The sequence below is a fragment of the Drosophila persimilis genome, unplaced genomic scaffold, assembly GCF_003286085.1.
Source record: "Drosophila persimilis strain 14011-0111.01,24,50 unplaced genomic scaffold, DperRS2 tig00000841-arrow-arrow-pilon, whole genome shotgun sequence".
NCBI classification, from domain to species: Eukaryota; Metazoa; Arthropoda; class Insecta; order Diptera; family Drosophilidae; genus Drosophila; species Drosophila persimilis.
This window is the reverse complement of record NW_020825361.1, coordinates 704194-773319: the sequence shown is the minus strand read 5'-3', so window position 1 is coordinate 773319 and position 69126 is coordinate 704194. Positions and strand designations below refer to the sequence as shown.

The window sequence follows — 69126 nt, the reverse complement described above, 5'->3', positions numbered from 1 at the left end:
CTGCCGGAAACATTTTTGAGCAGGCAACGATATCGAAAACGTAACCGTACAGGCCCCGTAGCCGTAGCTTGAATTAAAACTGATGATGAAGTTGAAGCTGGAGAAACCTCTGCTGGAATTTCACACCTTACTGCCTTCCATCTGGCGGGGTCCTAAAACAATTAGCGATTGTTTCGCGCAGCCCCACCCCTACCCACATACCGGGACCCATGCCCAGCTCCGACTGAAATTCAAGCCCCCAGCGATGACTTCGCGGGCGGTAATTGGTGGTGTTTGTTCCAATGGTTTGTGTCCTCGCTAGCCGCTGCCGTTTTTTCGGCAGCGTCTGGCGGGGAATGCATTTTGGCTCGGATTGCATATTCATGGTGCCTTCATGTTGTTGGTCTGCCATGTTCATGTTCATGTTCCAGCTCTAGCTCCGTCTCCGTCTCTGACTCCGAGTGAGTCTCGTTGTCAGTCCCGGGCTCGGGCTCGGGCTCAGGCTCGGGCTCCGGCTCCGGCTCGACTTGGCTGGGGTTAAGCCCACCTAGACCAGGTTGCTTGTTGGCTTCTTGGTTGGCCATAAAACCAAAATAATAGCCGCATAACATTTTATCTACCGCAGTAATAAATATTCAGTTAATTATAGAGAGCCAGAGCAAGAGCGAGCAAGCGAGAGCAGTCTTATATGCAAATGTTTCTCGTAATAAAACACCGAAAACTTGTACCAAAAGAGAAACAGAGTTAGGCGTCATCTAATACCCCGAGCAGAGAGAAAGATAGATAAGGATAGAATAATATATTAGAATTTATTTCAGAACCACATCGTTCTTCATCTCGACTATGAATTCCAATGCACCGCTATCATAGTGGCGATAAGAAGGATGAGAAGAATGACGATTATGTAGAAGAACATGCACATGGCTGCGATACTTCAGAAGCTTGAGGACAAATAATTCGACTATAAGGAGTACTGAAAGATGGTTCATCAACCGAAAATTTACGTTGCAGATCCAGTAAAATAATTCCTAGAGTTTGTTGATTGTGTGTAGATGTGAGAGCTGCCAAAGAATATGTGATACTGACAGTTAGAACTCGGCCTACAAGGAAAACTTTCCTTATTTTGCGGATATTATTGTAGAAAAATACAGAGGAGCCCTCAACAGCACTGTTCAAATCAATAAGTTAAAAAATCAATTTTCCAAGGAAGCAATGAATCCGTCAAGCCCAACAGAGTAAGTGCGAGAATCGATTTGCGCCTCACCTTGATACTAATCGACTGTTGTCTATTTTCAGACCTGGTATAGGCCTGCAGTCGCAGTTCACCGAATATTCCACGTCCAGCTCCACGCCACGTGACTATGTCGGCGACTGGGCCATGAAAAGGGATAGCTGGTTCCAAGCCCGTAATAGGAATAGACCATCGTGTCCCATTTATGTACGAACTGGACTGGGGCCCCTCAAAAAGTGCCGCAAGGCCGAGAAGGCACTTGAGATGGAATCCACTCTCAAAGCTCTACTGTCGGAAACTGCACAGGCCATTGCCAGTCAATCAACAGACATCCAAAATTAAAACGAGGGGGAACGTTGTGAGTTGCTGCGGACACCGCAACTCTACATTTATACCCGATACTAAGTCAGTATGGCTTTCCTCCGGCAGACGCCGCTAATATTAAACGACACGACAAAGAGTGCGTGCGAGAGAGACAGAAAATCAGTCTGAGCGTGATGTCACGCGCTGCGTAGCCACTGCAAATTGATTTGTTCCTTTTGGCTGCAAAAATTATCTGATCTGATCCAGATTCAGCAATCTGATAGATATGGTCGTTATCTATGATTCCCCGTTTTTAGTTTTCTCGAATCTGCAATATTGTGGATGCAACAGATTTTCGTCCTTTGTGTGGGCGGAAGGGGGTGGGGTGAAATTTTGAGATACACGTTTTATAGTGAGATCTAAGAGAAGTGCGGATTCCAAATTTGGTTACTCTAGCGTTAATAGTCTTTGAGATTTGTGAATATCCCCAGATTTGCATCCTTTGCGGGGGCGGAAGGGGGTGTGGCGAAATTTTGAAACAAACTCGTCTCGGTCTGATATATTAGGAGTGTGGATACCAAATTTGGTTGCTCTAGCTTTTATAGTCTCTGAGATCTAGGCGCTAATGTTTTACTCTAAGCAAAGCCGCCTATGCTACCTGTGTGTTAGAGAGAGACAGGGCGAGAAAAAATGAAATTGTTTTCTTGATGCTGGCTATAATAGTAATACGATCCAATTCAAATTCTGCAGTCTAGAAGATATGGTCATTCTCTACGATTCTGCGTTTTTTCTTTTCTCGTATCTTTAAAATTGTGGATGCCACAGATTTTCGCCCTTTGTGGGGGCGGAAGTGGGCGGGGCAAAGTTTTGAAATATTTTTGTAGCAGCGACATATCACAGAAGTCTGGATCCAAAACATCGTTGCTCTAGCTCTTATAGTCTTTGAGCATTAGGCGCTGAAGGGGACGGACAGACGGACAGACGGACAGACGGACGGACGGACAGACGGACAGACGGACAGACAGACATGGCTCAATCGACTCGGCTATTGATGCTGATCAAGAATATATATACTTTATGGGGTCGGAAACGATTCCTTCTGGACGTTACACACATCCACTTTTACCACAAAACTAATATACCCCAATACTCATTTTGAGTATCGGGTATAAAAAGACCTTCGTGTAAATTATGAAAAAGTTAGGTGAGTCTCGTCGCATCTTGGTAGATAGAAAGCCAGACTTGTTTAATCGACCTGAACCATACGCAGACTACTTATTTCATGCAGTTTGGTGTCGAATACATATTGATTTTGGGGGTGCTGGTCAACTTGGCGGTCATTTGCAATCCTTTTAGTACAGAGACCTCTGAAACACGGTATGAGAAAAAGATGAGCCGTGCAAGACCGTCAATGAAGGCGGTTTTTTTTTTGTATTTTAAAACACCTCATTGGTCGTGAGATCTTTTAGGATCTCTTTTATATTTTTGATTTAATATGGAGCCACCAATAAAAAGAGCCCACATTAATGTTTAGATCATAGACCCAAATCTTCTCTACGGTATCCATGCGCTTGTAGCGTAACGCCACTCATTGGGGACTTACCGAAAGACGGCGCAACCCTCTAAATGATCCACCGCCAAGGCCACCGCCACCGCGGAGGGGGACCCACAACAAAGGGCGTTGTGGGGGCCACTCGTGGGCGACCCCTTTGGTGGGAGGCATAACCGTTAACATTTGTGTTAGCGGCACTTGCAAATGGCTCCTCCCACTTCGAATCCAGCACTCCACCCGCTCCATCATCGCCCCTCAGTTCCTCCTCAGTCCCATTGTGTGGAGCTTTGTTCTGTTGCTGCTGCTGCTGCTGCTGTCGATGTTTTCTGTACTTGGCGGTTATACTCGTAATAATTAAAATGATCAAAATAATTTCAGCTGAAAGCATCGATGAAGGGCTAAAATGCTCAATAAATGGCAGCACCACCCCACCAGAATCAGCAGCAGCACCACCACCGACACAACCCGACACGAACCCACTCATTTGTTGACAGAACAGTAACTCAGGGGCTTGTTGCCCCACAAGCTAGCTGCCACTGCCCCTTCCATTGCTCCACCGTCTACCCCTTGGGGGGCAATTAAAATACACAAAAAAGTGAACCAAGAAAAAGTTGCCAAAAAGTTTTCCCATCGATGACTTGCTGGCAAAAGACAAAAGGGACAGCCGCTGAATCGTGGCAGCGCGGAAAGGTGGCAGGAGGTTGCCATGTGATATCGATGGTTGACGCCAGGGGAAGAGCTAGGGGCTGAGTGGCGGAGGGGTGGTGGAGGGGGAGGGGAAGTAGCAGTTGGCAATGCGTAAAAGTGTTAACCAAAAGCAGTTAAAATTACAAAAGGCAGAGTGCCATGGCAATGGCAACAGGCCACCAAATGGCACACCCGACTCTTCTCCAGCCCCCACTCTTCTCTCAGCGTGAGTGGGGGCTAACTGTGGCTGTGGGTGTTGGGGCTGGGGTACGATGTCGTTGGCTCTTTGAAAAATTAACACCTAATATCCGCAAAATCGCATCAAAGTATTGTTCAAGTCTCCCCCGGTACCCGTTACCCGGTCCACGGTCCACGGTCCCAGCGTTCGCCTGATTCGCTTCAAGGCGGGCGGGCGTCTGCTTTTGTTACGAAAACTTTGCAATTTCTTAAAAGTGTCGCTCAACGATGGCAGCGTGGCAGCAGCACCCACTCCACTCCACCCCAATTTCTGCCACCCCGCAGCTGTTTTTAGTTGTAGGCGTTATTAGCAACACTTAAGATGTAGCCACCAATTGGGTTCCTTGGACTGGGTGGGGGTCCTGGAGAGCCCGTGCCTGCCTGCCGGAGTCGGGCATTTTTCCATCACCTACTCGCGGGCCTGGCCCCCGGCCGAAATTTGAGACAAAGGGAATTGCTTTAAGGAGGTTGATGTGGGAATGAGACCTCAGCGCCTGTGGGGGTGTGGCAGCTAAGTAATGTTGCCATATTTCAGCCTTTGTTTCTGTTGTTGTGTAAATTGACACCACGGCAATGAGTTAATAAGGCGATCAGACAGACGAAAAGTGTTGCCTGATAAATGGATGGCTCATCCCCTACCCCCATTACTCCTCCTCTCTCACTCTCTCTATTATCAACCCCAAAATTAAATTAAGTGTTTTTTTTTTGTTGTGTTTTGATAATATTTCTTTTACTTTGACTCATTCCCCCTTTCAGGTGATTTGCACATGGCCACATATGCGTATGGGAGTTCTCCGGAGGTATGAGATGTTTTTCTGTATGCGGCAAGGGCCGCGGCTTTACTTTTATACGCGGTACGCAGTCATGGGTGCAGAAGTATGTTCTGCTGTATTTATTGTAGCGAAGATACCACTGTACCCTGAAGAAGGGAATGACATATTGGAGTAAGCCACATGTTGGTTGCTTCAAGAACTCTTTCTTTGGAATAACAGCATATGTTCAGGTATCCATTGAACAACTGGGTTAGAAAATAAATTAGATCAAACTAATCTTCTCTTCAAGTGTTTCACTTGTATACATCTTACTGTTATGTTGATATCTTTTCTAGGGGTTTCTATTTATTTATTTTCTCATTTTTCATCATTGTAGCATACATGCTTCGAGTAACTTTCCGCCACCTTGCCATTCAGCCTCATATACCTCCCGATCTGCCGCTCACGGTGCGGAGCCATCGAACAACAATCTGGCCCAAAGAGCAATAAAACCAGTTTTGCTTCCATATCTTGTGTGCACATAGATACTTCTCGTATAGAGATACACATGCTCGTAAGTGTATGTGTTCGCAGATGCGAGTATGTGTATTTTTATACATATTTTTAATTATTTTCATTTCATGTCTTTTAATTAACATGCCTAATAAAACACATGCCCAAAAAACGAAGAGCCCGAAGAGCGACCAATGCCTCTGATGCCTGATGCCTAGGGGATGCGATGCGATGGGTGGGTTGCCGGCCTCCAAAGCATAAAAAGATATTGCCAGTCAGTCAGTCAGCCAGTCTGATGTATGCAAATAACATCCCTAACACACACACACATACTGCAGGGCGGCGGCGGCGGCGTTCGTAAGGAAAAGTTGGAAAGCCTTTGAATTGCTTTGCCTGACTGCCTAAAAATCCCCAAATATAAATAATTAAAAAGAAAATGTTGCTGGCAAATCAAGCGAGCATAATTACGGGACCTGCATTTCCCTTTCCTTTCCGCCCCTCACACAATCCTCACCCTCACAACAGTCAGAGTCGGAGTCGGAGTCGGGTGGAGGTGGAGAGAACTCTTTTGCGGTCTCTGGTTTTTTGTTTGTTCCAAATGCATAATGTTGATTATGGCAATAATTTTATGAATTTATGCAAACATTCCTCTCCCCTCTGTCTCTCGTCTCCCCTCTCCACTCCGACAGTGCCAAGGTGGGCCATGCGATAAGAGGATGGTAGGGGGAGTGCCTTTGGCCGGAACTCGGAAGTCGGTGGTCGGATCTGATCGGCCTGTGCTCGTCCTGCTGCTGCTCAAAATGGAGCCTAGTCTGGGCAATACATACGTATGTATTGAATATACATATGACAGGAATCGGTGGGAAATTTCGAACGGGTATGCATGCAGATTGTTTTTGGGGGTTCTTGAACGTACGGATGTGGCTATGATTGAAAAATGGTTATGTTTCAAATCAAATGAGGTTTGAAAGTCCCTTTTACTAAACATACTCTACACCATTACTATGAGTCTCCAAAGGGTTCTTGAATCTTTGTTACCAGCACTATTCAATCCTCCTTCCTTCCGTCCCATCCTTCAATCGAATCTGCTTAAGTTTCGTGTTGCCTTCCGCTTGGGCGCAATACCCAACCCCCTCCCCGTTACCTCATTTAATTTACCGTTCAATTCCACATTCGTTTCGGTATTGAATTTTTAATCACGCACACGCCTGACCCCAAAAGCGCACGAGGAGGCCCACCTATTCAATATGCAGGCAAAGCGGCTGAGACTCGAAAACTATGCACCACACACTCAAACACACAGAGCCACTCAAACGGGTCAACTCAATTTGGCAAGCGCCACCCCATCCCGCCCCACCCCACCCCACACCACTTGGCCATCCAGCCACCCTGCCTCCACCCACCATGGGGCTTCATCCATGTCCAATGCCTAAAGTGTAGCTCATTAAATAATATCCTTTTTGGCGACGACCAAACTGTGCTTCTGGGTGTGTGTGTGTATGTGTGTGTGGGAAGGGGTGGGTGGTTGGCTCCAGGGTGGGGCTTTTACTTTTTTATATCGTTTGGTTGGTCGCTGGTGGTTAGGGGATGCCCGGGCCACTGCCACTGTCCAGCGACGCTTATCAAAATGTTGCCGCTTGCCTGTCGAATGAACGGGTTTGGGTCCGGTCTGGGGATGGGTCAGGTACCGGGTCTGGGTTCGACTTTTGGGACACGGGCCAAACAGAGGACAGGGAAAGAGTTAAGGGAAGTTCATGGAGAGAAAGAGACAGAGAAGGGTTGAGAAAGAGCGAGAGATGGTCCCGTTAGTCGATGCGTTTGGCCCTTGAACCGTGGGCCCTGTTGGTCAGCACACGTCCAGACCGTTGTCCCACCTCCTCGCCCCCAGCATCGATCTCTTTCGCTCCAACTTGCCGCCAACCTTCTTCCTCTTTTCATCTCTCTCTTTTATGCTCTTTCTCCCTTTCTTCCGTTTCGGTTAAACTCTCTCGCCCCCTGTCTTGCTGTCCCTTTCATGCAGGGGACAATTTTTGAAAACGCTTTTAAATATTAAAATCCATGACGATTTCCAACGAACATTTTTGCCATATAATTTTGTAGTTGGCCGAGGACGATATTTGGGTTTTGTTTGGCTGGGGGTTGGGGCTGCCTTTTTGGGGAATGTGTTTTTGGGTGGATAGGGGAGTGAGAGTTGGCTATGGCTGTGGCAATGGCAATGGTTATGGCCAAGAAGGGTGGGGGGTTTCTTTGGGACCGGTTCTCTTTTGGGTGGCTTTTGGATGCCCGTTGCGCATATTGAATTTATTTAATTAAGGGTTCCATCTAGCACCCGCACACACACACACACACACAAGTGGACTCTCTCTCTCTCTCTCTCCTGCCCGATACCCTCTCCCATACCCTGTAGCCAACTCTTTCGATGACTTCATTTTTCGGTAAAGTATGCAATGCTTTCTCTTATTTCTCCCACACCGTTTCGTTGCGTTCCGTTCCGCTCCTTGTGTATTTCACAATAATTTGCACGAGTGGACACTCGCCCAGAGAGCCCCACCAGCACATCAAGGTCCAGCCGCACCGCTTTGTAGCCCCCTCCCTTCCTTTCTGCCACTATACACCGCTCTTTTCGGCGTGTACGTGTCCATAACTGTGCATAGTTTTGCAGCTCGATGCTCGGTTCTCAGTTCTCAGTTCTCAGCTCTCACTCGAGTTATCCAGTTCTCTGTGCGGTTCGGTTCTGATGGCATCCAACTGGGAACTGGGAACTGGGAGCTTGGTCCTGGGTCCTGGGTCCTGGGACCCACTACAACGATGGGAACTCGACCGAAACTGAACAGCAAACTGGACTGCTGGCAGCTACCGCTTCGCTTCGGTGGGGGAGCTGGACTCTCTGTCTGTCTGTATGTCACAATTTCGAATGCTTCCCCTGCCATTCCCATTTTTTGTTGCTCTCTTTTTTTGGTTGTTAATTATGAAATGAAATGAAATAAAAGTGTTTGTTGCTGGCTCAAGGAGCCTTAAAAGGCTGCAGCCAGCACGGTGGTAGGCTGCGGAGAAGCTGGGAGATCAACCGCAGCAACCGAATCAAGTCCAGAAATCAACTCGACAACAGGCCAGCCAGCATGCAACCCCTGGGCAGGGGAAGAGACGAAGAGGTGCCCAGGCTGTGTCCAGGTTGCGCCACTCAATCGTTGACACTGCGGCAAGTGCAAACAAAAGAAGATACCTCAACGGAATCTCAACGAATTTTTGGTACTCTTTGGGTCCCAGAGAATGTTTTTTGTGATGGCTGAAGGTGTTTCCACCGATGTAATCTTACATTTTGAATGGTAAACAGACTGCAGAGTGTTAAGAAACAACTCAGAATGCAACAGACAAGAAAATACTATCAAAAGCAGTCTTCCACCCCTCCAGAGAGGGTATGCCAAGGCCAGTGGACAGTCAGAAGTCAGAAGCGTGGATGAACCTACGATTTTGGTTCGTTGACTGGACGCGAGCTGTGATAATAATGATAAACATCATGCCGGTTGGTCCGGTCCAGGACTCCTCCCTGGTCACTCCTGTGGGTCCGGGGCCGGCGTGAGCCTGTTGTTGTTTGCCACACACACACAAACATACACACGCACAAGGGGCATGGCGTGCAGAGAAGGGGGAACGCACTTTCGCTGCGACGCGGCAACGTCAAAAAGTTTGTTTTGACAAACGATGTCGCTGACATTTTGCGCCGCGCGGCGCTGTGTGTTGTGCCCCCAGCCGAAGGGGGAACCCGAGCCCGAAGCCAATCCATTCATACAGTTCATCAGGCCAGTGGCGCCCCACCCCCCATTCCGTCCAGTGTCTGTGTCCTTGTCCAGATGTGTGCCAATCTCCAGTTGACCGTTTTCTAATGAACTTTGGCCCCGGCGCTAATTAGAGAACAGACTGCAGGCAGTGGCCATATCCCATCGATGTAAAGGATGGGCGAATGGAAAGGGAATGAATCCACTCTGCAATCTGGCACCACGCACCACTCAAAGCTTTCCCCGTCTGCGGCTGAGTGGAAACCATTTTCGAACAAGGGGAAATGTTGTGTATTTCGAAAACACTCAAAGGCAGCGGCTGGAAGCACCACTCGCACTCAATGAGGGGTAGCACTGGCTGAGCGCGAGAGAGAGCCAAGGCAAGCCACTGAGTGAGAGCGGGGAAATTAGTGAATGAATAAGAGAGAGCGAGTGGGATACCTGAGTGACTCTATAAGAGAGTGAGTGATGGCATGGGTGAGCGAATTAAAGATTGAGTGAATGAGTAAGTGAAAATATTGAAAAAGTGAGCAACGAAAATTCTCTTCATTCGCTTGCGTATCTTCCTTCAATCATCAACAATCATCACACATTCCCAATGGCAAGGGAACAGGTTCCTTCTCGGCGATCTGTAGCTTCTCCCCCCATTACTCTTTGACCCTGGACAAGTGGCGCTTATCGATGTGATGCCGAAAGTGCGTACAGGTATGCCTTCTGCCTGACCAGGGGCTCGTGGCTTCTCCATTGTATGCAAATGAACCACAGAGATGCAGATCTCCAGACAAAGAGCAGCATCAGCAGCAGCAACAGCAGCAACAGTAGCAGCACCAGAAGCAGCAGAAGCAGCAGCAGCAGACGATGCAGCACTTGGTGCGTGCCCCGAACAAAAAAGTTGTAAACGATTATCAATTTGTCATAAATGGCAAATTATGTTTCTGGCCGCTGATAGATGTGGCTAGAGAGACTGAGAGAGAGACCATGGAAACCATAGAGACCAGGCCAGGCCAGACCCCACCAAAAAAAGCACCTTAGCATCTGCGATAGGCAAAAACGAAACAAAACAAAGGCAGGCCCAAAAATGGGTCATCCTTGGGGCTGGGAGAAGGCGAAGGGGCAGCAGCAGGGTAATCATCGCTTGTAGATGACAATCGCATTTGATTTAAATACAACTTTGGTTAATTTATGTTGTCCACTGTCAACGCTCCGTTTTACTTCCTGTCGCCGCCGCAAACTCTCCATTCATTTGTTGCACATGCCCCAATATGGCTGGGCACACGACTGCCACGACTGCGAGGTCAGCCGAAGGTTAGATCCAGCCACGAATGCACTACTGCATACACTCTTAGAGTGGCCTGGTTATTTGATAAAGTCCAATTTATTGACCCACAATTCACAGGCAGAAACAGAAGCAAACAAATTATGACGTACTAGAGACTTTTGCAACACTCCCATCTGCCAAAGTTGGCGTTTATCAACACTTATTCTCTATCGAGAAACAGCAGTGTAACGTTTCGAGACGACATATTCTCCTGCTATATAGTTGACCCCTTGTGGAACGGTGGTGGTCAGGTACTGGAGGAACTCCAAATTTGTTTTTTTCATCTGTACAACTAATTACTTTCAAGTCGATGGTGGAAAGTATTGCAAAGGCCACGAGCATCCTGTGACAAGGAGGCAAGCGGCCAAGTGTCAAGAGCCCATGATTTTCGCAGGATTTCGGCTATTTTTCCTGATACTCAAATACAATAATAAAACTGATTAACAAATAAGACTATGTTCGAATTAATTGCATTGAGATTCTACATGGAAATATGAATGTTTTGGCTTTACTGTTCTACTCGAGACTGGTCCTTCACCATCGAGACAACTCTTCATCGAGATCGATCATTTGCTGCTTTCCATGCCGTGAAGGATTCTTCATTGAACGACTGTAGTTTCGAATTGACGGAAAGTCTGGAAAGTCAGGGCCACTAGTCCAATCTCTGCATTCTGCTCATATAAAATGATGAAACATAAAATTTCACAAGGTTTAAAGTTTAAAAAGAAAATGAGTCATTGATTTTGGGCTAATGGATATGCTGACCATACTCAGGCGACGATAAGCATGATGAAGTCAATCTGTTCCCAATTCCTTAAAACTCAAGATACAAAGAATGACTCCAATGATATCCAATAATGCTATGCAAAACTACTCTAGGCCCGAGGGCCGATGCCTGAAATCCCGCACCAGACAATCCCAGATGCAGTCGCGTTCACGTTAATTAAGCAATGCCATCGCTGAGAGCAAAACTAAAATGGTTTTGGGCTTGGGCTCGGTGGGGTTTGAAGGTCTGGTTGGGTCGCGCGCTCCAAATAAACAGCCGCAAATATGTCGAAAACAATAAATTGCAAAAGGAACTTAGGCAAACACTCGCATTCGCACTCGCACTCGCACCCGCACCCGCAGTCCGGGAATATATTCGGGCGCACTCAGATGAAAGGGTCGCCGTCACCGTCACCGTCGCCGTCGCCCGTCTGGCAGTCGGATCGGCTGGCGTCTGATTTGGATGCGGACGCTGATTCTTTCGGAGGCGGCTGAAGGAAAAGGAGCCAAATATTTGCCGCGACGCGACGCGACGCGCTCTACTATATATTATTATCCTTTTATTATCAATGAAAATACAAAAACATACATATAGATATATAGAGAGGCAAACATGTGCTTGCGTTTATGTGTGTGTGTGAGTGTGTGTGTGGGAGACACTAAAATAAACAAAAAACTAGCCGCATTTGGTGGCAGACTGCGATGATTATTTCCGCCCAAAACTTGCCTCAAAAAGGGATCCCAAAAATGGGAGGAGAGGACTATTGAAATAACGTGAGGCATAAGAGCCTCGTCCCTACCAGCCACTGCTGCACTGGGAGAAATATAGCTCCAACACTCGAAAAACACGAAACCTTAATATTAAATTTTTAAGATGGGTCCTAATAAGGAACACAAGCTTTCAGTTTATTATTTATTCTATTAATATCTTTCAAAATATGGCAGTTCTTTCGAAGTTCTTCTCAAGAAATTCCTCTAAGACACGGAGTGGTTGGCGAAACTTAGTCCTTTTTCCACTTGAATACTTGGAGAACGAAAAGCTTCAGATATTCAGGAAATACCTTTAATGTTGAAGATTAAGCGTGCCAAAGAGATGCGTTTCTTTGGTCAAGCATATTTTATTACTTGTAGGAAGCTTATACTAGAATAAAAAGCCTTAAAAAAGCATTAAAAAGCCTTAGAAACAAAATGCAAGTGCTTATAATAAGAAAAGAGCAGAAATTATGAATACCCCAGCGGAAGCCATGGAAAATAAGATTATTTCTATTGAAACAATATTTTTAAAAAGGGGTTTGTGGATTTTCTCTCACTGTAGCTCCTTTCCCTCTGCGCAGGCTCTTCTCACTGGCAGCTCTTCAATTAATCGCACCTTTTCCGCACACAGACGCGTCCGTAACCCACTGTACCCCCTTCCCTCGCCCCACTTCCATCGCCCACACCGACCAAATCAAAACTGATGAAAACTACACGAAAAATACCCCCATTCTCGTCAAGTCGCACAGTTGATTTCATAGGCAAATGTATTTATTGAAGCATAATTTTCTATTTGTTGTTTTGTGGGTAGATCCGCCCCACACCCGCACACCACCCCACTAGGATGGAAAGGATAGGGTTAAAAACTATCAAATGCATTTGACAGCTGCTTTTAATTTTTGCCAGCAGAAAACACATCGTCGTTGCTGTTGCCTTCGTCTTCTGTTATTTGTTTTGTGAGAATTTCCATGGGCTTTTGTGCGAATTGCCAAACGGATTGAATGTCGAATGGGGGGGTGACAGTGAGAGAGAGGGGAAGTGGAAGTGGAAGAGGGATGGCAAAGGATTTCTCGTGAGAGAAACGGAGCTCAAGTATGGGATGTATTGCTTTAAAGTTGGGGACTCTGATTTTGGGACTGTAGAATTTTATTGAGAACAGAAATTGGAGTAGAAATCTGGCATTGGAACAGTACATTGTGTTAAAGAAAGAAAGAATGCAGAGACTTTGAAGAGATCATTGAAGAACAGTTACCTCTGAAGAAAGAGCTTTCTTATGTAATCACAGTCCCCAACCTGATTGAGACCAAAAGCATATTCATCGCTAGACACAAATGATTACAGTACAATGCTTGAGAGGTCCAAAGTATTCCCACGACACTTTTTAAGCTCCCATAATTCTCAATCAATTCCAGAACCAACCAACTGCAAAGCCGATCCATAGGTTTGGTTCCATAGTCCATAGTTCCATTCCAGCAAGGCAGGGCCTGCTGCAGAATGCACTTGTCATATGTATATCTCAAGTGCCGCTCACTTATAGACAGTCGCCTGTTCTGCAGCTGCTCTTTAAGACCGTGTAATCCCATGCCTATTCGGCTCTCGCAATACATTTGCGGTTTGTGCCACCGCCACCACCACCGCCACCGCCGGGAAGTACAAAAATAAGGCGGGACGAGACAGAAGCCTAAAGGTATGCAGTGCACGTTTGACAGACGGACAGAGTCAGAAACGTTTGACAAAAAAGCGCAGCAAAGGATGCCAAAAGGAGTGCGGAAGGTGGGTGGGGCTGGGGAAGGTGCCACCGCAAGGATGCACACGTAGAACGCAGCTCATTGTCGGCTCGACGTGTGCTGTCCTACCGGAGAATTTTTCGGACCGGCCACTTCAACCAGAAAACGAACGCACAAAAAACCAAGGGAAAACGGAGGGAAAACTGGAGGAAAAAAGAACAGGAGGACGGGAAAGCGGAAAAAAGGTGTCCTGCACAAGGACATGCTAATGTTATTTTTATATTACCGAGGCAGCTACTTACCAAACAGTAGCAGGGACCCATCCGTTCCCATCCGAACCGAACCCGTGCCCGTGCCCGTCCCCGTACCCGGACCAAAGACCCCTCGGCCGTCTTTGTTTTTGGCCATGCATGTGTTTAATTTTAATGAAATTAACGCGTGTAATGCCAGCCACGCCCCCGATGCCACTGTAGGACACTGTAGGACACTGTAGAACACTGTGGGACAGAACCATGAACCATCCTAATCTGCCACTAGACAGACCTATGCTTTTGATGTATGTCATTCACGGGAGTAGGAGTGCGTGTGCGAGTGGGTGCGGGGAACAAACGTGTTAAATGTTAATTAAAAACCAGCGACAGAAACAGAAGCAGAACAGACACAGGAACAGAGAACAGAGAACAGAGAAACACCAGAAAAAAAGAATCCTAGAATGGAATGGAAACATTTTTTGTGTTCCGGGGGCTTAGAAGATTTCGGCCAAGACGAGGCTTAGTGCAAGTTGTGCATTCATAAACACTCCTAATTAAGAGAGGAGCTGGTCCCGGGTCCAACCAAGTCTTGGGCTAATTGGCCGCTGTTCTTTTTGCCAGACAGTCAAACAGGCAAACAAATAAGCAGGCAGCACTGGAAAAATGCAAAAAAAGCAGCAGCCAAACAAAGAAACAGGTTAACAAGCCTCTCCACACGCACCAACCGCAGCTGACTCCAGATCCGGATCCGGATCAGATGCCTCCACCTCGGGGTCTGCCGTCTGCCTCTGGACAAATATACTCGTAAATGTCATCTTAAATATAATTTTCGCGTATTTTTCTTTTCCAACGTGCTGTTTGTCCAGCCCCCCAACCATCTCTGGCGGCAAGAAAAGATTTGCAAGCGGTCGCACATGTGAATGGGTCCTGGATGGTCCTGTGCAGTCCCTTCCAGCTGGCTCCTCCCGGGGCTAGGTCTTTTGCTACCCCAGCATTTTGCAGTTGCATAATTTCGAGGCGTGCTGCATCTGTCGGAACTTGTCACTTAGCAAGCTCGATGCAGGATGCAGCAGATACAGCCAGGACGACAATCGGAATGCGCTACTGCCCTTGGAAAAATGGGTATACATACATAAAGATGGAAAGTTAAACGTGATAGAAACTGAAATCGAAATAACGTGAAATATTATAATATTCTCTTTCTGGAAACATGTACACTTGTAATTTGTTCTCGAATTAAGGTACATGTCTTTAAAATGGAAGATAGTGTGTATATCACGTCTCCTAAAAAATGTTATTCATTTCAAGATAAATTTACTTCCTTGGAGCTCAATATCGGGGGAAGGAAACCCATAGCATATATTCCCTGAAAACCCTTACAAGAGCTTTAAAACGGACAATTTTCTTTTTCTCGTTATTTTACGTGGCCTTTGGCTATATGCGCATTATAAAGTATAGTATAGTATACCTAATCGATCCACCAATTGGACAGTCGGAAAAATAACACCTTGTAAAATATGTACATACACAAAGATCCTTCTCTTCCTTCCTCCTTCCAGTGCCAGTCGAAAGGACATATAGTGCACCCTACACAAACACAAACGCACAAAACACACCATAGGACTGCCATATGGTCGGTGGGCGAGGGAATTTGGCAAAGGCGAAAGCAGTGAAGTGGCAAGGGGTACTTGCCACAACGCGCATTTGTTGGCGGCCGGAGATAAACGCATAAATGACGAGATGAAATCTTTTTTTCCCTGCCACACAACCAAAGCATTTCTTTAACCTGCACTGCCTTCGGCCCAGCCGCCCGCCTACCGTGGCTCGCGAATGTTAAAAAGCATTTTTTGTTAAGCCTTTTCCCGAAAAAAACGACTCGAAAAAAAGGCTAGACGAGGGATCCGAATGCTCGGGTACCCTGGAAGAACCAAATAGAGATTGTTGATATTTTGATTTTATGCAGAAGCTATGTCATATAATCATATAATGAACTCGTGGTGTTCCAAAACTCTTCTCATAATCGTTGTACCCTCTGCAAGGTACACGAAAAGATGGGTATGGCTAGGGGAAAAGCCCTCTCCCAGGACAGGACCCCGGCCAGAGTTACTTTTTGTGTGTGTGTGTGTGTGTTTGTGTGTGGAAAAATTATAAGAATTTTCACTCAAGTTGCTTACTTCATCTCGCCCATTTATGTGGGGGTGTGGGGGATTTTTTCACATTCGCGCGGAGGAGATCTGCATGCTTTTGGTGGCAGCTTTTTTCGGCTTTGTGCCCGTATTTATTTCGCTAAGAATGTGTAAATTTCTACTTTATGCTAAGGCTGCGGCCGCGACTTCTTAGCATATTTGTCCATTCTCCTTTTCTTTTATTTTTTTTCTTCTTTTTTTGGGGACTGACGGCTCTGTTCACTGTGTACAAAAAGTGTTGCCAGCTGCACGAGAAATGCCTTTGAAGCAACGAAGAAGGATCTTAAAGCCAGTCAGAGGCCAGAAGCCAGAAGTTAAAGCGACCGAGTGACAAATTTTATTTCTTTTCCCTCACATGAAGATGGAGGGGAAGGAGCCAGAGACAGGGCCAACTCCAGAGCCAGAGCCAGAGCCTGAGACTGAGCCATTAATCGCATTGGTGTTTATTTAGCTTGTAATTACATTCATTTATTTACTTATTGACTGTGTCTGCCGGCCAGGACTCCCCAACTAACTAACAATATTCGGGCCGCGCCCCATCTTCGGACCCATCTCCCCTGCCCACAGTCTGACCTTCAGTAAGCCACAAGGCGGGCAGGGGCAGGGCCAACCCCCATTAAAAGCCAATATCTTTGAGCCTTGCCAGCAGCAGCCGTATACCGTGGCCCAAATAGGAAAAAATGTCTTTGAATGACTGACAATCAATTTCGCTTGGCTTGGCCGTTTGGTCGTGGATCCGTGTCTCTCCTTCCTGGGCCCCTTGGCTCTCTGGCTCCCTGGCTCCCTGGCTCCCCGGCTCCCAGGCTGCCTGGCTCGTGTCGCCTTAACGAACGTTGAAAATTACTTTGACATAAGTTAATTAATCTTTGGCGCGCAAAGTTCGTGTTTGAAATATTGCATAGCTGCGCCAGAGGAGGGGAGACAAAGGCCCAGGCAATGATAACCAGAAAGTAGAGCCAGACCGAGGGCCAGGACACAGCGAGGACCAGGCAGATGGCAGGCTGAGAAACTGCCCGGCTGAATGAAATATTTGTCAATGAGTATTGCTAATTTACAAGTTTGATTTGTTCAGCGTGCAGTCCCAAGTTCCTCCCCCAAGACGGCCACAGCCACATCCAGTGCCACTTCCACTTCCTGCCAGGACACTGCTTGACAGTCGCTCAACGAGTTTCGTTGGCTTTTGAGAAATTGCCTGAGCATTCCGTTGGCCAACCGTACATAAATAAAATTCAACGGCCCAACCTCTTTCGGTTCCTTCTTCCGTTTGGGGCGAAACTACTTGAAGATGCAGCCCCCGAACTCTGCCGTTTGGCTCTTTACCTGGCTTTTGCCGGGACTTTGGCCAGGCCAAGGTGTTGTAAGTGGCTCGGCAAATGCCACAGTCTAGGCTCCGATTTGGTTTTGCTCAAGTGAGGAAATTCCAAATGGATTCTTCATGTGATTGACTGGGTCTCAAAGAGGATTCTATGCCAATTTTGGCTCGTTTATTGAAGACAAAGTACATAAACGTTTCCAAAAAATAATAGTACAATTGTAGATAATAGAACATGTTCATTAAAAATTGCAGTCACTTTCAGAACATTTTCATCTATTATATCTCTTCAGGGTATATACAAGCTTATACAGCCTTAAGCTTATTAGCTCTTTTGAGCAATAATTGCCTTATTAATATATTTCTGAATCGAAACTCTTAAGCTCGAATATTTCTAAAGGTTCCATCTCCGGATGGTAGGAATCTAAACTCTCTGAAGATATTCAGTTATTTTCTGCAATTCTAGCTCGTTTCTCTTCTTGTACATCCTAAGCAATCCCAATTACGATCGCCATTAGAAGCAGCCACTGTACTGTCCCTTTTTAGCCTCTTTACCTGACCCTCTTTAATGTCCACAGAATCAATGAGCCTTGCCATATGTGTAATCCTGTGCTGCTTCCCTCTTCCCTTAGTGGATCACCTCACCGGACAATGTCCAAATGTCCAGCCCCAGCCCCAGCATCAGCCCCAGCCCCAGCATCAGCCCTACTCATGGCTCTGCCCAATCCCATTTGCCATCTCCGATGTCCGAGTCCTCCGAGTCCTTTGCAATCATTTCTCATACAATTGCCACTGTCATTTCGGAGCAACTTGTAATGGACTTTAATCAATTAATTTGAAAACGCTTTTCATTTGGCAATCGGTGAACGGGGGGAGCACAGAGCCAGAGGACGACACGGAGACAATGGCAAAAGTAAAGTGTCTGCCTGGTGGCTGGCCACTTTCTTTTGCAGAACCCAAAAAAAGGAGAGATGCCGGCTGGCTGTCTGGCTGGCTGGCTGACTGACTGACTGACTGTGGGGGGGAAACGGAAGTACATGGCCAACCAATGCCAAAAATGTAGATGGCAAAGAAAAAGAATAAATAAACAACCGAACCCGGCTCGGGATGTTGGTATGTGGAAGGGGATGGCAGAGCCGGTCCCGGACAACAAACGCACTTAAAACACAATGATGCTCATTGTGTCTGACAGGCCGACGGCAGACGAGCGGACGGACTCATGCAGGCTCCAGATCTAGCTCCTGGCTGCAGCTCCTTCTCCTGCTACTGGTTGCTGCTCCTGATGCTGATGCTGATGCAGATGCTGATCCACCTAAGACGACGACGACGACTGCTACGACTGCTACGACTACTACGACGACTACGACGATGTGGCGTCGTCTGGATTGTGGGTACTGGTTCTGGTTTTGGTTCTGGTTCTGGTTCTCTCTCCTGCCTTCTGTCCTTCTGGTGGACTCTTTGATTACGCATTGGCTTTGCCAGCGAGGACGACGGCTGTCCCTTTTGCAGCTGGCCGGGGCTTAGTGGCAGAGTCTTTCCTTTCCTGGCCGTGCCCATACCGTTGGGGTATCCTCGTGGGGTATTTCCATTCAGTGTCGTTTTGGCACTTCAGTTTGATTCCGTTGCGTTGTTGTTGCGTTTTGTGTCGTTTGTTGCCTTTGAGTTTGCCTTTTTGTGTCCTTTGTCGCCTGTCGCTTGGCCATTGTCCTGCCTTTGTTGTTCTGTTTTGGTCACGCACTTTTGCCATCCATCGGAGAGAAGGAGAAGAGAAGCCCAGTGAAGAATCTGTGACTTTAAAAGGAATGGGAGGCTCGCGACTCTTGAGAGTACTGTTGGATAGTACTCCATTGTAGGCAAATTAGTGTCGATGAGGTTGAAGGATTTGCTTTGCCCAGAGGAAGGTTAAGAGTCAGCCCTTTTTGGCTTCTATCCTGCGGCACTCCTCCACTCTCCTCCAGGCTGCCTTCTCCTCCATTCTCTGTTCTCTGTCAAGCTATTTTTATATCCTCTTTTTATATTAAAAAGACTTTATAAAGGGCTTTATAAACTTCATAAACTATTCCTTTTTAAAATTTCCAATCCTTTGCTGTAATTTTCTTTACTCTTCTTTTCCTTTCTTACGTTTCCATTGATCGTATTAATTTCCATACACATAGGGCATCTCCCCATTCTGTTATTTTTCCAAATTTCTTCAAAAGATCTTTCCCTTAAAGGCTCTAGCTAGAGTTCACCCCCGAGAAAAGCTCTCCTCTGACCATTCGTAACCCTATTTTGAGCTCATTTCTTGGTTCCTTTTTTCGGAATTCTACAGCTCTCTTCCAACCTCTCATTTTGGACTCTATCAGTCAAGAGGCGGGGGCTTGACTCGGTCTCTCCCTCTCTCTCTCTGCTGTGCACTACACTCCATTTTGGTTGCTAGCTTATTTCCGTTTCCGTTTCGCTGCACTTTTCCTACTCTCTCAGTTGACGTCTCTCTCTCTCTCTCCGGTCTCCACTCTCCACTATCTGTCCTCTGTTCTCCATTCTGCACTCTCCCGCTCCGCTCCGCTTCAACCAACGTCCCAGGCACAGTGACACTGAAAGGCGACATCGGTTCTGGACGCTGCAAATGGCAAGAAATCAACGTCAGTTCATGGGGAATGAAGGGGATTGGGGAGTTTGAATGGGGCAGATGGAGGAGGTGGAGAAGGAGAAGAAGACGAAGAAGAAACCGAAACGAAAGGCAGCTAAAAAAGAATTAAATCAAGAACTCATTAAGGCGCCGGATGCAATCACACTTTGCACCATTCAGAGCGCCACTCTATCTCCATCTCTCTCTATCTCTCTCTTTCTATCTGGCACTATCTGCCTTCTCTCTCACACACACACACACACACACACACACACACATACGAGCAGGGAGAGAGTAAGCGAGAAGAATGTCGCTAACGCTGTCGCCGTCTCCGTTTGCCGCAAAAGTGCGCACAATTATTCATTAACTTTGCACCGGAAAAGCAGAGAAATTAAAAACTGCCAACGCCAGGATAAATAGGGACAAAGTGCAGAAATTAAAAATATGAGAAATACTACAGTAGACAGGGACAGAGACACTGACAGAGACAGAGACATAGCACCAGAGAAAGGGAGCAAAAAAATACACACACTGGGCACAAAAACAAAAAAATGAGTTGGATAAGTAAGAAGTCCGCGACAGTGCCCCTGCGCCAGCCGCTACCCCTGCCCCTGCCCCTGCCCCTGCCCCATCTCCTGTCCCCACCCACAGCTTCGAGGGGTTCTCGTTAAGCAGTGAGTGGGGGTGTGGTGGCTTGGGGTGGCGCAGGTCACAACTAATAAAACAAAAGTCAAAAGTCCTTAAGCGCAATGAAGAAGCTAAAAATGCAACGCGGCAGCGCCAGCGTCAGCATCAGCTTAAACTACAACACAAAAAAAATCAAGGCAGAGAGTGGGAAAGAGAATGCCAGAGTGAAAGAAAGAGAGAGAGAGGGAGAGAAAGAGGGGAACAGGCAGTCGTGGGCGAGAGATGTGAAGAACGCTGGCGGAAAAGGGTTAAGGCTGATGAGCTGACGACCAACTCGGTTTTCCTCCTCCTGCCAGGCAGGTCCTGCCACCAGTCTTCGTCCACCAGTAATGAGGCGCTCGACGCTGCGGGCAACCATAAAAATCTCAGGCCGTGCCCCAAAACCTCACCCACCCCCTTTGCGGGAGGCCCCGGCATCGCCGGCATCCCCGGCATCCCGCCCCTGCCATTTGGCTGCCGTGCAGCAGCATTTGGCGCAGTGGCGCCTGAAAGCATGCAGCACTTATTGTTTTATTCGCTGCCGTGGACCCTTGATGAAGTGCGGGGCCGGGCCGAGTACGCTTTGAGGAGGTGGCAACGGTGGCAACGGTGGCAATGGGTGGGGCGGCCAGCATATCCGCTCCACGTCACTTGTGATAATTGCGTGCAACCGGTCGCGCCTTGTGATTGTGACATCGCCTTCCGTGCCTCGCCCTTTTCCTCCTTTTGCATTTCTAAGAAAAGCTAAAATCTGGTATCCCTGCCACGCATTCCTCTATCCCTACCGTTACCCCTACCCCTGCCACTTCTAGCCGCTGCACATCCCCGCAAATTTCCACATTTGAAACCTTTGTGCATATCATGGACCGGATCAGCACCAGGCAGAACCACAAAAAAAATATATACTGCGAAAAAACGAAAAGAAAAACCCCCGCAAAAAAGGGAGAAGAAAAACTCGCGAAAAAAAGAGCGTGAGGAAAGGGGGGAGGGAATTTTTAGACGCAGAAACAGAGAGCAAATGCGAAATAAAAATTCATAATTACGTTTACGCCGGTAATTAAAAATTATTGTAATACACGCAATGCCCAGCAGTTGGTCCCAACAGCAGCCCAGCAGCAGCAGAATGGTGGACACTTCTGGTCGGGTCCGTCCCGGTCTGGCCACGCCCCCATCTCACCATCTCCACCATCTTCATCTGCATTTGCATCTCCCTGGTCAGCGGGTGGTTGTCCTCAGGAGGAAGAGGCGGAGGAGTCATGTGCGATGGCCGGTTGAACAAATCACGGACGTGGTCGCAGTCGTGGTGGCAGAGGATGTGTCTCTGGAAGCCAACTGGCGGTAATTACATGATAAGATTTAAAAATGGAAAAACTATTTAAGTGGTTACCAAACGGAACTGCAGATGAATTCCAGAGAAGCTAAGAGAAAGCTAAGGGGACAGCAGCAGTACTAGGCTTTGACCACGATTGAAGGTCGACGATGACCAAGCTACTTACAAACGAGGAGTGCTCTATTGTGACAGAAGTTTGTCCAGATAAAGGGATTACAAAGGAGAATACAGTTCAGGGACGCCAAATATCGGAGGTATGGGAAAAGAGTGGGTGACAACAAAAATAAACCGAACATCTACATACCTATTACATAGCACTAGGATTACAAATTTAATATAGAAAAAAAGGTGTTGTATGATTGAAATATATTTAAAGACAATAAAGATATTTAGGAGGTGCCTCCTGGGGAACCAAATCGTTAGAAAAGGGATATGCATATGTACATTGTACACATACTTGCTCCTATTACATCAGGAGATGCTCCTAATTTTCCCCATTTCTCTCCGAGAAGTCTGAATGATTGATGAGCCTTATTCTATTAGATGGCTTAAATGGTTACTACAGATCGCTGAGCATATAATGCACAATGCAATTTTGGATATTTCCATCAAATGAAATGATTTACTGCAATTAATGCTACGATTCCGACGACTTTGTGTTCGTTTGTTTGTGAAATTATTATTTGACACTCTCGTTCAGTGCTTTGAGATTTTAAGCCCCGGCATCAATACAATTAAAATGTTGAATCAAATTAATGAAATCATATTCCATTGATGGCACAAACGATTGCACAATATGCGCCCAATGCCCACTTTTTCGGAGGTGTGGGACAGCATCAAAGTGAAACCTCAAAAGGCGCCTCCGCACCACCTTCTACCACCACCACACCGTCATTTCAGCACCACTTAAATTACGCACACATCGTTAAACGCGCGTTTGCAAATTGAACAATATTTGAAAAATTACACACAAAAAATGAAGCATAGCAGCCCTCCCCCTCCCTCCACGTGAAAGGCCCAGAGCATATGAAGTGCAAAGGAAAAAAAATTGAAAATTTTTTCCATTCTACTTCCTTTTATTTTTATTAATGTTGCGGCAGCCGCCAATGGCAAAAGCCGTGCAGCAGCTCGTTAGCAACTTAAGTTGAGCTGTTGACGACGACGAAGGGGGGAAGGTGGATAATGGTGGATCTGAAGCTGAATCTGATGCCCACGGATGAAGACGGAGACGCCAAACAAAAGGCAAACGGCAAACGTCAATGCGCCGCCGAATTGGCAACATATTTGCGAACAGTCGCGAAAAGCGCGAGGGCCTCATCATCAGCCTCCAACCCCAAGCATAAGCGAGCAAGGGCAGCCTGCGGCATATGCCACTGCAGAGGGCAGAGCAGAGCAGAACAGAGCAGGTCACGGCACCGACGTGTGGATACCCTGGCCATGGATTAAATACAAGAAACGCCAAGGCAAGGGCACGGAAAATGTTTTTATATCTAACGAAATATTTTCCTTGGTGTGCTCAGACTCCGCTTAGCCCAGCAACCGCCATGCTCCATGCCCCATGCCTCAATTCAAGGGTATTTTTTCGCTACAAAAACACAAAAAAATAAAGAAGAGATGAGATGAGATGAGGAAAACCAAAGCAGCGACATTGACGACGGCACGCCAAAGCCAAGGCTAAAGCCGAAGGCTCACCCACAGAACTTCCCCCCACTTCCCCACGCAAATTCTCCCCCACAGCCTCCCCGATTCCGCCTGCCAACAGGCGGATCGCGAGCCACACTGCGTGTTTGATTACCACGCGCGGTTACACGCAAAACAACGCAATTTTCGGCATGCATGCCGCCGCACCACCACCCATCCACCCATTCACCTAAGACACCACCCCACCAAGGCCGCGGAGGAGAAGGACGGAGGACAGGCCTGGCCCTGGGCCTGGGTCTGGGTCTGGGTCTGGGGTGCGCATTGGGCAATGTTCAATACGGGGGTCGCGCTCGCTTACAAGAAAAATCGCACAAAATCCCACTTGACAGGCGTAGTTAGCGGGCATCATGCAAATATCAGTCATGTTGCCAACCGGGCTGGCCCCGTGCGAGGGTCGTATTAGAAGTACGAAGGAGTAGAGTGTGGAAGGAAAAAAGTGTAGATATTGCCATATTGATGATTTACTCGCTAGTTATTAAACGCGCTATTTTTATATTTTTATTTTTTGAATCTTCTGCTAAATAAACAAAAAACAGATGTTTCCTTCGCTCTTCCAGTGGTTCGTTCCCTCTTTCTACATATATCTTACTCGAGTCCTTCGAACCGCCCTCGCCTCAAATGTGGCCTCTTTAAATTTCTTGTGATATATTGAACATCGGCGACCCCCAACTTCGATCCGCGACCCGCGACTGGCAACTGGCGACTGGCGACTGGCGGGCCCGTAGCCTGTTCTGCCACTGCGGTTAATGGCTTATTTAAAATTGTGGAGCGGAGCGGCAGAGTTTTTTTGAAAAATTGGCAAACTGCTGGCGAAATTGATACGCGGCAATCAGTGCGATGGGGAGGAAGGAGGAATGGGAGTGGATGGAACCAAGGACGCGGCTTTAAATCATAATCAGTAAAATGGAAAAAATATAAATAATGAAAATTACAGCAGAGCAGCGCGGAGCCAAATTGAAAGTAGAGCTGTCTGAGGGTTGGCAAAAAAAAAAAAAAAACCAAAAACAGCACAGAACGGGAATAGATGGAAAAGGAAAAATTTGCATAACTCGACAGAGGTGGTGGCAGGGATGGTAAGAGGGGGAATGAAAATGGTGCAGGGGGCGAGCACCCGACGTTGTTTTGAATCAACAGGATGATTACGCCGAGAGCTGAGAGCCGAGAACCGAGTACCGGCCACAAAAAATAAAACTCAAATGAAATTAATCTAATAAGGCAACATTGTCCTTGTTTTAATACCCTTTCCGAGAGTATTATGAACTATATTAGACGCTTAAAAAACAGAGAGGGAAGTGGTGCAGAGCCCGTACAGCAAGAGCATTGGAATTCGTGGTCCAAAGGGACAAAAAACAGGCTTGATTTTAAAATATTACAACTATGTATATAACTAAGACAAAGCTTATCGAAATCGAAGGACATCTCATATATGTGTGTACGACGTACCCGCAAGAGCATCCAAGGTTGGCCTTCCTCTCCACTTGCTGTCCTTGTGGTTGTTGTGGGTGTGTCGATGGGGTGATGGCAACAGAGTTCAAACTTTGTTGCCTTGTTGTTGCTGTTTTTGAAGCAAGTCAATTTTACAAACCATTGATGCAGAAGATCAAACTTCCGCCAAATGTTGTTAATGAAATATTAATGCGAAAAGGATATGCAATTGACAATTGTCTCTGGGCCCAGGGCCCTGGGACCCCTCTCGCACTTAGTCCTGGCTTAAAACACAAAGCTGCTCATTTGCATAGAGCCCTTGGCGGAGGCAGTAGAGTGGGCGAATGGGCGAATGGGCTGGGCTGCCTCTAAATTAAATTACAATTTCAGACTCGGCGGATAATATGAAAAAATCACAGCCATTAATCATGACAGGGGGCTCCTTCCGCCGTTCGACTGCAGCCTCGATTGACATTTTCCATTTGCTGGAAGAGGAAGCAGCATCTTATGCAAATTTTCAACTCTCCACCACTGTCCCTGCAACACCCCAATTGGCTGCAGTTAAAAGCATTGATAAATCATAACCACAAAACTCTAAGGCGCAGATTTATTTCCGCAAGGGAACCCTAAATGAAGAGGAAACAGAGAAAACCGAAATACAGCGACAATGATGTCTATAAAAAACACCAAGAAACGTAGTGAATCCGAGAATTAAATGTATTTGTTTATTTATCCTAGTGCTATAAGATTTACTTATATTTTGGGTATTAGTCATTAGGGTATTATAATCTTCTAATATTCAGACATTGTACATTGATCTTTAATACTAAACATTTGTTAAATCCTAATTTATTTTGGTATACGAGTATGTATGTATAAGACAAAACAATTTTAAATATTAATGGAAACATTTTTGTTTTTTTTATGTCAGGTTTCGTTATATATATAGTTTAGGAACACAATAAGTAGTTAAATGAATGTTTCGTACCTTTTAAATTGGGAATATCATAGGACATAGAACGCATCCATGGGTTTTTCTGGTCTTAAGCTCGAAGGGATTCAATTAATGCTGATCACAAAAAAATATGTCTCAAACTCTTTAAGGTTGAAAGCTCTTCCATCTACAAGTATTTTCCCGTTTACGATGTACCCTGTGTAACCCATGAGGAGCGAGGTATAACAAGGGCATTAGTCAAAGTACTCGGACGGGACGGACTGAGTAGAGAACAGCTCTATATCTGCTATATTTTCCATATCTTTCGATCAATCCGCTGCCGAGCAGACAATGCCTTGCAGCGCCCTTCGGTATGCAACAGTTTTGCGCCTCACGCACACAGCCACGCTGCGAGAACCAAACACTCTTGTGGTGCAGGGATTGATTGCAGGCCCACAGTGAGGACGAGGGCCAGGACCTGGGGTCTGGAGTCTGGAGTCTGGTGCCTGGAGTGCAGGAGTGCGGGAGCAGAGTGTGATCTAAGCAAACTGTCAATATTTGATGTATGTTAACACCCTGTAGCCCGCCAGGGCAGAGGCCATATGTCAACACACTCAAACATAGAGTCAGAGGAAAGAGAAGGGAAGGGATTCTGGCATATTTTTGGCTATGACTGGTTCCGGGCGACGGGTGCCTCTGCCTCGTTGTGTGTGGCCTGTGGCCCATATGCACCATTTGGCAGCTGGCTGCCAAAATGCCAGCCACAAACATGCGCGCCAGAGGAGCCACAACCCAGGAAAAGGAGCAGGGGCGTTAGCACAGGCAGGAGCTCTGGTCCTGGAGCCAGACGTCTGTCATGTTGTCTGGCTGTTGGCAACATTTTACTGTTATTCAATATGTCAAAATCGTGTCGATAGCGTTCAAACAAGCCGGTCTAACACACACACACACTGAGCCGCACTCCAACACACACTTGGTGGCAAACACACACACACACACACATACATAGAGAGCAGAGTGGCAGCAGGAGCTACAGAATGTGGCAGGCTGACGACGATGCCGCCATTTGTGGCTGCTGCATGCGGTTGATGGGTTTGACGCTTGATGGTTAAATGTCGGGCTTTGGAGGTCTGCTCCTCCTCTCCTCCCCACAGACATGATCTGAGGCTGAGGCTGCTTCTGCAAACGTTTAAAGAGCCACAGTCGCATACGCACATGCACAGAGACAGACAGACAGAAAGGGGGAGACTTAATTAATCAATTTCAAATCAATTACCACAAATTTGTTACCAATATGCAAAGACATGAATCACGGACCCCAGACCTCAGACCCCTGGCCATCCCCCACCCCAGACATGCCGCAAGATAAGGACATCTCTCAGACTCCTGGAACGGGCAGAGGCAGAGTCTGGCCGGGCATAAACAAATCTTGGCTGTCAAAAGTGCTCAAAGCCATTGTGCTAATCTCAGAGGAGCACAGACAGAAAAGCAGAGAGACAGGGAAGCAGCAGAGAGACAGAGGATGCTGGATGCTGGATGCAAGGCAACAATGGCAGTGGCAGTGCCACTGCAATAACAGCAGAAACAACAACTCTAACGGCATTCAATAAATCACTAAACACTTGAATGACGCTGCCAATGCAACTTGCAACACATTGCATAGAGCCAGAGTCCCCGAAAACTGAGGCTTAACATGCAAAACATCACCCACCCACACATCTCCCACAAAGAGTGGGAGAGAGAGAGTGGCAAACGGAAACGGACGCAAGGCTGCAAAAGGCAATGGTAATGCAAGTGGGCAATGTGCAATGGGCTATGGCAGTGCCTTGGCCCCTTTGGCAGGCAGCCTCATAATTCAAAATTGAAATTGCAACAATCAATTGCAACAACATGCAACAAATCGTTTGTAGCCTGGTAGGCTAATCACTGCACGTACAGCCGTACAAAGGGGATGCCCTCCCCGTCCCTCTTTTTGCTGACATATAAATCTCAGTTGGAGTCGCAGTTGGCAAAGACGATGCCCGGTCGGAAGGGGGCTGAAGATGTGGCAAGGGGAAAGTTCAATTGTTCCACTGCACTCGAGGCAGGTCTCAACTTCTGATAGGGAATGCCTCAGGACGATGGAGATGATGATGAAGGAGCCATTCCATTCCATTCCATTCATTCTGGGGCTGTTCGGTCTGTCCGACACTTGCTGATGCTCTACACCTATTGATGATGATGATTATGCTGTAATTGATGTTGTAGTACTCATGGAAATGTTTCTCATTTTGAATGATAATAGCCCGTAATGCTTGCTTGTACATGCTTGGCATTGATTGAAAGGAACAACTCAAAAACTTATTGATGCAATTTAAACATTATTTATTGACTGAGATTATTGATGGTTCAATCAAGTTTTAGTGGATTCAAGGTAATGAAATAGCCGAAGCTAAAGAACAGCCAAAGAATATGACCAGTATGAATATAAAACTAGGAGTTTTTCCAAAAAGCTCTGATTTATAGGCATGATTGATAGAAGAACTCCCCACCCACCAGCCACCAGCCGCCAGCCGCCACCTACAACCCACCACTCATCCTCACTCATTCATACACCAAGGCAAAAGCCAACAAATAAAATGCTGGGAATTTATTTAGTTTTATTTCGTATTTACGTAAAATATTCCACTGGCAGCGTGCCCTCTACTTAGGACCGGTTCACGTACACTCCACTCGGGGTGTGCAATTAATTCCCAGCTCTGGACCCATTTACATGACAAAGTTCAAAGAATCTTCCCGTTCCTCTGGCAATGCACTAAGAGGTTTTCTGTCTCCAAGGTGAGCCCCAAAGCCGAGCCCCGAGCCCCGAGCGGAGCAAAGGTGCCGGGCCAATGAGCCGTAGGGTGTAATTAGTGCCGGCTTCGAGACTCTTGGCTCTTGGCTGCTAATCTGTGATTTTCCAAATTGTTTCACAAGTGTCATAAATCAATGAAATACCAATAAGTCGTCGTCGTCGTCGTTGTCGTTGTCGTTGTCCTGCTGCTGCTGCTGCTATTCCTCGTTCTATTGCTGCTGCTACTGCTGCTGCCGTTTGCAATTGTTGGAAAATGCAAATTTCGCAAAAGGATATGCCCATGCATAAATGTGGAGGACCGGAGGACAGCCGGGGACCAGGGAGCGAAACAGGTCAGGTCAGGAAGGAGTCACAGCCGACATCAGGCAGAAGCCAGACACGAAGCAAACATATTTCATGCAGTCTCAATTGGAATTCTAAATCAATCAGATTGAGACGGGGCCAGCAACTCAGCTTGCCAATGCACTGGATGCACTCAGAGAAAAGAGCAAGAGCAGCTGCCATCTTCTTCACTGCACAATAAGCACAATAAGCCTTGGCACAGGGCGGGGAAATAGTATCTCTCGCAAAAGTATAAAGATCTCAAGCCTACATATGAATATGAATGGATATGAAACTATTCAACAGTAAGATAGTCTAAATAATATCTATCATCGCTAAAAGAACGAAATGAAGTCATACTTTTATAGTTTTTTTTAAACTTAAATTTAGTTAAATAATGAAATTTCACTCAAATTCATTCATTATACTCGCAGTAAATTTGCATACATAATTTATCTCACGATATAACATTCTTTTTATGTATTTCGATGAAGGAAGGTACCCAGTGCATGTCCCAATAAATATTTGCACAGATATTCCGGTGTGATCCGAGATGATCGAAAGGCCATTGGCTATCTGGGGCCATCTCCTCTTTCTGCAAAGCTCCTCTCGCATTCTCTCAGTGCCCCAAAAGTTGGTGCGTCTGTGCATTAAGTAAGACACAAATCATAATCGTATGCGTGGGCATGGGGGCTGGGGGCTAGGGGCTGAGGGCAATGGCAACTGGACATGGATCTGTGCCGAGGTCCACAGGGCAGGCAGGCAGGCCTCGTCCTGGTAGGAAATGCAAAATTTCAAATATGAATTGAACTGATATATTAATGGCCACTTGAGTTGCACTCTCCGCTGAGCCAGGACCTGGGGACGTTTGTCAGCAAAAGTAACTGCAACTTCCTGGGGCAGGAGTTGCCAACGGGGCAGAAGGTAGGAGGCCACGGAAGGGAGGGAACGGGCGACCGGGTCGGTGTTGGCATTTATAAATCAAAATTTTGGGCCAACAAACTGAACACAGACGCACTCGCACTAACACAGAGGGAGGACATCTCTAGGCCTGTTTCTGTTTCTGATTCTGGGAGTATCTGTGAGGATTGTGTAATTGCCAGGACCTGGACTGCATCCTGCCGGGAAGATGGGCGTAGGATGTGGCTTGAGGTGGGTCCCTGTGTGTGGGCCACAATTGCAGCAACTTATCTCTCGCCTGCCCATATAAATAATGACAAGCACGACGACAAATAATAATGCACACATACACACAGAGAGAGAGAGAGAGAGAGAGACACAGACACTCGCACAGGACACAGGACATGGCAGGACAATAGGCCTGAAAGAATTGTGGAAGCGGGACGAGAAGTGGTGACTGGGTGACCGATGTGTGTGTGCATAATATGAAAATTTATGTGCGGAAAGGATTGAAAATAAATTTATGAATTATATTGGTTAGAAAATTGCATCTACTCAAGGATATCCTTAATGCCTCTAGGATGTGCATGCCTCTGCCTTGTACGATGCACGAGCCACTGTCGCCGGATGCTCGCCCAAACCTATCTGTTACATTCAACAATGTATCCTGATTCAATTTATTGTTTGTTTGATTTGCATTGTCTGTGCCCCTTAGACAATTGCCAGTCGCCAGATACTATCCCGCACTGCACTGCAATTTGTGTGGTGGATATATGTATGCAATATATGGCTATCATGGCTATCGGAACTCTCTTTCTCTTCCTATTCTTCGTTGTTAGAGCCATTTAATCAGCGATAACAGCTGCAATTTGCGCCCAAAGTGCTTTTCGAATCATCCCCAAATAACAAAAATATTAAAAATATGTAGGTATGAGAGTACAGAGAATGGAACAAAGATTTTCTCGCTGCCTGTCGGAGAGCTTATCATAAAAATCCAATAAAAGTGGGCCATGGATTCCCCCTCGTTTCTCAAGCTTTTTATGTTTCACCCCTCGTGTTCTGTTTGTCCTGTTTGGAGTTCGAGTTCAAGTTCTTACCTGCTGCTACTTGCGGTGTCATATAATGTAGTTTATGACTGCTGTGCCTCCCTGCCAAATCTGTCAAAGTTCAGTTACATGATTTCATCCATCCACCTTCTTAGGGAATGGGGATGACTGATCCACGGAAAAAGGAACGGAACTGGCAATAAAAGTTTCCCGACACGTTTATGCTTATCTCGAACGTAATCGCAATCCCAATCCCAATCCCAATCCAAGGACCAGCCAAGCACCAGACATGTCCTGGCAGTTCATCAAATGTCTGACGACAAGTCACGACTGGCTTATAGCTTTCAGGGACATCAATTGTGGGACACTTTTCATTAGTTTGGCATTACTATACGTTATTGATAGGGACGTGTGCCTGAGTGGCTGGCTAATGCGGTTTCCCTGTCATGGTGGCCATCGACGGCTGGCTTATAGCGATATATAAATAAATACAACATGTATGTATATAAATGTATGCATATTTATTTAAGGTTCTAGTCTTGTGGGTGAAAATACAATTTTCGAAGAAGGTACTCTTAGGAATAATGGGCAATATTCTTATTGCTTGCATCTTCTTTCTTGGGCTCAAGCGATATGTAAAACTTTAAGTCCTTCAAATTGCAAACTATTATTAATTATACCAATATTATTATTTAATTTTTGCATCTTAAAATTGGAGATTATTTGAATCACGAAGGCAAAGCTCACCGTCTATACACGAGAGAATATTGTACCCTCCAGGAAGAGAACCCGAACTTCATCCCAGGTCCCTGCTAGGCTCCCACTACCCTCAGTGCCCCAGGTCGAGTCAGGGCTTTGCTCTAGTCTTCCAACTAAGATTTGTATAAAAGTTATATAATTTGAAGACTTCGATTATTTCTCAACAAAGAAAGGCTGTATTGGTCGCTGTGCTTAAAAATCGGAATGATAAACTGAGTACAATATATAATTACATTTAACATAATAAACATTAAAAGGTGACTAAAAATATTCATTCCCAGAACCAAGAACCTCGACCACGACCCAGACCGAGACCCATTCCCACGTCGGTTTAGAGCCAGTTTTTCAGAGCGAGGGTCTCGGCTTCAGTGCACATGATAATTGCGGTTCACAATTGAAATAATATTATTACATAATCAACACCTCAATTAGGTTTTTAATGTGTCATTTGAATTGCAAGTGCAATTACGGTGGGTGTGACATAGAGAGCGGTCGGCCCATAAAAGCGGCAGCCTCGAAGCCAATGCCATCCATTGAACCGCCTGAGCTCCATCAAGATGCGTCTCTATCTGCTGTTTGCCTTCGTCCTAAGCTGCTGTCTGCTGGTGAATAAAAGCCATAAGTAGTTCCAGTACCTAGCTAATACCGAATTTTCACTCTCTTTCAGCATCTGTCGGCAGCCGGAGTGAGCCATGGCCTGGGCCAGGGACTACTGGGTGTGGGCCACCATCGCAACTCGACGGGTTCCCCGCCACCACGTGGTGCTCCGCCGCCACCACCACCCAGCACCACAGCCTCCTCGGGGTAGCAGAACCTTGGATACGGAGATTGGATCGACCCCTAATATGACCCCGTACCTTTGTTGTATAAGCACATTAGCTTCAGAATAAACAGAGCACTGTCACACAGCAAAAATCAATAGTTTGATTTGATATTATTATAGCAAGCTTTCCTTTCTCCCAAGTCATAGGAATTAGAAAAGTTAGAAAAATACTGAGATAATTGAACGGAAGAGACAGACCAGACACCCAAATCGAAATATGTTAATGTCAGCATTTTTTGGGTGTTGCTTATCCGCTATAACGCCTACAATTATTTACGTATGGACAAAAAATGCCGTTGATACTGTTATTATATTATTATATATTTTAATAAAATATATAATAAAATATCTCTCTGTTATATACAAATTTTTTGGATCCTGCACATGTGCTTGCCCTCTAGTAATAATAATATTAATACCTTTAAATACCTTTTGGGTAAATGGAACAATGTTTATACTCGTAGGTCACGATTTTATAAAAGCATCTTTGGCTCTTTCAATTACCCACGCGAATACTTTGAAACGCTTTTCCAGTACATTAAGGCCTCGAAACGCATCGATCTGTCAAGAAGATTTTTTCACAAGATCTCTATATAAAAGCTCGCGTAGATGAATAATTGAATTCACCGCAAACCTGATAGAACTAGTGTACTCTATTCGATTATCATCGGAATAATGCGAATAAAGCTAGTAGGAATTAGCGAAATTGCCTTTATCTGAATAGAACGGATCAGGGAGAGGAGAGCAGAACAGAACAGAGCAGAACGAAGCGCAGCACGTGACCCATGACTGAGGTGAGGTGAGGCTGCAATTTGTAATCACATTTGTTGATACAGCATACCCGATTGTTTATTGTTTCAGTCAATTGAACGGAAACCCCTGTCCATCTCATATTTAGCTGGCCAAGATGGGACATATTCTCTATAAAGCAATCGCCGGAGCGAGAGCCGCCATCAGTTTTCCACTCAAACTGAAGAGATGAGGACGATAAAGTGCCGCTTCGTGGTGCTCCTGTTGGCCCTGCTTTGCCTCGCCTGCGTTGGACTTGGAGTTAGAGCAGCACCCATTGGCGAGCATGTGGATCATGCTGGCTGCATTCGGATAACGATAGTCAAGCGGCCACTGGCGACGACCCCAACAACGACAACGACGACGACCACCACCACCACCACCACCTCAACGACAACGGCGGCCACCACAGTAGCCACTGGCTGAAGATGCAGATGCGATGGAATTCGAATTAGATTTCTGTATTCGAATGAAATAAAAGCCCAAGCGGAAGGCGGAATCATGTTAATAGCATACTCTCGGGCAGCCACTCGAAATGTAATTTCAAAAGCACTCCAGCCCCGGCCTCCATTCTCCGTCTTCCAGCCCCCAGCCCCCAGACCCCATCCTCCATATCCTCCCCAAGGTAATGGGCCAAAGGCAGACCGCACAATGCACAAACGAAGCTGCCGAATATAATTAAATATTTTATCGCACAAAAAGTGCCAAAAATGAAACGACAACAAGAAAATGAGCAGCCGGCATGCGTTTGGCCGGCTACCAGGGTCTGGTACTGGTACTGGTACTGGGCCTGGGCCTGGTTGGTCCTCGGCCTGGACCATTGTGGAAGTGTGGAGAGCCCAGGTAGAGCCCCGCTTTCCTTCTAGTTCTGTAAGCTGACATTGTTTTGGCAGTCGGGAAAAGATTGTATGAGGATAAGGGTAAGGGCAAGGTGGGGCCGAGTGAGTGTGGAACCTATGTTTCCCCACAAACAATAAACCCGCAGATCCCCTCTTCCTCTACCTTTCGGGCAATGCATTTCTTGGGTCCTTTCAGATGGAATCTTTCGGTTGCCGGCAACTACTACAGCAACAACTACAGCACCCCCACCCGTCGCCCATTGTTCTCTACTCCATTTCGTTGTTCCGACAATTTCCATATGAATTTTAATTATAATTTTTCTATGCTCATTTTCATGAAAACAATCAAAAATGACTTTTGTGCCTGCTCTCCAAAAAAAAACTACACTTCAGTGGCAGGGCAGTGCCAGGGCAGGGGAAATGGGGCAGGGACCCGTTGCAAATTGTCACTGGCATTTATATGGCTGGAGGCCCAGTCGCCAGTGCCAGCTGCCAGGCAGGGGATCGGAGGTGGCGAACTACATGTCAAGTGGCTTTGTTCGCAGAAATGTCCCACAGGTACAGCTGTGGATGTAATGCTCTAACAGAAAGATGGGAGGAGTGGAATGGATACTGTCATTTGCAGATACTCGTACTCCTAGATCAGAGATGGACTCAAATGGAACATTTTCGCAGGTCGATCAAAGATCGGAAAAAGTCATAGAGACAGATTACAAAGAAAATAATTGCAAAAAACTATACCGGAACCCAGAAGGAATCCAGAAAAATGAATTTCAGAAATCATGGAATGTATAGATACAGAAGGAAAATATTAGCATGGAATCAAGAAAATTAATAGCAATAGATTTAAGAAATATGAATTTTAAATAAAAGTTCCCCCTAAAATACATAATTTGTCTCCGATCAGCAAAAAATACAGAAGATCATTGAATAAACCCATTAGAAATACTTCTTAGAGAGGAACAGCCAGATATTCTTTTTTAAAAGAAATCAATTTTCAGAAGGAAATAAGCCGAAGATGGCAATATCGAAGAATAAAAGAGATCAAAGTTTCACCATAAAAAAGCGATTGAAAATGTTTATCAAATGAAACTCTCAAGGAACAATGAATTTTCCTCTTTAGAGCAGATCCTTTTCTGAAAAATATACGGTACCAAATCAGCGATAAACTCCAGGCCGAGGGCATTTACAGAACACATATGCTCTATGCCGAGAGAGAGAGAGAGAGAATGAGAATGAGAGAGAGAGAGAGAGAGAGAGAGAGAGAGAGAGAGAGAGAGAGAGAGAGAGAGAGAGAGAGGGGGAGAGAGAGAGAGTAAGTGAGTAAAGGGAGTGGGCAAATTATATTCCAGCATAAAAAGTAACACAAAAGCAACACGGCGACATAAACAAGTTAACAGAGCGAGGAGTTGTTTGCCCTTTGTGGCTGTCGCTGTTGGCCAGGACCTGCTGCAGTAGTTGTTGCTGGTAGTGGCAGCTCGGCAGCTCGGCTCGGATGGCACGTTAGCGCTGCTAACATCCGTTTCCTGCCCTGGCCAAAAAACAATCCACCCATATGACAACTGTCGCTGTCCCTGTCCCAGTCCCATTCCCATTCCCAGTCCCTACTCATGCTCCTGTCACTGGCCATGCATACAACATAGTTTTTCAAAATGCCGCGAGGTGGTGCACACCTGTGCCGCATGCAGCACATCTCCCCTCCCCTCCCCACCACGCTTTGACGAGATTTGCACCTGTCCAAAGGCCCAGCTCGGAGGCTGTCATTATGCATTCTGATGACATTTTGCCGTTGTCTTTTGTGCAAAATTATTTTTGCAGTCGGCTAATTAAGAGGACTGCAGAGAGCTGAAGAACCAAGCGGATTTGGATTGAAGAGACGCCCCTCAGCCCATTGGTTGTCTTCCTCATCGATCCCGGGTTGGTCCCTGGTTGGGACAGAAACTAATTTTGCAAACATTTGTCAGCTCATTAACAATTCAATTTGCTGCATAAACGACCTAAACATACAAATACCAGGACCAGGTCCAGGAACGGCGACCTAAGGCGTAGAATAGTTTTACCACACATGCAAACGCAGTAAATACTCAATTAATGGCAGAAGTAAAACTAATGTGGAACCTTTTTGGGGTAGCCCCCATCCACCCCAGAGCCAGAGAGAGAGAAAGAGTGACCCCCAGCCCGGAGAGTAACGCAAAACTCAATCGCTCGTGCCTGGCACTTGAAAGCGGGTTCCCCCTTTTTGTTTTTTTTCCTTTTCGTTTTCTATTTGGGTAGCCAGCTCTTTGATTTCTCGGGTCGGATAGTGGTTTGGGTCTGAGTCTGGGTCGGTGTCCAGCTCCGGCTCTGGCTCCGGGTTCATCTCCAGGAATGGTACAATAACTGCGGGCATTTTTCTAATTATGTACAGAGGATAGCAAAGCACAACTGCTTTGAACCCATTTCTCCGGTACAAAGCCCAAATAATTATGAATTGTGTTTTATTTTAAATATTTGCTAAGCTACCGAAGGAACATTCATCCACCCGCTGGTCAGCCACCATCCATCCATCCATCCACCCATCCACCCATTCACCATTCGCTTCACGTTGCCGTCTCCTGTGTGGCCTTGTGCTTGAGTCCGAGTCCATCTGGCGTCCTGGAGGGGATCTGTGACTGCTTGTGGCGACGTCGCTCCAGCCAGCGGCGGACGAAGGGCGTAAGCAGCCGCGCGTCCACAGCGTCCAGGTCCGTTTCCCGCAGCAGCAGACTGGTGACGAGGGCCACCACGATAGTCAACAGTGCCCCAAAGAGGGTGAAGTAGAGATACGAGATGCGATATAGCTGGAAGGGTCCACTGGAGGCCTCATGACTGCAGAAATAACAAAGAACCGATCCATTAAATTAAGAGTGAGGGAATCTGTAAAAAAGGAGACCCCACCTGAAGGCACCGTCGAGCGGCAGACTGGCAAAATTGCGCGGCTCGCCGGCAAAGGTGTAGTTGCAGCCAATCGTGGAGTAGGGCTTCCGCTGGTACACCAGATTCCCCGTGACCAGCTCTCGCTGGGCGCTCACACACATCCAGGCCATGACCACCAGCGAACTGAAGCCTCCGAGTAGGGCTCCCTTGGAGTTCACCCAAGGCAGCATGACTCCGGCCGTGAAGATGCCCAGGAGCGGGCCATTGGCTACCGAGGAGAGTGTGATGGTCAGCTGCAAGACAGCGCCCAGCTTCTCCACTACTAAGACCAACGCAACGAAGACGATGCCAAAGACGACGACGACGCTGCGCATCACGAAGGCCGTCTGTCCCTCAGTGAGAGGCTGACTCCTGAAGGTCTTCACGAAGTCCTCCAGAACGACGGCCGAGAGGGAGTTGAGTCCCGTAGAGAGCGAGGAGAGGGCCGCACTAAAAACTCCGGCCACAAATACACCGGGCAGACCCGGATACGAGCCTAGGGTCTCCATTACAAGCAAAGGCAGGAGCTGGTCGTTGCGCTTGGCCAACTTCGTCTCCAGGGGATCGCACTGGGCGTAGGTGGCGTAGATCAGGAGACCCGTGTAGCCGCAGATCATGAGGAAGGCCAGCACCCCGGCAATGAAGGTCCAGATGGCGATGCGGGCATCTTTAAGGGTTGGCAGCGAGAGGTAGCGCTGGATCATGTTCTGGCTGATCGCGTTCGACTTGAGCCAATGGGCTACGCCGCCGAGGACCAGGGAGTAGAAGGTATACCGCTCGGTGATGTCCGGCGTGAAGTTGGGCCTCTCTAGGCGTGCCGTCTCCTGGGCCCTCTGCCAGACGACGCTCGGTCCCCCGATGTCCAGGGTGCCTTTGATGAGCACCAGAGCCATAGCGCCGAACATGATGATGGTTTGAATGACATCCGTCCAGACAACGGCCTTAAGGCCTCCGATGCAGGTGTAAAAGATGCAGACCACACAAACAATGGGCGTTACTATGTGGATGTTCACCCCGGTGGCCTGGTTGAAGGCTATAGCCGGGACATAGATCACAATCGGCAGCCAAAGGAGCTAAAGGGGATATCTCATAAGAAACCGTAACAATGCAGCACTGAAGCAATGATCACTCACCGAAGCAACAATGAACATGACGGAGCCAAAGAGACGAAGACTCCGATTGTAGCGCTGTTCCAGGTACTGCAAAGAGACCGTCAACCGTCAGTCGGGCCACGTCCTGTCGGAAGATGGAGGGCGGAGGAGCTTACCTTATACGTGGATATCAGATTGAGTTCATGGAAGACCGGCAGGAATAAATAGTACATGCAGAAACCCATCAGTACTAGTGAGCCCATGATGTACATGTACTGGGCACCATACAGATACACCTCCGTGGGAGTGCCCAGCAGAGTGATGCCGGAGATGAAGCTGGTGGTAAAAATTGCAACAACAGCTCGGCATGAGAAGGTATCCGTACAACGTTTCCCAATTGCCTTGACCTTCACAATAGTACTGTCGCCTGTCGTCGATCTCTGTCATCTCAGGGGAGATCAAAGTGCGTTTTATACAATTCAATTAGCACCAATGTCATCTTCGTCGCTTAAATTGTCCGGAATCTTAGTCGCAGTCTCAGTCTCAGTCGCAGTCTCAGTCGCGCAGGCAATTGAGCGTCATCAATTTGAATGCCCTGCATGCGGGTTAGTTGGTTCGTTAGCGACGTTAGGCAATCCACGGAGCCCAGCTTTTGCGGGCCAATTATTAATTATGAGACATTCCGATTTGGTGCGTTGATAGGAGAACGAGTTTGCTAAAAATAAACCCCAGCGGACGGCCGCTACAGGCAGAAACTAGGGCACACTACGACCTACAATGGGGGATCGGGAACGGCATGCTCTTAATGGGGATGTTCGCCAAATCACTGGGAGCTAAATGGGGAAAGCCTATCTGCGTTTTGGGTTCATTTTATACTTGTATCAGGAACGACTTAATATGATCTAACGATCCTTTTTAAGGTACTTTCTGAATGAGTTTAATTTCATATGTATATTGAAATTGTAAGCCTTTATTTTTATAAGCAATTTGAGCTTATTCTATCTAGAAAATCGGACTTATAAATGATATACGATTGACCATAGGCTATCCGACGAAAACTTGACATCCCAAATTCATACCCACCTCGATATCAGAGACATGGTGATGGGAAATATCTTCATCTGCCTGCCGCCCACCAGATAGGAGGCTGCACTGTTGGCCGCCTCCTCGGCGCCACCGTGGGCCCGCTGCTTGCGGGACTCTCGACGCAGCTGCAGGCAGAAGTAGACCCCAATCACGGCGCAGATGGCCAGCATCATGCAAAAGACCAGATAGTCCGGCCAGCCAAAGCTCTGTAGGCTGGCGCGCAGCTCCTCTACATGCATTTTGTCAAAGAACCTCACACAACTATTGGACACTCGAACAAAAACAGGGCACTACCGATCAATCGATAAATGGACGCGAATTTCTTGAAGGTGTACCGCACTGACCGCACCGCTCTGTGGTACGCATCAGAGGTGACTGCCACACACCGAAGGAAGGCGGCTCTGTAGAGCCGCGTCTGGTTACACTTTGATTTAGATTTGTTTTATCATCCGTCCATCCATCCAACCATGTATGCCCCCCTTCCTGTTGGGCTCCAACTGTAGCACTCGTAGTTGTTGTTGCCACACACCAACTAAAGTATTATTATTAGTATTAATGATATTATGACACACTCAGCACTCGACAAACGACACTCGACAGTTGACACTCGGAGCCACCGCTGTGACAACCGCAGCCATAGCCAAAGGCATTGCTGATCCAACAGCTGATGGAAGACGGACAGCTGATCTACGCCTCAGCGTCGGTCCTATCCCAGTCCCAGCGCCTATTTCCTAGCTAATTGAGTCAGTGGTCCGCAAATTGAGTCGCCATCGGGCACTTAAGCCAACGCGTTGTCTTTGCCTTGGCGCTCAACTTGGAGGCAACTTTGTGGATCGAGAGATTGGAAATGGGTAATGCGAGTGGGAACTGCGGAATGGGGTGCGACTGCGTAAATTAACTTGATTAGATTTAGCTGGCAATTTGCACCCGCCACTGTCTCTGTTGGGATTGAAATCGCTATGTAGGCCGTGGCACCTCAATTTGCCAGAATTTATAAGATTTTGGTGGGACTATGGGGAGGGAATCATTGGAGAAGATTTGGATACAGCACAGCTATCATTGCTGTTTTATTAAGTGGAACAAAAAAATAATAATAAAGGATATGAAGGATAAACTGCAGAGCTGCTAAACGCCGTTTAGTAGATTGAGCTGAGTGGAGGCCATGGCCATCGTCCTAGGACCGACTGCCTTCGGGTCAGCCACTGTTGCCTGCCTCCCTGCCTGCCAGGACATCGCCAACGCTACGCTCAAATAAGCCTGGACATGGAGGAGAGTATTTGACTTGGTGTGCATCGATCAGAAGTCAGTGGCCGGACTCACCTGCTCCTGCTCCTCCTGCACTCATGGTCAGTATCGAGCTGGTCAGCTCCTTGATGGTGCGCTCCAGTTCTCCGAGCTTGGCCAAATCATCGCCGGAGGGAGCCGCCCAGCAGTTCTGGGTCAAGCACAAAAATAGAGCGAGGCACACAAAAGCACAAATTGGATGGGCCATCGCGTGGACTACGGTTATACTGTTATGTGGTGGCCGTATACGATGTTTGGCCTTTTTATATGTCCGCTTCCATCTAGATCGGGAATTCCTTCATGGATCATTACTTGTTCTAAACGATTCGCTGTCCACGCTTCAACGATTGGCAAATGAACTGAAACTGGAAATCCCACTAAGATTCCTATCTGGCGGTCATGGGCTGATTATGGTAAAAAATATCACACATCGAAGCAACTTTCGGTTCAGTTTTAAGGATTTCTGAAGGCCTTTCGTATCGGAAATCGACCGAGTCACAAAAAACATTCTTAACCAAAAGGGTTTCAATAAGTCTTAGGCATCGAAGATCACGTGTGTTCAGACTCCAGCCGAAAATTAACATAAATGACTTTGATTTTTGATTCTCGATTAAATATTCCAAGTAATCGAAATGCTGCTACCATTAGAGGCAGGGTTGCCTTACGGTTCCAAATGAAAGTTCGGTTACACCACGCGATCATTGATCGACGGCAGCCCGAAAGTATGCAACGCTGAAATGCGATTGGCGAGAAACGATCTGTGATTCGTTTGATGAGGGGTTGCATGGGGGATGCATCTACATATTTCTCTCTATTTTGCCACAGCACTTTGACGTCCCCTATCGTACCCATTTTTTCCATCTGCGCGTTGGCAGATGGAAATTCTGATGCTGCTGATGCAGGCGGCAGCTTCAGTTTCAGCTTCAGCTGTGGCAAAAAGCGTCTGCACTTTTGTGCCAATCGAAGCATAAAATGAGCAGCAAGTGCCACTACACAGCTGGAGACACATAACCGTACACCCGTACCAGTACTGATGTACAGAAAATGTACACCCGAGCACCTATGTATGTACTACACACACACACACACACACACACACACACACACACACACACACACAGAAGCAAATCAGAATCAAAAATTGTATGCGTTTGCACCTTGAACATGCGTCGCAGAGTACGAGTACACACCAGGTGAAATTTTATTCACGCCACTCACCAAATGAATACTACAAATACTCACTCTCTGCGCTACATCCATTCGGTTGGGGCTTGGTCCATATCTAACAACGGGGACACAGCTCTTGACTCCAAATTAATCAGACGGGAATGTCAATAAAGAATGGTTGACCAATCAGTGATTTGTGTAAAGATGGATATAAGCAAAGGAGTGTACAGATGTGTGGGCTTAGATTCCCCAAGAGGATCTCCTATATAATAGAACATCCAGGCGGAACTCCGTCCTCATTTTGAAAGTTACACAACAGGAAGGCCAGCGAGTGCAGATTTTGATTTCAAAGTATACAAAATATCCGTGATGCTTGTGATTAGATGTGTAGGGTCTCTGTGGATTCGTCTATTACTGAGAGTACGAGCACGAGTATGTATGCGAGCGGGGGTGTATATATCTTTTTGATTTCGCTGACTGATTTTTCTCGCATTTCTTGTTTATTTTTATGCTTTTTTCACTGCAGCGTCAACGGCGAATTAATTAATTCCAGTGGAGCGGTTTTTCAAGAAAAAGCCCTTTTTGCCATTAGCGGGGGTGCATGCCACATAACCTGCCAACTACGCTCTACCCGCTACCCTCTCACTCTCTTTGGGTTGGCCCACTCAAAACGGTTTCGCAGGTGTTGTAATATTATTTGGAATTATGCTGGAATTTCATGTTTTTCTTTACGTTTTCCCTACATGTTTTTCAGCCCACTGCCGCTGTTGCGGCTGCTGCTGGGAAATGCCATGAAAATTATTTGCTTTTTTGCTTTTTAATTTTGTTTCAAGTTGCATATGTCTCTCGCCCTACACCTGTGTGTGTGTGGCTCGTTGTTTATAGCTAACTTTACAGTTGAGAAAGCATTTGCTAAGTGGTTTTAATTAGTTGCCTCCGACTTGCTTTCGCCCGCGACCAGCGACCATGGTTTTGAGGTATGCGCCTCAGCCAAAGCACTCAATCCAATATTACGAATACGAATACGAGTACTAGTATATCCCAAGGACAAAGAGCATCTGATGCATATGCTACAAGAGTAGTAAGTGGATTCGGTCCTCATTTTAAAATGAGGAAAATCTTCAAAGCCCCTGGCCCAAAACTGAATTATTTCCAAATAACACTCCCTGATCCACCATCACCACTCTTTATACACGTATGCAAATGCCCACTCAACCCTATATCAAGACCCCACCGCAGCCCACTGTCATTCACACTTCGGTCATCATCAGGGGGCCAGGCTTGAGCACCCACTTACAATATTTATCAAGTGCGCGAACACACCCAAAACCTGGACGGGGAGCGCGATTAGGACGTACTAGGACTCAGAATCGGACAGGGGGCATCATATATTAGGGGCTTTGGCTCTGGTCATCATCGTCAGCAGCAGGCCTATGCGTGGCCTCTAATTACATCGCATTGTCATAACAAAATTGAGCGCATTTGACACGCAATTGCCCCACAGTTGGCGGTACGGGGACGATGGCGATGGCGATGGCGGTGACGATGACATGTGAGAAATGCCACAGAAAGCAGAAGTCAGTGGCTAAGGAGGAGCTCCGCTTCGCTTCTGTGTCCGGGACGGGACTGTTGCATCAGCCCAACTAGATAAGAATTAATTGTTCAATGGCACGCATTGCACTAAATATTTGAATATGTCCAAGCAGGTAACCTCCCCCTGCCCCCGACCACTGACTTCTGACTTAAACACACCCCCTTGCCGCCTGTCTGTCCGACTCTTCTCGCTAATCGGATAAAATTCATAATTATTGTTATTACTGTCATTTTTCTAATGACCCGGCTGTTGCGTGTACTTTTCTATTAAGATGAGCTATCAAACGCACTTTGACTGCACGGCGCTCATTCGCTCGATTCATTTCGCTTCTTTGCTCGCTTTTTCGGTGGTTTTCCAGAGGGCTAGTGTCGGACCATCCCTCGCGCATCGCATCATCGATGTCCACGCAACGCACGCGTAAATTATGTAATTAAAATTCCACACCTTAATTCGGGCAATTTATTACACGAGCTTTTGACTAATTGGATAACGATCTTTAACTGTGGCCACTAAATACATACATACTCGTATTCCAGTTGCGGATGGACGTGGTACGTGGCACGATGTACTCATGAGTTCATAAGCGATGCAGTGCCCGATAAGGCTGCGATTAATTGAATTTTTACCGAAACTCAGACATGGCCACTCTGCAAAGGTGTGTGGAATCCTCGGGAGTGATTAAGCATATGAAATTAGTGGGTTTTCGAGGGATGGCTATGATCGATGGTTAAGCACATACAGGAGGAAGCTATTTTCCGGAGCATTTGCATAATATGACTCAATCTATGTGATGAGAGAGGGATCGAAGGAGAAGACGGAGAAGACGGAAGAGCTTCTAGAGTCATGGGAAGTGCATCAAATTTTTGATCTAATAGATAATTTACTCAGAGTTCACAACCCAATTATTGGCAGAAGACCCAGAATACTTTCTTTGTCGATCCCAAAAATAATAACATTAAAACAACTGCATTGCTAGGGAATATATTTGAATAATTGGCATGCCAGTGTGCAAGAAACGAGGATAAGAATAGTGTGGATAAAATATAAAGAGTTCCAAAGAGGTTCCATAATCTACCTATTGCTGATCTCAAGCTTCATGAGTGTAGAGTTTAATGGGTTCAAGAAGGGGATAAGAGCGAACGACGGGTGGAGAAACGGTTTCTGCTGCTGGAGCGATTTCGTTTCCAACCGGAGCTGTTCCGTTTCTTTCATTTTCCAACTGAGATGATCCAGATTCTGAGGCTTTGCAGTACTTGCAGAGTAACCAAATGGGACTCGGGAACGCGCAGAATTTGGATTGGGCGGCTTGAACAAGCTTCGTGAAGGCCTCGATGCCCTGTCAGAGAAGTGCATTAGATGGGATTAAATTCAGGCTACTTCAGGACACTTTTTACCTGGTTAATCTCTGCACAGTTGTTCTTAATGGAACCGGATTCGCACATAGCCTTTGCCGAATCGAACATTAGATCGCATGGCTAAACGATCGAGAGAAAAATGTGAGTTGGTCCGAGACGATTCTGAGTCAGTACTTACTCCCCCAATTGCCATAGAGGGCTGGGTACTGTAGAGCGCCAGGAGAAGGCCCACGACAGCAAAAGAATGCTTCATCTTGGTGTGGATTAGGGCTTGCTTGAAACTGATGTTGAAGTAACCTGAGCTGGCCCTTTTTATGGGGACTACTCATATCAGGACCTCGTGCTGGAAAGATTTCAGACTGCAGTCGTGCATTTAATACGAATCGTGACTTTTGACGGGCTGCTATCTTTATGAGACTCAAAAGAACTTCTTACGCATATTCAGTTATCTCCATTTCCGTTTGCAGCTCATGAATGTTTTTATTTCAGAAAGAGAATGGCACTCATTCATCACGCGAATGGCCCAACATTTCCGACACCTTCTTCCTTGTGGCGTTCTGGTCAATAAATTGCACAGCCATTGATGGAAATTAAACACACACAAATCAAATAAATGAAAATTATAAACAATTGCTTTGGCGCAGTCGAAGTGGTTACGGCCAACACTGGAAAAAATAACCCAGTACCCCGGGTAGAAATGGTTTCAGTCCATGTGTTGTTTTGATTTTCGATCTTATGTGACGCTTCTTCCCTCAACGCACGGGCCAAGCGAGTATCCAAAGTTTGCTCACTGTGCAAAACAGTTGCCATCATTAAAGCGAGCAATCGGATGAGTCAACCGTTTGGAGAGGTGGCCAGAGCTTAGCCAAACTATGGGCTCTGCTGGGTGGGCGGTGAGGTGGTTGGGCTATGGGGTTTGAATGGGGAATGACGCGGTACTCTAAAAATAAAACGCTGCCCGACCGCTTGGCAGGGTCAACGAAGCTTTTCGGTATGCGGCACACGTGGAGCCGATTGGAAATCCGATTGGAAGTCGGATTGGATGTCGGTGTCGTGTGGTCAGTCGAGTTTCGTTAGTCAATGGAAAATGTTGTGAGGCATTCGCCAAATATCGACTATGACCTTCCGTTGCACCCTGTTGCCCCTACTGCTGCTGCTGGCACTGGCCATGGCCCTCCTCAGTAGCCCCTCACTCAACCGCGCGGTGAGTCTTGACCTAATCCGCAGCAAATCAGTGAATACAACATCCAAGTGAGGTTCCTCAGGCTATGGCGCTCGAGTTCATGGATGACGGAGCATTTGTGAACGACGAGGGGCACCCAGTGGATGAGGAATCCTCCGCAGAAGCACCAGCCATATCGACAGGCTATACCCGGGACACGATTGCACATTTCAATCCGCGCAAGTCAGATGCCGGCTTCCGTCAGCTCTGGGAGCGCATTCCCCTGCAGAAAGTGGACGTGATCAAGCGACGATAGGAGATAGGGAGGTGTGTAAGCCCAACCCAAATCGTGACCAAATAATCTATATTATACTCGTATACATATGAAAACTTACTTGAATACGTTGTCCGACGAGCCAATGTGCTCAGAATGGAATAAACTATGCTATCGATAGAGCACATTCTGGCACCGGCTTGTTTCTTTATTTATTATCTATATTACTTGAGTAATGTTTTAAGACAATAATGGAACGAATCGTGTCAGCATATCCTATTAAGATGAGACAATCGCCGATCACAAATGAACTGAAAAGGGCTGAAAAACAAATAGAAGATAAAGCTAATCGGACGGATATTGGGGATCACCAAATACATACACATTGCTGATGGAATTGTGGTTTCAGCACCTGCGCCACGGTTGCAGAGTACGGTTGGACGGTTCACGAAGACACACATGGAAAACGACATTGCCATGACCAGCAACAGAAGAAGCATAAGGTCCTGCAAGAAGATCCACAGTTGGAAGATGTTTTCTAGTGATCCAAAACAGGACAAATTTGTATCTTCGAAGGGATCCGAGACTTCAAGAAATGGAAACATTTTGAATATGATTGTGGGGCGCAGAACGAAGAGAGCTCCAGCAATTATTGAAATCATTCTGATTTGGCATAGCACATTTTACACAGCGCCCTAATAGAATCATTGAATTTCCTTTGGCAGAGATATCTTTAAATATCATCCAGGACTATGGGACTTCTAGAAGTTATGGCTCAATATTATCTACTCATAATAGGATCTGTCCAACAGGCTCACGTCAATGAAAGAGGTTAAAATTCCTGTGAGGGTATCCCATACATTTTCAACTATGGGTCAGAACTTCCTTCCCATTGGTCAACTCTGAGCCCAGCCCCACTCCCACCCTACTCACAGCCAAGGCAACCTTCAGCCCAAGTAGTTCTTGGGAAAGTAATAAAAAAGGCGAGCGAAAGCAGAAGCGTGGCTGGAAAAAGCGGCCGTCGCAGGGAAAACTTTTTTATTTGCATTTTGTTTTAGGCAGAAGAGGGGAGGAGGGAAAAAAGTGAGACCAGCTCTGTTTCAGTTTCTGCTACTGTGTATATATTTTTTTTTTTTCGTATTTTTAGTGAGTGTGTGCGTGGTTTTCCCTTTTTTTTTGTTTTTCGGTTGTTTCTTCTTTGTTTTGTAGAAAAATGCACAAGTTTTATGCTTCCATAAAAGTTTTTGTGGGGAAAACTTTGCACTTGTCTTGTAGCTGGGAGCCGCCGAAAGGGTTTTACAATGATGCGCTATACGAGTACGTCCGTCCACCTCCTCGGTGGTGCTGGTGATGCTGCTGGTGATGCTGCTGGTGATGCTGCTGGTGGTGGTGCCCCCAACTGTCCTCAGCCGCTGTCCAAGTGGGCGTGTCATGCACTTAATATTTGAGGCATATCATTAGGCGAACAATATCCCGAAAACTGAATCGTGGGCTTGCCTCTGGGTTGCTTCGTGAGGGGGGAAGGAACAGTGTCTATAAGTTGAAAGTTTTAGGCAGAGCTCCGTCTTGAGGGTGTGGCGCACTCACTCACTTAACCCATCTCGGATTCGGACTACGCATTCACTTAACCCCAGAAGAACCACAGTCCACAGCCCCACGTCCCCAGTCACAGCCCCAACCACGAAACTAGATCTGGACATGAACCTGCACCAGAATGGCTCCCATGCATTATCATTAAAATAAATTATTAGAGTTCGGTCAGAGAGGGGGATCGGATCGGGCTGCTGCCGGTTGCTGGAACTACGAGTAAAACGCATTTTGCACGTTTTGTGTGCGAGAATTTTTTACACGATTTTTACAACTTTTTTTCGACTGCCGCTAAGTACACAAAAGCATTTGCCGAAGGACTCCAGGGGAGTCGAGAATGGGGGTGAATGGGGGGCTCGAGAATGTCGAGGGTCAAGAAGTGGTGGGCGGTTAAAGATAAAAAGTCAAGTTGGATGCGTTTAGAGTTAGAACATAACATTAAGTTAACCCACCGCACACAACTGAGGCAACTAGATAGAGCAGAATAGACCGTATGTTACCCTCTACTGGGGAAATGGTGCATATCTTAAGTACATGCCATATAAAAGTTATATTCAGTCTGGAATAGGTTGAGCGAATATTCAGCTAGTAGTATCTTCAATCGTAGATTTATTTTTTTTATATTTTTTAAGCAATTGTAGACAGAAATATATCCTAAATCGTAATCAATAACTAGTGTAGCTGGAGCAACGTGACGTTCAGGCTGAATAATCAATAATAATATCTTGTTCCATATTTGTGGATATCTTGCAATTTATGCACATAAACTCCTATGATTTCTAAGATTTAGGTACAATGTATCGTATACGCAATCTCCTGCTTGTTGCATACGCTCGCAGAATTGTAACTCTGTTACATCTGTAACTAAGATATATATTTGCATACTTTTAGGCTGCAATAGCTCCCAAGACCTACATTCTTAATTCATTGCTATAAATGCTCTTTAGGATCGTAAGCGCGTTCTTTTCCGGGTAACATATGCTCGCAGAAATGGCACTTCACTTTCAGAGTACCATCTTAAGGGTATCATAAGAGAGAGACAGAAACAACGAGCAAGAAATAACTTTGCATACTTTTAGGCAGCTCATGTTAAATACTAATGCAGGTCCCCGTCCCTTTGGTAACCCATCGCATAGACGAAGCACCATCAAAAGACAATGAAAGAGCTGTGGTGGAGCTGGAGGAGGAGGAGTGGCGTACGGACCACGTAATTTCTCAAGTAACCCAACCACGTAAAGCATAAAATATTTGCCTTTGAGGCGGCCATCCTGCTGTCCAGCGACCAGGGACCATAAGAAAAGTATGTCTAAGAAAGTTGCCTCGCCAGTTTAGCAGTACCACAAAACACAAGAGTTGCCAGCCGCTCATTTGAATACACCGCCCCCGTGCTCGGTGCTAGGTGCTCGGTGCTCGGTGCTCGGACAGGCAAACAACTTTGACCACGCATTAGTCGAAAGATGCACTCGTACTCGTAAGATGCAGCATGAAATGGAGGTGGAGGTGGAGCACCAGTGGGGTAGGTGACGATGCTGCTCCTCGGCTCCCCTGGTCAGACCCAGTCCTGGCAAGAGTCAGTCAGTTGACTTGCCACATGCTTCATGCTGCCAGGCACATGCAATTTGTAAGCCAAAGCGCATAATTTACAACGGACATGGACATTGCATCCCAGCTCAGACCTGACCACGTCTACACTGTCTTGAGACACGAGTCTCGTTCCTTGAGCGGTTAAAGGCAGAAGCTGCCCTTGTCAGTGATAGGGAGCCAGGAGGACAATGGATGGCCTATTTGTTTAGGTCAAAACTATAGAAATCAACCCCCACCAAATGGAATTAAAATAAAGCGGGATCAACATTTACCATGGATACATCATCTGGAGAAATCAATCAAACATTACCACAGCACCACAAAAAAAAATGTTCGTGCGCGGCTTCCCAGAGCGTCCTATCCCTATGTATTTTGGACTCTGCACACGAATCCAGATTCGCTCTTAAAATGCGGGAAAAACATTCTACCAGTCTAGAAAACAATCTACATACACAAGTATTCGGTACATAGATATTTAAGCCATCATAGTGCCCATTGAATATATGTATTTATAGTCAACATTCAATATTTTGAATCTCACAAAATCATTCTAAAACTAACTGTCGTCAACAGAACAGCTCGGAGACGGGACAAAAATATTTATATTTTTTAAAAAAGTATACCCGAAAAAAAAATCGAAACCGCTTGGAAGTAAAAGTCAAATCATCAATAAAAATATATATTTTTCTACCGGACAGCATAGTAAGTAAAGAAAAAATGAATAACAGTCTGACATTTTACACAGTAAAACCTCCTCGATTCTAAACCAGGCAAAAAGTATGTGAAAATCATCAATCAAAGCAAGCTTGAAATAAATTAAAGATATATGTCAATGTGCTAGTTTCTAAAAAGTCTCCAAAAATCATTCACCGCTGGACTTCAAACCGATAACATCTAACCAGGAAACATTTTTGTTTATCTTAATGAAACCCATTGATAGTAATAAGGTAAGAACAGTAAACATTGCATAACCATTGATTAGCTTGACATACCGCTCTCCTTCCTAATATTTAACTAGATGCTGCGACTTCCAGCTGTTTGTGTTCAGCAGCTGCGCTTTAACCAACTTATTACCGATCCCATGCCGCAGAGCTCTTTGCCCGTGTCGCCCAAGGACATACGCCCTCGTGGGCCAGTTGTCGAGACGTATGAGGGCAAGCAAGAAAACCCAGACGATGCCGTGCTGCCGATGCCTCCTCACAAGCTCCCCCTGGACCTATTGGGGGATTTGGCTAAGCTTGGGCAAAACATGCTGAATCTGGGGGAAACAATACAGCAAAAGAAGTTCGATTTCAAAGAGGCACTGATCATGGGAAAGGATAACTTCAAAGAAGAGTTTCAGAAGCGAAAAGAATCTATAACTAAGCAAAAGGAGAGTGAGATTCTCAAATTGCAGAATGGCATTAAGAAAGCCATTGATTTATTGAAACGTCGTTTCTAATCAATTTGTTTCCCCATACAATCTACACAACAAATTATGTTCTTGCAAACCAAAAAAATTCAAAAATAGGGTACAAGTTAAATAAATTGCTGTAGTTTTTTTGCGTGGTCTGACAGGAAATGATCCGTGAATAATGTGTGTTCGAATGATGCTTTTTTGTTATCAATTTGATCTGTTAATATAATATTTGAAGAGTTAACAGGAAGTCTGCTTTGACAATTTCTTCGATTCCTCAAACGTAGAGGTGGGCCGCATTGCTCTGGCTCTGTGGAGGGTCCGTCAAACCGGTTGTGGTAACCCCTAACGGAGGACCAGCAACATTGATTTCAGATTTCATTGATTGCAGACGATTCAGAAGGTTCTGACTGGAACTGAGGCAGAAGATCTTCTGTAGAAACGCTGGTGTGTTCGCAATCCACCCTTCAGGAGCTCCTCGAAGTTTCTTTGGGCTCTAAGACCTAGAATTGCTGCCAAAGCCTTTGGAGCCTGTTCCATGGGCACTTCTCCACCGAATGACTCCTCTAGAAGGGTCCGCGTGTGGCTTAAGTGTCCCAGCCGAATGGCAAGGCAGAGGAGTGGCGACTCTAGTGGTTATGGTCATGCAGTTCGCTGTGGGACAAGGTAGGGCAGGGGCAAGGCGAGGGCAAGCGGTGTCCGCAAGAAAATAACTTGTAGCAAATTAAGTTTGTTAGTAATTAGAACACCACTAAGGACACCTGAGCACAGCTCCAGGGCCAGGGCGCAGGACAACACACAACAATTAAACTTCTGGCTTCTGCCTCTGATTCCACCTCCTTTTCCGGCGTAGTTCTCTTCTCTGCAGCCTGTCCTGACCCTCTGCCTTCGCTCAGGTATCTTCCACCGGCTCGGCAGCAAAGTAACAAAAGTTCCAAGTCGCCTTGTCGAAAATTCCTCAAGTCGAAAGTTGGCAACTTTGATGTCCGAGCAGGAGCCGCTCTCTCCCGACTGTCTCCCGCCTGCACTCGACATACAGCAACTGTGCATCGGAGGTGGACCCGGGCCGTCGAGTGCATGCCTGCGTCCCTGCCTCAAAACACTTGAGCAATGTGGCCAAGTATCCAAAGTTTTGCTTCTTAAAAAGCAGAAGTTGACGCACGTTTCCTCCCATCCCATCTCCCAACCAAAAGGGACAGCCCCAGGATCAGGAACACAGAAACATTATATTCGCATATTATTCTGAGAACGACCCAATAAAATTAAAACTAAACCTAACAACTCGATAATCGTAACCAGTGGGAGCGTGGGCCTGGCTGCCTGCTGTCGTCGCATGTCGACAACCGCCTCGAGGCTCGGCAAGATCTAGCGGAATATGATGGGCCATGATTCTTATTCGCCAACGGAATCAAAAATCCTTATCTGGCTACACTAACTTATTTCTAACTTAAGAAAATGACGTCAGACGGCTCCCTTCCCCTGGCAAAAGCCAAAAGGCATCCCAGCTGGCAGCGCATTGTGCTGTCGAAGCGCCCTACAAATGGGCTGCATGGGTCCTTAGGCTCCTGACAGGGGCACTGAAGCTAATCCTACTAAGCAGTTCAGGACAATCGATGTTCCCCAATGTCATAAATAAACATCTGAGCCGCAATGGTCCTTCGATCCTCGAGAGAGGAGAGATGCAAGAGGCGACATCAGGAGACGGCATTATCGCAGTGGCTTCAATAATTCGATGACGACGCGCGAACCTCCTAGATCCTGGGCATCACATCCAGTGCCAATATGGCGAAGATGCGCGCTGCCCATTCTCATTGCGAATGCCAATCGAATAGGAAATTCAATCCGTTTGAATTGGATTAGCACGTCTGTTGGAAATATTGAAGTGCGTGGTAGAAAAACATTTTCTGCTCTGAGTTTACCATTCCATACCACCATTCTGGCTTCGATCATTTGTTTCATACATTTTTTAATCTCGCTCGAGCATACAGTGTGTGCATAAAAACAATCAGCACTTTCCGGTGAACGGAATATTCAATATTTGGATCGTACTCGAATAAGTACAGTTGAGTTGGACTTTCGTTTGAAGCGAAACGTCAGCTACCGGAGTCCCAGAGTCCCCGTAAAAAGATCAGCAGCAATAAATACCGCAAGAATAGCCCCTGCCACCAAGTGTGTATGCTTAAAGTTTGTGGGATGCCAATCATTATAAGCCGTCTTAAAGACCCAAGAACTGAAAACAATTTCGCACAGACAAACTGTGAATGGAAGGCCACACTTTCACTTTATTAACACCAAATTAATTTTGTCTCAAAACGCACCCAGACCCACTCCACTCCACCCACACCCACACCCACACACATACAGACACAGACCCAGACACAGACAAACAGACAGAGAGAGATGTACACATGAATACATCTCGTACACACTTGAGTGCAGCGATTGAATTTTAAACAAGAACGACAAATGCCAGCAATCAAGTCAAGTCATGCCCGACAGAAGGCGAAAATGAACTTCTTTGGCCGGAAGATGAAGGAAGAAGGAAGACGGAGGAGACAGAAACAGAAGCAGGGGCGGCGCAAGACGAAGGCATCGTAACTATAATCAATATGCAGCAGTCAATAAAAGCGAGCAAAGGAGCAACAATTACAGACCCTCAATGGGTCTGGGGACTGGGAACTGTGGTCCGGGGCTCTGGGGTATGGGCTCTGGGGCGCCTCATAGTTTTGCAGTGCGTCGGTTAAATGATGTGTAATCGTCTTATGTGCACTTGAATGCCTTTTGGCTTCTAATATGGCAAGGACCCTTGGACTAAGCAGCCAACGGAAGGAGCAGGAGGAACCAGAGAAAGCAGACCAAGGACAGAGGGCCGACAAGCGGACAAGGGCGATGAGTGGCCCGGACAAAGGCCGGACCCGGCCCAAGATCCAATGCACACACAAAAGAAAACTTTGCCATAGGCTGACCTCAAAATGCACAACGACACGAAGGACACATAGGGCTACGGACCAAGGAGCCGTCCGCCCCGCACGGGCTGAGCAAACTTTAATTTACAATCAATTCAGGCGTGAATAATAAACCACAAGAAACCAAACAGGGCTCGAACGGGTTGGCTATTGGGAGGGGAGGCCAAGGAGCGCTACGCACAAGTGAAAGTGTTGCCGGGACTCTCGAGTGTGTGTCCGCGTGTGTCCGGGTGTCCTGTGTGTCCTGGGTGTCCTGGGTGTCCTGGGTGCCCTGGGTGTGTTCGCATGTGTCTGCTCAAATTTAGTTACAACACAACACCAAAAGTTTAGCAAGTTTCCGACCAGACCAACCCACGAGGCAGGCAAACAAACAAAACCCAGGACTCCCATTGAGGCTTTGGGTGCCCCAATCTTTACCAGAAACCGCAACACTTCCGCTTACGCCTGCCCCAGTCCCTGCCTCAATCCCCACCTCAGTTCCTGGCCCCAAGGGGCTTCAAGTGTCCTGTGCGACTGCCGCTTTTGTGGAAGTCTCTCTGGAGGCGAGACGGAGAGACGGAGCGACGGAGCCCTTGGCTATCAATATTGTTTTCCTATTAAATTGATCATTGGTCAGGCAACAATTGTGGCTGCTCCAAAAGGACACTAAGCGGTGTCCATTGTGTTCTTTGTCCCTGTAGAGAGGGAGAGGGCGAGGGCTGTAGACTTTGGACAATATGTAGTGCTGGTTTCCTTGGCATGGAATCAATTGCAGATGTATTGAATGCATCCCCCTGCATTCCATTAAACGGCATTCTGTGGCAACAACTGCCAATGTCAATCAATTGTGTGAAGGAGTCGTGTGGGCAAACAAAAACAGTTGCCTACTTGCAGCCGCTGTGGCAGAAACATCAGCCAGGCAAACAGATAGACAAATATACAGCCAGGCATCGAGGCAGGCCCGAATGGCAGACAGTCAATCAGTCAGTTCCCTGGCTGACTGCCTCTGCCTCGCTGATGTCTAGTGCCCCACAAGCCCCACCCTCCGCTTGTCGCTCTATTTGCTCCAACACCCACTGCAAATTAAATTCATTAGTCAACTTCCGGCAGCACACATACACACACACATACTCGCAGGGGGAGAGGCTGGAGTGAGAGGATGTGTTGCCATGTGCTGCTGCTGCTGCTGTCAATTCAGACGGATTTGAAGTCAACTCAATTTGAAATCAATAGTGTGTGAATAATCCTTTCACACCAACGCTCCCACACACCCATCTAGTTGGAGCTGGAATATCATCTAATAGGTCCTCATCCCACACCCATTACCATGCCCCATGGAGCACTGCATCTGTTGCAGGGATTGTCTAGCCTTCGTGTTGGCTCTGGATGCTCTGAATGCTCTGGATGCTCTGGATGCTCTGGCTGGTTGGCTGGATACTTGAAAACATTTTTGCATTGATTGCACTTCATATCGCTCATTCACTCATTCACTCAGTCAGTCATTCGTTCAAGCAGGCCCCTTATTCATATCCCGACCATTCTGGCTGCCATTCACATATGTTTCAGCATTCAGCATCGTTTTTGGTTTTGGGTGTTTGGGGGTAGACATGGCAACCAAAAAAGGCAAGCCATTAAGCGATGACGATGGCGATGACGACGATGAAAATATTTAAGCAATTCAATGGCATTTTGACAGCAGCAGCAGCAGCAGCAGCAGTTGCAGCAGTCGCCTCCGTGTTCCTATGCCACATGCCACAGCACGGCACACTTCATCCACGTCGAGTGGCAAGCAATGAGCTATGCATGCAATTCGAGTGCCACATCTGCAACTGCAACGGCAACTGCAGCTGCATGGGGGATACCCAGCAGCCAAAAAATTGCACAATTCCATACAGAGCCCGGGATGGGGCAGAGGTGTAGATATCATCTGCATACTTACCTCATTCCCGTCCCGCCACTCCTGCCACTTGGTATCTGTTTGTGTCCGTAATTGTGCATAATTGAGTTGAGCCCCAGACCCGTGCCCGTGCCCGTGCCCCGCTTCTGGAGAACTGCATAGGAGACGGAGCTAACCATGAGGAGTGCAGTGCAAGGGATAGGACGAGGGCGATAGGGAGTGTGGCGCCAGCTAAATGATTATGGAAGTATAGATGGGATACAGAGGATTATGTCCCTATCAGAGACATGTATTTACAGGCATTCATAGACTCAGGAGTACCAGATTTAATTCTAAACCAGAGATTAACGGTCATAGTTTGGCCTCAACCTTAGAAATTTCTGAACTGGAACTGTTTTTACTGTTCTGTCATAACAGTATTGTTTGAACTAAGCAAGCCCTGCCCCCGACTCCAAAACAGTCAAGGAAAATGTCATAAGGTATTCGTTAGTCGTTTTGTACAGAACTTCAGATCGTTTTTTTAATAGGATTTCTTTTATCTCGGACGAGACACCAACAAAAGATCACACAAGAATAATAACCCATCGCTTGATGTTAAAATAACTCAATTGGTTCGTAATTATCTCTGGGCCGTACTCATCTTCGAATTGTAAGGGGTAAAGCTCTCCTTCCTTGTGCCCTACAGAATATGGACAGACTTGTGCGATTGAATTCCGGAATCCAGCGAATGGAGACACAGCTGCTGACCTTCGTGCAGATGATGATCGGCAAGGCGGCCAGCGGCGGCGGCCACCTGATCAAGATCGTCGTGGGGGGGAGTGGGCTAGTGATCAGGATCGTGATCTCAGTCAGTGGCAAAATGCTCGATGTCGTCGCCACAAGGAGTGCCCGCGTGGTTTGCCGTGCACGCCTCAGCTTCGCCGAACTTATGGACATTGCAGTCGTCAGAGGCGGAAACCTATTTGAGGTCTGCTGCTACCGCGGCGCACAGCTCTTCGAGCAGGCCTGCATCATTGGAGACGAGCTTGTCGCCAGGATCACACGCATCGGAGAAATGCTGTCGGCCGATGGCGAAGATCTACTGGAGCAGGCCATCGCATGCGGCACTCACGTCTACGAGAATGCATATACAAACGGCGGTCGGATGATCAACCAGGCCACCACCAGGGTTGGCACCACCGGATCACGGCTTGCCCACGTGCTCTCCACGGGTGGCTTTCGCCTGGTCAGCCGTGTCACCAATGGCGGTGTCTACTTGGCTCAACGCGCCGCCACATTCGGCGGCGGGCAATGCATGAATCTGCTCAGACCCTTCTTCCGTGGTTATGGGCGACTGCGAGAGCTGGTCGAGGAATACGAACAACAAATCATTGATGCCGGGAAGCCGGAGACAAAAGACATTCATGGCTGGAAGATGTACGGGCCGAAGGAGCTGCGGCTGCTGAGCGTGGCATGCGGCATACCGAAGAAGCATGCAGTGTGCCCAATGTTGGGGCAGTGCGGGGAGGATGCCTGGTTCGCGACCAGCACCAGCCGCGGCGAGACACTGGGCGTGGCCAAGGCCAACGGCGTCAAGAGCGGGCGGATCTGTAACCTCTCTCCCGGAGTGTTTAGCTACTCCTTGATGCGCTCCTGCGAGCGTCTGGCCCGGATGCCCAGCCACGATCCTCGTCGCCTAGACGTGCTCCTGCACCGGGCCCATCGCGATGTGCTGGATGTGCGCCATCCTGTCCTGGCCAGCTGCAACACTTGCATGCTCAGCCTGGACCGCCGCACAAGCACCGTCTACGCGACAAACGTCGGTGGTTGCGGCTTCCTGGTGGTGCGAAATGGACGAATAGCTGCTCGCTCGAGAAAACAGCTTCAGCTGTTTAGCACCCAGTTCCAGGGGGTTGGCGCCTACCTCTATGGAGATCCCTACCAGGCGCCGATTCAGGAGCTCTGCGTCGAGGTGGGCGACATGCTGCTCTTGGGCACCGACGGGTTCTTCGACAATGTGGACGATGAGTGCGTGCTGTCCCTGATCACCGAACTCGACGGCGGCACAGACCCCCGTCGAATGCACCTGTATGCGGAAACCCTGGCGCTGATGGCACGCGCAGCCGCCTGCAGCAACGTTCGACCAGCTGGCCGCAACTTGAAGATGGATGACATCACCATCGTCCTGGCGGTGGTCAATTAGTTGTCCAGTTCATGGAAAATGGTATAGCGACTGCTCTCAAGGAATCCGGCTACCGACACCACCATCCAAAGATGCGACACCACTGGCAGCAGTCACTGGCGAATGAGCCACAGATGAGGGGATGCACATCCCCCGATCCTGTGAACAATTGCCAGTGAGTGCTGTCCAACAGAGAACTGCCGCGGTAACCATCATCCCACAACAGCCCAACAGCCCAATAGCAGTCGCCCGATGGGAATTCTTTTTACACATCAAAAACTAAATGAACAGCTAAATTTCCCCGTGTACGTGTTAATGTTCATCAAGTGTTTTATTGGAAGTTTTCATAGTGGAACAACCTAAGACAATTTTCCTAAAAGTAAACATAGAGTCTCGCATACCGATCGGGATTCTGTAGATCTACGGAGAAAGCTATTCACTATCCCAATTCCGTGCTTATTTACTGGGCTTTCAGAGAAAGTGGCAATGATTGGTTTTATTTATTTATTTTATAATATGCATTAAATCTTATATTTGAAATAGGTTTGACTCATTTTGTGGGCCTCTTCAAAGCCTAGTTTCGTCCCAAATTTATTCTCGTTAAACAATTAGCCGATAAGACAATTTCCAAAGTTAAAAGTCACAAATACATATTAAATACCTTTCGGAATTGAATTCTTGCAAAAACACTTGCTTCTCGCTAGCAAACAGCTTTTGACAGCTGTTAACATAACAGTGATGAACTCTGTTAATTTTGTTGTTGCTTAATAAGAACGACAAGGCGTATTTCCCAAAGTGCTATGGTTTTCCTGTTCTACGTGGCACCGCTACTTAACAAGAAAGAGCTCAGGAACACAAAGATCAGGCACTCTCCTTCGGTAAATTTATTTAATTATTATTAGCCATGTTATCTGCGACTCGAGCCCTTGGGTCTCCAAACTCTCCATGCCCCATCCTTGGCCTCATCTGCATCTCCTGCCTCAGCGCTTGCCCCCGGGGTCGTGTGTTGTCATCGGCTTAATTGAAAAATGTTGTCCCTGCTGTATGTCAACATTTTGATTTCCAATATGTCGTCGTCGTCGTTGGTGCTGGATGTCCATGTTCTCCCTGAGCCAGAACACATCGGTGGCATTATAAATGGCCACGGCCACGGCCGAGGAGAAGAGTGCAAAATTTTTGGCTAAAAAATTTCACACGTCGCCCGCGACAGATGTCGTCCTCCCGTTCCAACGCCAGCTCCACATCCACCACATCCAGCTGCAGTGTCGAGGCGAGGTCGCTTTAACCACTTCCGTACAGCCGTCAAATCCAGAGGTAGCCACTCCCCCGTCCGCCCACCTAAAGCATTTACCGTTAGCATATCAATAGCACACACACACACACCATACAAGAGGGCGATCTGGCGGCAGTCATAAAATATGGCAACGGGCGTCCGTCAACCTGCACGTGAATGAGAACGTGACACCAACGACGCCTGCTGACGACGACTTCTCCAGCTCCAGCTCCAGCTCCACTTCGTCCATTGGTCCCCCTGCTGGTCCTGGTCCTGTTGCTGCTCCACTCGTGCACCATTTGTTGTAGCCAGCCGCGAGCCGTTTGATTTCACATTTCATGCAAATTTTTGGTGGGCAGACGACACACCAGCCAGGATCCAGTGCTCACAGGAGACACGGCTAACCTGAACCTGGCAATGGGAAAACGCAGGACGCTGTCGCATCATCGGAAATGAATCATTTGCTTCGTTTGTTGGCATCCGGTTGGCGCTTATTTCCGTTGCGTCTGTCCCTGCGTTTTCCCACCTCTGCCGTTGGCCCCTTTCCCGTGTTGCTTTTTTGGCCTAAAACCTGGGCCCCGGTCGGACGACATGTGTGCGCGGCACGCTTCCGTTACACAACACGGACCCGGACCAGGGCCAAACCTTTCCACGGGTATTGTTTCTTTGGTAATACTCTATGGTAATACTTTTGGGGTGCAGTCTTTGGGATAGCCTCCTTAGGGGTAGACTAGACTCTTTTGCTGATTCTTTTCCGTGGCTCGGCTCTTGTTGTTCTTGTTGGGGTAGGGTCTTTGGGAGTCGGCACTGGATGGATGGTTGCTCCATGGATGGTTGGTGTTTCTTTTCAACTTTGACACCTGCCATAGTGGGGGTTGGCGTTTGGTCTTTTCGGGCCATCGGAAGTTCCACTGCGGGGAATAGTGTTAATCCATGAGTAGATCTTGTGCCTGCCCGCATGTTGTAACCGATGGCGATGGCGACAACCCATTACCCCCATTCGGAAAACAGCCCAAATCCAACCCCAACACGGCTCCAGTCCCATTCCAATTGCCAGTGTCCATCCGATGATATCCATCCGTTGTCCAGGCGTCTGTTCGTCTGTTCTGTCCACACTCATTTGAGTCCCGCATAAATCAATTGCACTTGTCATCAACTCAATTAATTTTTGGCAAACAAAGTGCAGTAAATCAATTGCTTTGGCAGCTGGGCCAACGGGTCATGGCAGGGCCACATCCACATATCCCCATATCCACATCCATGTCCGAGTCCGCGTCCGTGTCCATGTCTATGGCTATGGCTATGGCTATCATTCCCCCCATATTTGGACTCCCATTTTACGTAATGCTTTTTTTCGCTTGGTTGTGTTTGCTTTTGTTGGTTTTTGCTTTCTTTCTGCGTTTGTCATTGGGATTTTTTGTCAGTGTGGTTGCTTTTTTGCAGCCTTCCAGCCTGCATTCAATGTGGCTGGTCTGGACCGAGGACTGTGGGCAGGGGGCTGGGGCCAGGGGGCAGGGCTCCCGCCAGACAAAAGTCGAGTGCGGACTGTCCATTTTATGAGCCGCTACGGTCCCGTGGCCGTTTCCGTGGCCCCATGCACGCTGACACTGTATCAAATGGGGTTAAAAAGTGATTAAAGTAGGTTTGGCAAATGTCAACAATGTTTATACCATTCACATGGCCATTGGCATTGGCATGGTATCGTGGCATCGTGGTCGTACTCCTCTGATCCGAGTGCAAGTGCGGGTGCGGGTTCAGGGGCTTAGGCGTGTAACTGTCGGCGGAGTGCTCTTGACGTTTCAGTATGTCCCCGTCCCCCCGAACCAATGGATGTTTGTTGGTCGCTTGCTTCGCGATTCGATTTGCAATTTTTTACTTGCCATCCAGCACCCATTGATGGCAGGTCCCATCCACATAGATCCATGGATGGTCGGCGTTAAATTATGCAACTGTTTTTTTTCTCCTTTCGGGGCTGAGGCTGGGGTTGGGGCTGGAGCTCTTTCGGTAAATTGAATTTATGCATTTGCTTTGCCTGGCACTCAGATTAAGGTTTCCCGGGGGGTGGGAGGGATTATTCCCAAACAGAAGTCTCTCTCTTTCTCTCTTTGTCTCTCTCCCTCTGTTTCGGTTTGTATCTCACTCAAACCCGCAAAAAATAATCTTTTGGATTGCATCCCAAACTATTTACTTTGCCCATGCTCTCGCTCTCTCTCTCTCTCTCTCTGGACGAGACTCCATCTCGAAGCTTTTCGGTCATATGTCATGCTTGGGCAGGCGATTTATTCTCAACGAAATACTCTTAAAAATGTTGCGTACATAAAATGCAAAATGCACTCGGGGATTGGGGATCGGGGACTCGGGACTGAAGACTTCGCTCTGAGGAGAACTAAAGCCAAACAGACAGCAGGGCAAACAAGCCACTGGGTTCTCTGAGAGAGGGGGGTAATGGTGCAGGGATAAATTACACACCCACATATATAAATTACCTTTTGATAAATCTCAGTCGTCGTTGGGCCCCGGCACCAAATGCAAAACTACGAAACAGAAATACAAACAGAGGCAGAAGCTCAAAATGAAACAGAACCAAACAAAACATATAGAACGAGGGGGAACGTTGTGAGTTGCTGCGGACACCGCAACTCTACGGTTATACCCGATACTAAGTCAGTATGGCTCTCCTCCGGCAGACGCCGCTAATATTTAACGACACGACAAAGAGTGCGTGCGAGAGAGACAGAAAATCAGTCTGAGCGTGACGTCGGGCGCTGCGTAGCCACTGCAAATTGATTTGTTCCTTTTGGCTATAAAAATGATCTGATCTGATCCAGATTCAGCAATCTAATAGATATGGTCATTATCTATGATTCTGCGTTTTTAGTTTTCTCAAATCTGCAATATTGTGGATGCAACAGATTTTCGTCCTTTGTGGGGGCGGATGGGGGTGGGGCGAAATTCTGAGATATACGTTTTATAGTGACATCTTAAAGGAGTGTGTGCACCAAATTTGGTTACTCTAGCCTTAATAGTCTCTGAGATTTGTGGTTGCCTCAGATTTTCGTCCTTTGCGGGGGCGGAAGGGGGTGTGGCGAAATTTGGACAGGAAACGGTCAAGGTCCGATATCACAGGAGTGTGGATACCAAATTTGGTTGCTCTGGCTTTTATAGGTTCTGAGATCCTTGAACTCATATTTTGCAATTGGCAAAACCGACCATGAAACCTGTGTGTTAGAGTGAGACAGAGCGAGAAAGAGTGAAATTGTTTTCGTGATTCTGGCTGTAATAATTATACGATCTGGTTCAGATTTTGCACTCTAGAAGATATAGTCATCTTCTACGATTCTGCGTTTTTAGTTTTCTCGTATCGTCGAAATTGTGGATGCCACAGATTTTCGCCCTTTGTGGGGGCGGAAGTGGGCGGGGCAAAGTTTGAAATATTTTTGGAGCAGTGACATATCACAGAAGTCTGGATCCAAAACATCGTTGCTCTAGCTCTTATAGTCTTTGAGCATTAGGCGCTGAAGGGGACGGACAGACGGACAGACGGACAGACGGACAGACGGACAGACGGACGGACGGACAGACGGACAGACGGACAGACGGACAGACAGACATGGCTCAATCGACTCGGCTATTGATGCTGATCAAGAATATATATACTTTATGGGGTCGGAAACGATTCCTTCTGGACGTTACACACATCCACTTTTACCACAAATCTAATATACCCCAATACTCATTTTGAGTATCGGGTATAAAAATGTACAGTTGACCCTGGTCGATGGGGAATGCGAATGTGGGGCTGGGGGTCCGGCGGCTGCACAGTTGAGAAATCTTTTCGAACGTAAATCAATCCGTGCAGCTACATCATCGTCCGACTGCGTCGGAGTCCGAGTCGGAGTCGTAGTCCGAGTCGTCGTCTGTCTCTGTGGCCATGACGATGCTTTCCGGCCCACAGCTCGATCCGAGTGCGAGTAGTCCAAGTCCTAGAAGGACCTCTGCTCACACACACTCACACAGACACATCTGTATCCATCTGGAGTGCACCAATTGCTTTTCTTGATTGTTTTGTGGGCTGGGCCCCGGGTTCGGAGTTTGAGCTGGAGACGGATTCGGGGCAGTGCCACATATCGAAATGCAAATTCCTCTTGCAGTTAGAATATCCTAGATGGTGGGAGGGCAGGAGGGTCCGAGCGTAGGGATTGTGGCTCATGGATGGTGTTGCATGGTGGTGTGCGAGGGAAGGGTCTAACAAAACAAAACTCCACAAAAACGATAACGACACTCATCATCAAGCAAAGTCGGATTTGGCTCGCACTCCGATGCTCCGATGCTCCTTGCTCCTTCTCCTGCTCGGATCGGAGCCACCCTGTTCCACTGTCCCTCCCAATGTCCTTTAGGGGCACAGCACCCCCTTTCCCATGCATTTCAGAAACGCAACAGTAAACGCAATTTTTGGTCATACCCACAATTCGTTTACTTTCTACGGGATGCTGATGCTGGTGCCCAGTGAATGTCCCAGTAGTCCTTCTCCTGGTCCTAGTCGTAGTCAGCCTCCTCAGACGTTGTCGTTGTCGCCGTCGTCGTCGCCTGCTGCTGCTGCTGTGTGCATTTTCCGTTTTCGTTTACGCATCGTTTGAAATTTCTATGAATTGTAGATGCAATCGCCCAGGCCGCCTGGGCTAAGACTCATGTGTTACATGTGTGGCACAGTGATTCCCATTCCCATTTCCAATCCCCATTCTCCCTCCTCGCCCTCGCCCTCACCCTCGGCCTCGGCCTCGGTCATGGTTCACGAACCCAGCCGACCCCAAAAGTCAGTGGAGTGCATTTCACTTGCAGTGCATTTGGTAAGCTCACGACGAAGGCAAAGTTGACGATTCTGTTCCGTTCCGTTCTCTACGGCTCCGGGCTCCGGCTGTCGGCTCTGGGTTTTTGCGGCCGGCTTGGGCTTGGGCTTGGGCTTGGGGTCTGGGCAATGCAAATTGAAAACTCCATGTCCCCGCCGCCAGCAGAAGAAGATGAAAGCTTGGAAAAGAAATGTACAGTTGCCCCCATTGGACCCGGACACAGATCGGAGTGCGTAAGGATTATAATAGAAGCCTGGGAATGGGATGGAGGACTCGGACTAAAACTCGGACCCGGACTCGGACCCGGACCGGTAGCGGGGCCAATCTTTCATGACGAAACAAATATCCTCATAATTCAACAGGAAAATTGCCCCGCAGTTGGCAGCAGCAGCAGCAGCAGAAGCAGAAGCAGGAGCACCCGTGGAGTGGGGAATGGAGTAGGTCTGAGGAGGGTTACAAGTCGGGGAACTAGGCCTCGGCCTATGGGGTTTTTCTGCGGTATCGTTTGTTACGCCTGTGGTGAAGAGGAGGAGGGGCATAGAGAGAGGGACAGGGCTGGAAACTGGTGGGGGTAGACCTTTTGTTGGTTTTTGGTGATTTGCTTTGTCAGTGACAAAAATAATAACAGCCAGCCGTAGGCCGAGCCAAAGCTCTTACTCTTGTCCACCGTCACCGGTTCAAGTCCTCGTCCTGGTTCTCCTTCTGGTTCTGTTGCTGATTGTGGCCCCTGATTTTAGCCCTGACTCTCTGGCTATGACTCCCATATGTCAAGTGCCGGCTTCGGTTTCCCAGCATGTGTGAGCGGGCCGGGCCCTTTTGGCCATTTTTAATTACCACAATTTGAATTTCTTAAATAACTATTTGGATAACAATCAGTCGACTGTCCTCTTCCTCTCTCTCTCTCGGGAACATCAAAGGACGTACCCGGACAGTCCTAATGGATGGTCGGACACCTGCCCAGACTAAGTCCCCATGATAAACTATTCCTGAACAAGTCCTATACGCTGCTTGCTGTCTCTCTACTGTTATCGTTGTCTCTGCCGATGAGGCCTAAACAAACGTTTTTACCGTCTGACTGTCCGACTGTCTGTCTGCCAAGTCGCTTCTCATAAATAATCAACCAATTATTTTGCTGTCAATTTCAACACGGCCGCCGCCGAAAACGCAATGCCAACGCCTAAACGGGAGAACGACCAGAGACCAGAGACCAGGACCAGTACCAGAACCAAGGAAGAGCCAGAACATGCAACCCGCTGAGTCGTTGTCGTTGTCCTTCGGACACGCTACACGGCACAATGGGGCAATAAATTGGCTTCTGGCGAGACCGCGCCAAGAAATCCATGCACAAAAGACGCCGCACAGAAGTCTCCAAGTTCTCTGGGGCCCCGGCTATAGTCTGTTGATTTTTGTCGAACGGCAGGGCACACTGAACAAAATCATATATATGGGAAATACAGTGAAAAATACGGCCATAGTAAGATGTCTGCTCAGAAAGATACCTTTTGGATTGTCCTGGGATCCGCCAGCGGAAGTGCACTTTTTTCCGCAGTGCAGAATATGGAACTACATATATCTCAAATTGGAGTATGGCGCACTTAAAGCCTTTTGTGCTTGGCCCGGGCTACGATTCGATTTCACGGCCGTATATCATTGCGATTTCAGTAACAGTCGTTCCCCTCCTCCCCGTCACTCTGTATATATTTGCTCGCTTCTTTCCTTCGGGAAGGCAGCGCACGCACCAGGCGGAAGTCCTTTAGCAGATTATCTGCGCAGGCAGTAGAGAGGAGAGTCCACAGTCCAGAGTCCTGCATAGATTTGTAATTGAAGGGCGTGTTCGCTGTTGCCCGAAAAAAAGAGGAAAAAACCACTTGACTCTGCCTCCGACTATGCGCTTGTCTGGCTGATTGCATTTCTCTGTGCGAACGGAACGGAACGGAACGGATGGCGGAAGGCGGAAGGGGCCATTAAGTGATGCCAATGATTAACAACGGAAGTATAGATTTGGAGAGACTCGAAAGTGAAGGGAGTGGAGTTGAGTTGAGTGGAGGGGAGTTGGGTGGAGTGGAGGCATGCCAAATCGATTGCCCGGCGGATTCCTTAATGGCATTTGTTCATAAATCACACAGTTGCCAAATTCTCTAGCGCTAGCTTAAAGCTTCGCCTTAAATCCACGCAACTTAGTGAGCTTTTCACACTGACACGTCTCACACATGCAGAGCAGAGCAGCCCGCTTAGTGCCGATCAATGGGAGCTTGTAAAGCTCACCAATACAGAGGCAGCGACAGCACTGCGGGCATGAAATGAAACAATAAACGTAAATAACTTTCAATTGAATAGTTTTGTGGTGGCAAATTTACGCTCGCCCAAGTTTGGCGTAAGTTTTGGCCATAAAACCGAGAAGAACGTCGACTCCAAACGACAATGGTCCGCCCGCCATTAGCAGCATCGTTCCATCGCATCGCATCCCCCCTCTACAGAATATATACTACATTTTCTGAAATGTCCTTCATATGGGTTACGTTACGTTTTGTCCCTGCCACTGCCCCTGCCTCTGACCTACCATGTTTGATTGTAATTTTGTAATTTTCCCAGTTTATTATCTGTCAACATTATCGCACGCACACAAAGCCCCACACACACGCACCCGTAGTGGACCCATGAAACGGAGCGTGCATTACATTCTTTCCCGTCGCCATCGCTCTTATCTTGTCTCGCATAAAACGCAAGTTCTCGTTCTCCAGCGACAATACAATACAATGCCAGACAGTAGTCACAAAAGCCAGTCACATCTACACCAAAATAAACTCATCGAATTTCTCTTGTTAATTGAAATAAAACTATTTCCACTCCAGCTTCCCTTGCCCCCTTGCCCCCTTCCCCCATTTACCATTCTCCCATTCTGCTCCCATCCTGAAAGATTGTGTTTGCAAAGCAGAAAAGAGGCATACACGGATGCTCCCAGATACAAATACTTCAAGTGGATCTTAACTGATGTTCCTTGCTAGGGAGGAGGGTTTATTAAAAGGAGTATTTCAGATGCTTTTATTGTTTAGAGAAGTTAGAGAAATCATGAATATTTCTATATTCTTTAAGATAAGTACAGTAACGAAAGCTTTCCAATAGATATGACATCTTCCACCATGCGAATATATGTACATGTCTATAAGCATTACCCATCTTGACCTTCAAGAATTGATCGCGAATCAATTCGTAGAGATTGAAATGAATCCATCTTTAAGCAAAGTTTTCCTCTATTAAAAACTGATTGAAAAATCGAACGCTAAGCACGTATCAAAACCACGTATCAAACACACAACCCATAGCCCGTTGTAAAGTGAAATCCCAAGCGCTCGTCTCGAAGCCCTGTTGCCCGCACAGTTCTGCCAAAAGTTAGTGCCAAGTTTTGGTCCTACTAAGTAAAAGCCACTTAAAATCCAAAAGAGGAAAGTAAGTGAGTGCAGAGACAGAACCAGAACCAGAGACAGAGTCGGAGAAAGAGATAGAGATGGAGTTGGAGACTGTGGGAAAGACCTCAGTCTCAGCCACACACCAAACTCATAAAAATGCTTTGTGGTTGCGAAATTTCTTTTCTTTTCTCTCCCACTTTTGTTGTAATTTTTTATCGTATAACTCCTGTGGATGGGGCTTTTTTTGTCCTCTGCCCCCAGACTGCCTTAGCTTCTGGGGTTTTTCTTTTGTTTTTTTTTTTTTGTTTTCATTTGGTTTGTATGTGTGTGTGAACTTTACAAAGCATTAACACCTTATAGATGGAACGACGACACGAAGGAAGGCCAGGCTCCAGACACAAAGCGGAGGGTGGACAAGGCGGGGTTAAGAGCACAAAAAAATCAAGTTAAAAGCCACAAAACTCTAAACTCAAATATCGTATGTCACGTCAGAGAAACGAGCGGAACCGCAAACGGAAACGGAAACGAGAGAGAGAGCCAGGGACAAAGAGAGCAGTGCACGTGGAAAAAGAAGAAGTTTCCGAGGGAGACGACTGTAAATTTGATTAAGTTTGAGAGCTGTTTCTATCAGATTTCAATATTCAATGTCCACTTCCAATTCTCTGCCTTTCCTCCCTGCAAACTCTATGCTCGCCCCATCCTGTAATTCAAAGCCCCATCAAAACATCAAACTTCATTCGATTCAATTAAGCAGGCAACTTTCTGCCTCCAATTTCAACTTCGCTCTAATTGTTTCAAATTATCAATTCAAATCACGTTAAGACCCCTCCTTGGATGAAAAAATTGCCAGAGTTGGAACAAAAAAAATTATCATGCAGCACGCTTAAATGGCTTTTCAATTAGATTATGTCATTGAAGTGACTGCCAGCCATGACCAGAGACAGAGACCGACTCCTCCCCCATATTCCTGGATCCCTGGCCGCCTTCTCCTGCTCCAACTCCGCCTCCTCCCCTCACATTTAACGTATCAATTTCCGTTAGGGAATTTGTACAAAAAAAAAAAAGAAAAACTGGAAGAAAACCCTCCCAGAAACAACAGCAAACAACTTGGGTTCATTAATTTTGTGCGAGGCGCAACAATTAGCACGCAACCGAATCGACAAGGAGGGGAGCAGGTGGGGTGGCAACAAGCAACCAACAACCAAAAAAGAATACAATATTAAACAATATGCTTGCCCCATGGCCACCACCACCACCCCATCCTGGGGCATAAACGTGACGCTGCTAATTAAGTTGACGCATTTGCTGCCTCGCTGGCTCCAGCTCCCAGTCCTCCAGTTCCTCCTCGAGCTCTTCCAGTTCCAGCTTTTTTGTCTAGTGCCTGGTGTTGACGGAGATGGTGTGGTTGTTGGTGATGGTGATGGTGATGGTGCGGCTGAGGCTGAAGCTGTGGCTGGGGGAGGTGCAGAGACTGGCAGGATGCTGGTGAGGTTGAGGGTGGTGCAGAGGTGGTGCCGTCTTGTGGTGAGCTTAAGAAATTTGCATGCTTGATTTGGTGCTCAGTTCAGGGTGGAGAGGAGAGTGGGCCATAAACACGGCGGGGCGACATTGGTGAAGCTATAAGAAAAGAGGGGGCAATGGTTGAGGAATGAGAGATGTTAGGGTAGCCCAAGGCGCCTACATCACAGGGGAACAACGAGCAACAGGTCAACAATTTGGTGGAAAACAGCTAAAAAGAATCAGAAGTGGAATCAACGAATCGT

General features: G+C 47.1%; 6 protein-coding genes and 1 long non-coding RNA gene across 7 annotated transcripts; 5 read left to right on the top strand and 2 right to left on the bottom strand.

Moving 5' to 3' along the window:
- Window positions 1-32420: 32420 nt before the first annotated feature.
- LOC6597512 lies at window positions 32421-32787 on the top strand. Its single transcript, XR_003409203.1, has 2 exons — window positions 32421-32473; window positions 32536-32787. It is a non-coding gene; the product is annotated as an uncharacterized LOC6597512 (long non-coding RNA).
- Window positions 32788-33669: 882 nt separating this feature from the next.
- On the top strand, window positions 33670-33988 carry LOC6597511 (fe-S cluster assembly protein DRE2). Its single transcript, XM_002022657.2, has one exon. The coding sequence runs from the start codon at window positions 33670-33672 to the stop codon at window positions 33904-33906; it is 237 nt and encodes a 78-aa protein (XP_002022693.1). The 3' UTR covers window positions 33907-33988.
- A 2811-nt stretch (window positions 33989-36799) lies between these two features.
- Window positions 36800-39968, bottom strand: LOC6597660 (sodium-coupled monocarboxylate transporter 1). Its single transcript, XM_026993501.1, has 5 exons — window positions 39428-39968; window positions 38521-38680; window positions 38387-38452; window positions 37236-38326; window positions 36800-37166 (listed from the first exon to the last, which is right to left on the bottom strand). The coding sequence occupies exons 1-5, from the start codon at window positions 39667-39669 to the stop codon at window positions 36899-36901; spliced, it is 1827 nt and encodes a 608-aa protein (XP_026849302.1). The 5' UTR covers window positions 39670-39968; the 3' UTR covers window positions 36800-36898.
- A 4472-nt stretch (window positions 39969-44440) lies between these two features.
- On the bottom strand, window positions 44441-45098 carry LOC6597659. The gene is made up of 3 exons (XM_026993504.1): window positions 45009-45098; window positions 44870-44950; window positions 44441-44811 (listed from the first exon to the last, which is right to left on the bottom strand). The coding sequence occupies exons 1-3, from the start codon at window positions 45081-45083 to the stop codon at window positions 44563-44565; spliced, it is 405 nt and encodes a 134-aa protein (XP_026849305.1). The 5' UTR covers window positions 45084-45098; the 3' UTR covers window positions 44441-44562.
- Window positions 45099-45909: 811 nt separating this feature from the next.
- On the top strand, window positions 45910-46459 carry LOC6597658. The gene is made up of 2 exons (XM_002022653.2): window positions 45910-46034; window positions 46096-46459. Exons 1-2 carry the CDS (start codon window positions 45948-45950, stop codon window positions 46306-46308), a joined length of 300 nt encoding a protein of 99 aa, XP_002022689.1. The 5' UTR covers window positions 45910-45947; the 3' UTR covers window positions 46309-46459.
- A 3582-nt stretch (window positions 46460-50041) lies between these two features.
- Window positions 50042-50989, top strand: LOC113566702. The gene is made up of 3 exons (XM_026993512.1): window positions 50042-50139; window positions 50208-50384; window positions 50456-50989. The coding sequence occupies exons 2-3, from the start codon at window positions 50361-50363 to the stop codon at window positions 50876-50878; spliced, it is 447 nt and encodes a 148-aa protein (XP_026849313.1). The 5' UTR covers window positions 50042-50139; window positions 50208-50360; the 3' UTR covers window positions 50879-50989.
- A 5218-nt stretch (window positions 50990-56207) lies between these two features.
- LOC6597657 lies at window positions 56208-58156 on the top strand. Its single transcript, XM_026993502.1, has 2 exons — window positions 56208-56286; window positions 56361-58156. The coding sequence occupies exon 2, from the start codon at window positions 56364-56366 to the stop codon at window positions 57855-57857; it is 1494 nt and encodes a 497-aa protein (XP_026849303.1). The 5' UTR covers window positions 56208-56286; window positions 56361-56363; the 3' UTR covers window positions 57858-58156.
- Window positions 58157-69126: the final 10970 nt, after the last annotated feature.

Excerpts from the sequence above, each read along its gene's own strand:
- LOC6597658 (XM_002022653.2), top strand. The coding sequence starts at position 45,948 with ATGACCTTCCGTTGCACCCTGTTGCCCCTACTGCTGCTGCTGGCACTG. Across the intron at positions 46,035-46,095 it reads GCCCCTCACTCAACCGCGCG|GCTATGGCGCTCGAGTTCAT; the intron begins GTGAGTCTTGAC and ends GAGGTTCCTCAG.
- LOC113566702 (XM_026993512.1), top strand. The coding sequence starts at position 50,361 with ATGAAACCCATTGATAGTAATAAG. Across the intron at positions 50,385-50,455 it reads AACCCATTGATAGTAATAAG|ATGCTGCGACTTCCAGCTGT; the intron begins GTAAGAACAGTA and ends ATATTTAACTAG.
- LOC6597657 (XM_026993502.1), top strand. The coding sequence starts at position 56,364 with ATGGACAGACTTGTGCGATTGAATTCCGGAATCCAGCGAATGGAGACA.
- LOC6597511 (XM_002022657.2), top strand. The coding sequence starts at position 33,670 with ATGAGGACGATAAAGTGCCGCTTCGTGGTGCTCCTGTTGGCCCTGCTT.
- LOC6597660 (XM_026993501.1), bottom strand. The coding sequence starts at position 39,669 with ATGCATGTAGAGGAGCTGCGCGCCAGCCTACAGAGCTTTGGCTGGCCG. Across the intron at positions 38,681-39,427 it reads ACCATGTCTCTGATATCGAG|CTTCATCTCCGGCATCACTC; the intron begins GTGGGTATGAAT and ends TTTTACCACCAG. Across the intron at positions 38,453-38,520 it reads ATCTGATATCCACGTATAAG|TACCTGGAACAGCGCTACAA; the intron begins GTAAGCTCCTCC and ends GTCTCTTTGCAG.
- LOC6597659 (XM_026993504.1), bottom strand. The coding sequence starts at position 45,083 with ATGAAGCATTCTTTTGCTGTCGTGGGCCTTCTCCTGGCGCTCTACAGT. Across the intron at positions 44,951-45,008 it reads CCTCTATGGCAATTGGGGGA|CCATGCGATCTAATGTTCGA; the intron begins GTAAGTACTGAC and ends TCGATCGTTTAG. Across the intron at positions 44,812-44,869 it reads ACTGTGCAGAGATTAACCAG|GGCATCGAGGCCTTCACGAA; the intron begins GTAAAAAGTGTC and ends CTTCTCTGACAG.